We start from the raw sequence: 72,089 nt of genomic DNA, 5'->3' as shown, positions 1-72,089 counted from the left end.
GTGGATTCTTTACTTCTGGGCCACCAGGGAAGCATCCACCTATATGCTGACAACACACAAATTCCTACCTGGAGCCCTGATATCACTCCTGGATTCCAACCGTAGAGTCAGCTTCCTATCAGACACCTGTATATCAGTGTTTGGGTGTTCCACTGAACTTAATCTGAGCATGTCTGAATTGAATTCATCACCTTTCCCCCCTCCTCCTATTAATATATTTTCTTAATTGGATGCCTAGTGTTGCTTCTGCCAGAAGCCTAGCTGTCACCCTAGGCTCCTACTTTTTCTTCACCCTCGGCGCCCAGTCAGTTTCCAAGTGCTATCAGTTATTTCTTGTATATCTTCCTGGATCCCATTGCCTCAGTCGTGTTTCCCTTTCTTCTCATCATTCCTGTGAACTGGCACGAGAGATACTGAAGGACAGCAGCCGATGCCGCCCCAATATATGACTGTAGGGGTTTAGGACATGCCATCCCCAAATATGCTGCTTTGGTATGTTGGTTACTTCTGAGCTGTAGGCTCTTGAAAAACAGCAAATACAGGGAGAGACTTTGAACTTCCCTTACCTACCTGAAGACAGATACTCCATAAGGGACTCAGTTATCATAGATTCCTAAACTGGGAGTTTTAACAACCAGGGAAGATTGCCTCAATACAGAAGAGGAGACTAACAGTCAACACCACTTTCAGACAGACTTTATCACAAACCATCATATTTCCCACCTATTCTTCTAAGGGTCTACTCATCTTTCCAAAAAAACGATTTACTCAACCCTAAGAGGCTGACATCTCCCGCCCCCTTCCCTATTTAGAATTCGGGATTTAAGTCCAAATTCTAAGCTACCTCTTTTTTACTCATTTTTCCCTGGGTATCACCCTTGTATACATGAGGTTACATGTGAGCAAATTTCTGATTGTTTTTCTCTTGTCAACCTGCCTTTTATTCCAGGGGTCTCAGTTAAGAACTCAGAAGGGTAGGGGGTAATTATTTTTCCTCCCCTCTGATACCAACCTGGTGTCAGGGCAGGTATTAGTTCCTCTCTAATCGCCCATCATGGTAGTGTCCTCATAGATTCCCTAAGAGTGCAAGTCTGGTTATTCCTTTAATTGAAACCTTCATTGGCTGAACCCCAGCATCTGGGAGAATACCCAAAGTCCTTTATAGTCTGGCCCCTCCTACCTTTTAGGGCACCTTCATCAGTTCCTCACCAACTCAAGGGCAAAACCCACAGAGATCCTTGAGGACGGCCCCTTGCACCACGCTCCCTCTCAGCTCTGAGTGGTGGCAATTTAACTTATGCAGCTGCTACCATGCATTAATTAGAGCCCATCAGGGGCCCATATGAACTGAGGAATTCAATGTATTGATAATGTCACAGAACAGTGCATTCCTAAAATCATCATAGCATCATTAGCACAAATTGTGCTTTAATGGAATTTTCTTAGACTGGATTTTAAAAAATCTGGCTATAGTGTAACCCCCAAAGAGGGATGAGATTTCCCCCAGTGTCTCAGTCTTCTCTTACTGCAGTGATTCAAAAATGTACTCAGAGATAATCGGGAAGGAAAAAAAATTTTTTTCCTGAGAAGTGGGTTAACCATTAATAAACCTTTTTTTTTTCACCCTAAGGATTTCCTAAACCTTTTAGTTTACTGTTGTGCATTGGAACTCCCCAAAAGAGGGCTTGAAGGTGCAGCTTCTCTCTAAGTTGAACAGGGAAGCCTGTATCTGGAGCAAAAATTAACAGCCACCTTCAGTGGTGTTCCTCTGAATACAATCTGGCTTCCCTCTCTTCCAATAACTCTGTATGTAATAAATCATTCTTTCAGTTGTGCAGTAGTATTTAAGGGCTGCCTGCTTAAACTTTAATTGGTTAAGCAGTTACAAGCTCAAATTATAGAGTGTGAAAAATATCACAATAGATCACAGTATTGTCAGTTTTCCCCTGCAGAACCCTGACATTCTCAAGTTTAACAAAGCCCGACTGGCTCCCACGTTAATTACCACAGTGTCCTTGAAACAGAACAGCATGGTTATTACTGTGTCAAAGAGAGCATGCTTCCATCTCCTGCATGTCAGGAGCCCGTGTGTGTGTGTGTGTGTGTGTGTGTGTGTGTGTGTGTGTGTGTGTGTGTGTGTGTGTGTGTGTGTGTGTGTGTGTGTGTGTGTGTGTGTGTGTGTGTTGGCGGACACATAGATCTTAAAGCAAACCCCTCTTTTCTGTACACAACTGCCCAAGTGCCTTCATATATGTTCTGTCCACTCTGTCCAACTTCTCCTTTAAGTCTCAGATTGCGTCCCTTCCTCCAGAAAACCTTTCATTTCTTCCTCCTTGATTTCAGTGCCCTTGTCTGGGCTCCAAAAGCGTTCCATTCATTATGTCCACAAACACTTACTGGGCAATTTCTACATCAGATACCAGTACTTGTTAATGGTGCTCAGATACCAGCTTGTTTGGGGCACAGATAGGCCAACCTGGTCCTCAGGGAGGAGGCGCTATCCACCCAGGTCTCTTACCACCGGTTCCCAAGAGAGGCAAGAAGCCTCCTCCCACCTCCTTCTCCCTACTGCTCCTCCAGCACCGCCCATCCATGCAAACCAGCAAACTCTCAGGAATACAGCCTGTGTGAGTTACGCCACTAAAACATGCCATTTAAAGAGACAATTTTTTGCTCACATTGAATTGAATTATTCTATTAAAAAAGCAGTAACTACTACTGAATAATGAACTTTTCTTCTAGCATTAGTCTGTAATTAAGAAAGCTTGAATAAAATAAACAATTTTTAAAACACCCTTTTTTTCTACTGAATTTTTCACTCTGAATAAAGAATAATGTCAAAAAAAATCTCAATGTGATGTAAGCATTAAGAACTGTCAATTTGTTTTGACATAGTGGAACTTTGTTTTGATAAATTGCTTAAAAATAAAACTTACTTTGTCTGTTTGCCAAAATAAGATGGGGAATGGAGATGATTTCCTGTTTCTCTGTAACAAATTTCAAGTAGAAAAATGTGTTTTAAATCCAGTAAGCAGAAAAGGACTTTCTGGACACTTAGTTCATAGCATTTTCTAATCAATATTTAGCTGTTTTTGCATTGTAATTAGTACCTTTCACCACAGGGATCTCGAGATGAGTTCAAAGAATTTAACTCTTAAATAATCTATTAAATGATTCACTTTTGATCCTATTTGATGAGCATCCAGAGCAAAAAGCTTCCCTCTGTGCAGTTCATCTCACAACTACCAAATAATCAAATTCTTTAGATGTATTTGGTTGCGTGGGTATAGACAAGAAAAACATTTGTTGTGAAGGCGTACTTGCAGTTCAATGGTGTTCATAAGCGTATGCTCCAAGCATCACCGGGACACAGGAGAGTCATGCTGCAGAAGCCCCCTTGCTGGAAGTGTGTGCAAAAAGGTATTGGACAATCTTCTTTTCCTAAGAAAATGAATCTACTTTTATCTCCATAGCGAGAGTTAATAATTAAGATGTAGCAGAGTGTTAGGGCATGGACTTTAAACTGAGCCCACCTGGTCCAAATCTCAACTCTGCCACTTAAGTCTGTGTGTCCTTCAGCAAGTTACTAACCTCTCTGTGCCTTAATTTCTTCATCTGTAAATTGGGATCCTGATAAGAGTACTTACTTTCCGATATTGTGAGGTAAACGAATTAACCAGTACATTTTTAGTGCCTAAGGTGGTGGCGGTGATAGTTTAGTTGCTAAGGTCGTGTCCGACTCTTTGCAACCCCGTGGGCTGTATAGCCCACCAGGCTCCTCTGTCCATGGGATTTCCCAGGCAAGAATACCGGAGTGGGTTGCCATTTCCTTTTCCAGGGGATCTTCCCCTCCCAAGGATTGAACCTGGGTCTCCTGCATTGCAGATGGATTCTTTACCAACTGAGCCACGAGGGAAAACCTCTTCCCAATTCCTACCCTAACACTGGGCTGTTTTGGCAGCAGTTGTCTAAGCTATGATTCCCTTAAGGTGACTGGAAAAATAGAGCAGATATATATCTTTCAGTGGGAATCGAGGAAAACTTTCTCCAAATGCACACAGCTAGAAGCTAAAGTTAAAAATGGGAGATAATCACTTTCAGAACCCTCACCCATATGTTCCCCTAGAGCAAACCACTTCCTTTCCAAACATGAATTTCTTTATAGATAGTTGAAAATAGTTAAGGCTCTATATAAGGATATAAACTGATGCCTGTCTTTACCAGATGCCAAATCTCTGAAAGGACTATCTCTGAAACAAAATTTTTAACTCCTCAAAGCAAATTATGAATTTAGGGAAGAAATGAAAATTTTAAGGTCACCATTCTGTATTAAGTATGGGAGAAAGAGAAGAAAGGCAGGCTGTGATTTATAATAAAAAGGAATGAAAATAAAAAGCAGGCTGCACTACTCTGGGCAAAGGAGACCCTGTCTTATTCCCAGTTCTGTCACTGACAAGCTCTGTGATGTGACCTTGAGAGAAACCCCGTCAACCTCTGGGAGATTCAATTTCCTCAGCTGTAAAATGAGGGCACTGACCAGATGATTTCTAAGATTTCTTACAGCTCAGACATCCTATGATTTTATGAAATAAAATAGATGTTAGATGTTGTATATAGCAGGCTCCTGAAGCAGGAAATGCTCTTTTTGCAAAGATGTTACTGGTAGCTCGTGGGATCGAAGGGAAGGCTGGAGAACCAAACTCGGAATCAAGGCTATTTGGAGGGGGTAGGTGGATCCTAGGGGGCCTAAAAGCAGGAATGACGCAACTTAACTGCCAGAAAGAAGAACTCAAATAATAGTTTCCATTCTCATGTCACTATAAATTCAAAGTCCTGAGAAAGTGGGTCAGATTGGTCTAGCTCAGGTCACATGTCACCCCTTGGCTGATGGGCAAGAAACCTCGATTTACAGCCTTGCCAAGACATCGTTCAATGGACGAGACATAATTCCTAAGAGGAAAGTGGCATAAGGTCACAAAAGAAAGATAATGACAACCACGCAACTCTTCATGACAAAGACTGCGCCTGCCTTTGTACTATCACACACCGATAATCACCTTTCTATGTGGAAGCAGTTGGGCTATTTTCACAGTCCATCCAAGAATAGACATGGCTTTGGAGGAAACGATGGCCCTGCGGCAACCCTGTGGGCACCCATCATGAAATGCCAGACGAGGACACACACTGCTGAAGAGCCTCAGTGCACCGCAAAAGATTGTCCCCAGGAGGAAACCTGTGTTTTGTTTTCGTCAGTTTCTCTCTGCACATCTCCTTGGGATGAGGAGCATTCTAAGAGGCACTCATCTGTCGTTTCCTCTTCTTCCATGTTTACAGAGACCTGTTTTCATTCCGACAGTCAATTTCTCTCCGTACCTTAAGGACCAGGCCAATCTGAGTCCTTCTAGACCCTGGTACTCAGCTGGTAAAGAATCCACCTGCAATGCAGGTGACCCTGGTTTGATTCCTGGGTCAGAAGGTGCTCTGGAGAAGGGAACAGCTACCCACTCTGGTATTTTTGGGCTTCCCCGGTGGCTCAGCAGTAAAGAATCCGCCTGCAATGCAGGAGACCTGGGTTCGATCCCTGGATTGGGAAGATGCCCTGGAGAAGGGAACGGCTCCCCACTCCAGTATTCTGGCCTGGAGAATTCCATGGACTGTATATATAGTCCATGAGGTAGCAAAGAGTCGGACACGACTGAGCTACTTTCAAACCAATCATAATGGTCTCAATCCCCCTGTGCTGTCACCGTTGGGTTTCAGGGCAGGTCTGTGACCCAATTGCCACCTGGCCTGGGAAGACTGTGACTTAGCACGCACACTTGTGACCCAACTCTAGATGCTCTGACATGAGGAGAAATCTTTCCAGAAGGGGGCTTCCGCTAACAGCTTTTCACTTTTAAAAAGGACAGAGTAGTGGAAGAATGTGCTGTGGGACCACCATTAAGTACAGACTGTCCTTGAAACCATGAGAGGGGAAGCCTGAAGACAATGCCGGCAAGTAGAAGAAAGCAGAGAGGAAAAGGAGGAAAGAACCAAGGTGCTCAATGAGGTGAGTTCTTGAGTTCACAACTTGGGAAACACCCTACTCAGAATTCTATCGGGTAAGACAATACATCCTCTTATAATTTATGTCGCTTCTACTTGGGCCTGCTATTATTTGCAGATAAAAGTATCTCAAATGATAACGTATAATATTATATTCTTTCAATAAGTAATAAATTTATCTCCATATTTCCCTCAGGTAACAGCCTTAACTCTAGGGGTGGGGGAGGGAAAAACTCATCCAGAAGATTTTGTGAAGTATTATTTTTGCCAAAATGGACTGCTTTGTCCCATGCCCTTTCATGCACACTTCATCTTGTCCTTCAAGTTAAAGAAGCTTCCAGACCACTCTATCTTTACTAAAGTAATGATTCCTAGTTCATAGAGGATTTTAAAATGCATCTGTTTGTTGTCATGATTGACTGACTGAAAGTCGCTCAGTCGTGTCCGACTCTTTGCGACCACACGGACTATACAGTTCATGGAATTCTCCAGGCCAGAATACTGGAGTGGGTAGCCTTTTCCTTCTCCAGGGGATCTTCCCGTTTGTTGTCATACCTCTCCGTTAATCAATAACATACCTATGTAGATTTTTCAAATGTAAGAACTTCCTTTCACCCATTATCCAAAGATTGCCACCCATCAGAATAGCACCAATAGTTGGAAATGGTTAAGAAAGATGTAGGGACTTCCCTGGTGGTCCAGTGGCTAAGACTCTGCACTCCCAGGGCAGAGGGCACTGGTTTGATCCTTGGTCAGAGAACTAGACCCCACATGCTGCGACTAAAAGTTTATGTGCCACAACTGAGAGTTCACACACTGCAACTAAAGATCCCGCAAGCTGCAATGAAGACCCGGTACAGCAGTGGCCACAAGACTGGAAAACGTCAGTTTTCATTCCAATCCCAAAGAAAGGCAATGCCAAAGGACGCTCAAACTACCGCACAATTGCACTCATCTCACACGCTAGCAAAGTAACACTCAAAATTCTCTAAGCCAGGCTTCAACAGTACGTGAATTGTGAACTTCCAGATGTTCAAGCTGGATTTAGAAAAGGCAGAGGAACCAGAGATCAAATTGCCAACATCTGTTGGATCATAGAAAAAGCAAGAGAGTTACAGAAAAATGTCTACTTCTGCTTTATTGACTATGTCAAAGACTTTAATTGTGTGGATCACAACAAACTGTGGAAAATTCTTCAAGAAATGGGAATACTAGACCACCTCACCTGCCTCCTGAGAAATCTGTATGCAGGCCAAGAAGCAACTATTAGAACAGGACATGGAACAACAGACTGGTTCCAAACTGGGAAAAGATTATGTCAAGGCTGTATATTGTCACCCTGTTTATTTAATTTATGTGCAGAGTACATCATGAGAAGTGCTGGACTTGATGAAACACAAGCTGGAATCAAGATTGCCAGGAGAAATATCAATAACCTCAGATATGCAGATGACACAACCCTTATGGTAAAAAGCGAAGAGGAACTAAAGAGCCTCTTGATGAAAGTGAAAGAGAAGAGTGAAAAAGTTGGCTTAAAGCTCAACATTCAGAAAACTAAGATCATGGCATCCGGTCCCATCACTTCATGGCAAATAGATGGAGAAACAATAGAAACAGTAACAGACTTTACTGTTTTGGGCTCCAAAATCACTGCAGATGGTGACTGCAGCCATGAAATTAAAAGGTGTTTGCTCCTTGGAAGAAAAGTTATGACCAACCTAGACAGCATATTAAAAAGCAGAGACATTACTTTGCCACAAAGGTCCATCTAGCCAAGGCTATGGTTTTTCCAGTAGTCATGTATGGATGTGAGAGTTGGACTATAAAGAAAGCTGAGCACTGAAGAATTGATGCTTTCGAACTGTGGTGTTGGAGAAGACGCTTGAGAATCCCTTGGACTGCAAGGAGATCCAACCAGTCCATCCTAAAGGAGATCAGTCCTGGGTGTTCATTGGAAGGACTGATGCCAAAGCTGAAACTCACAATACTTTGGCCACCTTTTGCGAAGAACTGACTCATTGGAAAAGACCCTGATGCTGGGAAAGATTGAAGGCAGGAGAAGAATGTGACAACAGAGGATGAGATGGTTGGATGGCATCACCAACTCGGTGGACATGAGTTTGAGTAAATTCCAGGAGTTGGTGATGGACAGGGAGGCCTGGCGTGCTGCAGTCCATGGGGTCACAAAGAGTCAGACATGACTGAGGGACTGAACTGAACTGAACAGCCAAATAAATAAATTTTTTTTTACAGAAAAGAAAGATATAGACAGAAAAGAGAAGTAAAATAAAAACAGAGAAGGAAGTAAACAAAATCAAATCATGAGAATCAACTGTCAGAAAACTGAGTCTGAGTCTTTATTCTAGCATGTTTGATATGAAGGAAAAGAAATATAGTTGGGAGAAAGATTGAGCTATCTTCTGACAGAAGGAGAAAGGATGATGCAATTTGTACAATATTTATCTCTTTAAAATTTTGAGTTTATTAAATTTCAAGTAGGTACAAAAGTGTATTTTTAAATATATGTAAGCTGCATAGAACCACACAATGACTCCCATATATCCACTAGTATACAAGTGGATATACAAGTGTATACAAGTATACAAGAGAATATGGCAATGTGTTAGATGTCCCTGGCATGTAGATCCCCAGCCCCACTGCATCCCACATGCCTTCGAGGTTAACACTGTGCCAAATTTTAAACCAATATCTATCAAACCCCACTGATGAGTATTGCAAGGGAGGAGCAGGTAGGGAGAAGTGAGTATCTGTCACTGCGGACTTGGAAGCTGGAAAAGATGTAATTCCCAGTCTCCTTCCAGTTTGGTGGGGAAACAGACTCTCGTGAGTACAATGGTTGTGGTGTGAGGCAGGATGTGAGAAGGACTTTGATAAGAGAACTAAGCCCTAGGGAAGCACAGAAAGAGACATTATTCCAACTGGCGTCCACGGGAGCTGCTCCGTGGACATGGTAGCCCGTCTGCCTTTGAAGGCTGGAGAGGATTTCTGCAGATGGAAGGAAAGGGAACAGTCAAAAAGGAAGCTGGAGGAACAAGGTGGTCTGAAGGATGACTGCTCCATCCAGGATGACTAAGTATGCAGGGAAAATCAGAGCTTGAAACTAGGATGAAAGTAAAGCTTGAAGGGAATCCTATGGAAAATGAACATTCTGGAAACCAAAGCCTGCAGCTGTAAGTTTGGGCAATCCTGTTTTCCACACAGAGATCCAGAGGGGTGCCCTCTGCTGCTCTTCTCTCCCTCCTTCCCCTGCCACATCCTCAGGCCACACCTGCATCAGATCATTGCCAAGTGCCACCAATTCTCCCGACACCCTCTCCTCCGTCCATCCCTCTTCTTCCATGCTAATCCCACCGTATCTGCTCGGTGTCTCAGCAACGTAGCCAGCCTTCCCGCCTGGTGCCATGGTTCCCAGTCCCCTCCAGCTGACACCTGAATTCCTCTGGATGGAGAGCTGGGGTCCCCGCTACTCAGCAGGACACAGAGATCAAGGAGATAAGTCTGGGGCATAGCTGGGAAGGGTCACCTGCGGTGAGAACCACAGACACACAGAGGATGAAGCTATAAGTCACAGGGAGGGGGTGTGAGGTGAGTCAAGGTCAGAAGTGGAACAAGTGGAAAAGTGGGGTGTGCTCAAAGTCAGGCTCAGCGGTGTAGATTGGAAGCCTGGAGTCACACGAGACACCCAGGAACACAGGTTCGTTTTTATTGGAGCCGAGTGGGCAGGGAGCCGAGCAGAACTGGCTGGCTGAAGGAGAGACAGGCGGGACCAACAAGCCCAGGGATGTTCCATCAGAAGACTCCTTCAAGGTCAGGTTTATCCAGGCTCCTCTTACTCCCAGGAGAGAGGACACTGGCGCTCTGGTCAGGAGCCGTTTTCTCAGGCACCCCCAAGTGTCTTGCGCCCTTCATCCCATCTTCACCCCTCAGTGTGAGTCCTGGGGGCAGCCCCAGCTTTGCAGCCCAACAGACCTCAACTAGAGCTAGATATTAGTCCAGAGATGGCACGCTAACTGGTTAGCTTCCTGGAGGTAATGACACCTTGAGAGCTATTGTGAGGAGGAAATGAGTGTGCATGGCATGTGCCTGGTGTATAGGGAGGCTCAAGAAATAGTTCTTAATCCAACAAATATTTATTAAGCACCTACTTGTGAGCCGAGCATTCTACCAGCTTCCAGGGATAGTATGGTGAACAGAACCAGTCTAGGCAGGGAGACAGACCTTAATTACTAATCATGAAAATACTTGTAAATGACAGATATGAAAAGGGGATGAGGGCTGAGCAAGCACAGATTTACTGAGAGATTAGGAAAACTCATCTTCCAGACCCTGCTCAGAAGTGGGCTTCCAGAGAAGCCTACCAGATCACCCTCAACTGGCAATGATTCTATTGGCCTGTGAACTCTCAGCAGGAAGCATGCAGCCCATGAATGACAGATCTGACCACCGCACCTAGTAGTATAATTAATGGCATGCATCTCCTGTCTCCTTCACATCGTAAGCCTGTGGGCAGACAGCAGGCCATCTACATCTTTCAGTGCTTCACAGTTTCAGTTTAAGTCTATTATTTTAATAAATAAGTGAAATCAGCTTTTAAAAGCTGCCACAATGTAACACAAGTTGAAGCTTAATTTATGCTTTTTGTATGACAAGTTCCCATTGACTTCCAAGTCATTTTGTCAGAATATAGTAGGTGATATGCAAGGAAACAATAATCTGGCTTCTCAGAAATCATATAATGTCCATACCTCAGAAAGTGTGGCACCCCTAAATTCCTGTTGAAGTATTCCAGACCTGAGCCTGACTCACCTATTAATCAGGGAAATACAAACAAGAAAAAGTATGATTAGTAGAATTCCATTTGCCAAATCCTCAATCTCTAAATTTTACAATTAGGACCTCAGTTTGTGAGCTAACAACAACAATAAAATATAGAATACAAAAAAAAAAAAAAAAAAACTTTATGTGCTGAAACATTCATTCCTGTTAGATTGCTTAATATTGAATCAGACTCTGAGGTTAAACTCTGAGAATCTACTCAGATAAGCAATTTTAGCCATATATTGACATTAGGAGATTAAGTTCCACCTTAACTCTCTGAAGATATTTTTCTTTCCTACATTCTTTTTTATTTCCTTTCCATTATGGTTTATCTCACGATATTGAGTGCAGTTGACTGAACTACACAGTAGGACCTTATTGCTTATCCATTCTATATGTAATAGTTTACACCTGCTAACTCCAAACTCCCAGCCCATCCCTCCCTACTCCCTCATCTTTGTCAACTCACAAGTCTGTTCTCTTTTTGTTTTGCAGAAAAATTCATTTGTGTCATATTTTAGATTCCATATATTATTGCTGTTGTTCATTCGCTAAGTTGTTTCCACTCTTTGCCACCCCATGGACTGAAGCATGCCAGGCTTCCCTGTCATTCACCATCTCCTGGAGTTTGCTCAAACTCATATCCATTGAGTTGATGGTGCCGTCCAACCTTCTCATCCCCTTTTGATGAGACAACAGGATCCCCATCCTGTTGTCCCCTTTTCCTCTTGCCTTCAATCTTTCCCAGCATCAGGGTCTTTCCCAATGAGTCAGCCCTCTGCATCAAGTGGCCAAAATATTGGCGCTTCAGCTTCAGTATCGGTCCTTCCAAGGAATATTCAGAGTTGATTTCCTTTAGGATTGACTGGCTTGACTTCCTTGCTAACCAAGGGACTCTCAAGAGTCTTCTCCAGCACCACAGTTCCAAAGTAAGTGATAATATATGGTATTTGTCTTCCTCTGACTTCACTTAGTATGAGAATCTCCAGGCCCATCCATGTTGCCACAAATGGCAATATTTCATTCTTTCTTACGGTTGAGCAAAATTCCATTGTATATACACAGCACATCTTCTTTATCCATTCATCTGTTGATGGACATTTTGGATGTTTTCATGTCTTGGCAAGTATGAGTAGAGCGGCTATGAACCCTGGGGGTGCATGTCTCGTTTTGAATTGTAGTTTGGTCTGGGTATATGCCCAGGAGTGGGATTTCTGGGTCACATGGGTAGTTCTACTTTTAGTTATTTGAGGACTCTCTATAGTGTTTCCACAACGGCTGCACCAATTTACATTCCTACCACCACTGTAGGAGGACGCCTTTTTTCCCTACACCCTCTCCAGCCTTTATGGTTTGTAGACTTTTTAATGATGGCCATTCTGACCAGCGTGAGGAGATACCTCATTGTAGTTTTGATTTACTTTTCTCTAATTAGCAATGTTGAGCATCTTTTCGTGTGCCTATCGGCCATACGTAATGCCTTCTTTGGAGAAATGTCTACCTTCTGCTCATTATTCGATTGGGTTGTTTGTTTGTTGTTGAGTTGTATGAGCTGTTTGTATATTTTGGAAATGAAGCCCTCGTTGGTCATATCATTTTCAAATATTAATATTTTCTCCTATTCCATTGGTTGTCTTTTCATTTTGTTTATGGTTTCCTCTGCTGTGCAAAAGCTTGTAAGTTTGATTAGGCCCCATTTATTCATTTTTGCTTTCATTTCTGTTGCTTTAGGAGACCAACCTAAGAAAACATTGGTACAATCTATGTCAGAGAATGTTTTGTCTGTGTTCTCCTCTAGGAATTTTATGGTGCCATATATTCTGTTTAAGTCTTTAAGCCATTTTGAGTTTATTTTCGTTTATGGTATGAGGGTCTGTTCTAACTTCATCGATTTACATGCAGCTGTCCAACTTGCCCAGCACCAATTGCTGAAGAGACTGTCTTTTTCCCATTGTGAATTCTTGCTTCCTTCACTGAAGATTAATTGACCATAGCTCTGTGAGTTTACTTCTGGGCTCTCTGTTCTGCTCCATTGATCCACATGTCTGCTTTTGTGCCAGTACCGGTACCACATTGTTTTGATCACTGTAGCTTTATAGTGTTGTCTGAAGTCTGGGAGGGTTATGCCTCCTGCTTTTTTCCTTGTTTTGTTTTGTTTTTCCCCTGAGGGTTGCTTTGACAATGCTGGGTCTTTTATGGTTCCATATAAATTTAAGGATTATTTGTTCTAGTTCTGTGAAAAATGTCATGAGAAATTTGATAGGGATCACATTAAATCTGTAGATTGCTTTGAGTAGTAAGGCCATTTTAACAATATTAATTCTTTGGAAGATATTTTCCTATTTTTCAAAGTTAAGAACTGTCCTTTTGTTTATATGTAATTTTAGTGTAATTAATATTTATAATAACTCTTGACATCAGTGATAGCTATAAAAAGATGAACACCAAAAAGAAACAAAGGAAACATGTTGTTATTAGATTTAAATATTCATATATTTCACTTAAATTCATTTTATTTTGGTATCTTTTAATTTTTTAAACATCTCAGTGCCGAGAAGAGGCAAGATTTATAGATGCAAGCAAATGTATGAACAACCAACCCAGATCCTCTTAAGCAATTTGTAAAATAGGAACAATCCATCTGTTTAAGAAAATACATCAAATCAGGATCTGCAATGTGGGACAGTGAGAGAAAGCATTTTCATCCTCAACCCTGTTTTTGGTACCTCAAAATCAAAATTTGGGGCCTACTGTAAGCTGTATAATGGTAGATAAACAAAGGAAATAAATGTTCTCTTGCTTTTTCCATGGTTTCATCAGCTTGTTTTTCATGACTCATAATTCCTTTCTGAAAAAACTCATTCCATTGATCTCCTGCGTAAAATGAGTACTGTTGAGTTAGTTCCCATCAACCAGTCAGCCTTCCTACTGGTTCTTGTTGTGCAGCCTCAGCTGTACCAAATATTTACCAGTTAACTCATTCCCAGAATAGAATTATGAGCACTCTTCAGGAGGGTTCAGTCCAAATTGCCCAGAGGAGTTCAGAAGGATAGTCTGAAGATTTAAGAAACAAAGGCAAATATTATTCACACAAAAATACTGCTGACCTGAAAATAATTAGTGGAAAAAATTTTAAAACCATTTATTAAAACTATGTCTTATAAGAACACAAGAAAACTTTCTAAAGTCACTGATTAAAGGCTCTTTCCAATGCTTTCTTATGCCACGGAGCCTCCTTTATAGCCCCAAGAAGACAGTGTGGTTAGTGGTAATAAACTTCTCAGCCTAGAAGCCAGGAAACCTAGGGTCTCTTCCAGCCTCTGCCTCTATGTTTTTGGGGCTTATTTTCCACTTCTATAAAATAAAAATGAAAGTGTTTACGCACTACTAGGGAAACACAGAAGTTGGAATTTTATTTCAGTAGTTGAGGGTCAATGAGTAGTTCTACTTTACAAATTTACATCCTCTCTTTTCTCATGTTCTGAGTGAAACAATGATTAGCCTGCTGGACTTCTGACTCAATCCCTGGAAACAGTGCCAAGAGATGAGCTGACATCTCAGGGCACATGTTATTCAACAGACTAAGAGATTAGTTTACTGGTCCTTACTAGACCTTGGAGGAAATAGTGATTTTATTTCATGCCATCTAATTCATATGAACCGATTTTAAAAGTTCTTCACATTCTCTCTCCTACGTGCTACACGCATGGTAAGTCACTCCAGTCGTGTCAGACTCTTAGTGACCCTACAGACTGTAGCCTGCCAGACTCCTCTGTCCATGGGATTCTTCAGGTGAGAATACTGGAGTGCGTTGCCATTTCCTCCTCCAGGGGATCTTCCCAGCAATTGAACCCATGTCTCTTGTGTCTCCTGCATTGGCAGGGGGCTTCTTTACCACTAGCGCCACCTGGGAATCCCTCTATCTGCTACATCCAGACAGAAATGCAACTTGGATCTATTTGAGTTTATAATAAATAGCCAAATCATCAATAAAACTGAAGCATCACTCACCGTGTATATTGATCTTGCTGATGCCCCACGGAAGTAACTTCTAGTTCTGGTATTGGAGGAAGCACGTCCTTGACCAGAGTCGTCGGCAGCCTCTTGGTGGTCTCTGCTATTTAATAAGGAGAGCTGTTCTAGTCTTTATTTAGTCAACAGCAATGCAAAAGCAGACACATAATCTAATGTAGGAAGAGAACTATGCCCTGGGTCTAAACAGGATTTGGGCAGTTTCTACCACTCACTCAATTTCCTGTCTGCAACTCTGACACTTTTCACCCATTTCTCTCAACTTTGTATCTTTCCTTTCATTCCTCCTCTCCCACCGCCTTCTGGGCACAAGATCCAAAGTATAGTGAAGGAGGAGCAAAGTAAAGAAAAAACTTAAAGTACAACATCAAGTAGCAAGAAAAAATTTTTAGTTTAGAAAGTACACACATTTCCTTCTATCGCATATTGTTTAAATATGTCTCTAAGGAGAATATTAATGACATCCTTGATTTCAGGGACAATTTTACCAAAAAGCGAATTTACAGGTAATGATAAAGTCTAGCCTGCTCTGCTATGACTCTGTGACTTTATAAAATTCTCCTGATATTATCTTCAACTGATTTCAAGTAGGAGACAAAATTTTTTGTTCATGGTTCAACGGTGTCTCTCTCATTCCACTGGGCTTGCTTTTCTAGTTTTTATATTGAAACTTGAGTTCTACATAATACATGTGACTTTTTACATTTGCCTACTGGGTTATGGTCTTTTCTTCATGAATTATTAGAAGCTCCTTATACACTAGGAAATGTTGCTCATCTCTGATGAACTGCAAAAAAACTTTTCCCAATTGTTTTTGCTGTGTACATTCTTTTACACGTGGTCAAATTTATTAGTGATTTAGCTGAGTTTTGTGTCATGATCAGTTTTGCAGTTCGTTATAAATGAATTCTACCATTGTTTCTTCTATTTTGTGGTTTCACGTTACCATTAAAGTCATTAACCTGTTTGAAATTTACTGTAGTGTTGGTGTGAGCTCTGGATTAAGTAAATTTTTTTTTCCTAAGTGATTATTCAGTTGTCCCAGCATCATTCATTCAGTAATTTTTTGTTTTCCTACTAATATGATAAGCCATTTTCATCATTTACTGAAGTCCTGAATTTTCTAATGTTTCACTGGCTCTTCCGTTGGTAAGGGCCAACTGCACTCATGGGACTAGATCTATCAGCCTTATTTTTCTCTGAAAATTTTACACTGAAAATCCCCAGGGGTCTGTGGTTTTTGTCTTTTTAAACCTGTACTTCTCAAGGGTGGTTGTGGTGAGAAGAATACAACAGCCCCCAAGATTCCCACTTCTGGTGTACATGCCCCCCTTTAATTCTCCTCCCTTGAGCATGGGCAGGACTGTAATAGGATCTCATTCCTGTGACTAGGTTACACTAAGATGAAGAGCTTTTGCAGGTTAATTAACATCCCAAATCAGTTGATTTTGAGAGAATCTATCCTGGGTGGGTCAGAGTTGAAAGCCTTTAAAAGAGAGACTGCGCGCCTTTAAAAGAGAGACTGCGCCCTCCCTGCCATCAGGGGGATCCCTCACTGGGCTCAAAGAAGCAAGCTGCCAGGTTGTGAACTGTGTGTGAAAAGGGTCCTAGAGCAGGGCTCTGGGGTGGCCGCTAGGACCTGGGCGTGGTGTCTGGTGGTGAGAGCCAGTTAAGAAGCCAGGGACTTCAGTCTACATCCTCTAAGAAATGAATTCTGCTAACAACATGAACCAGCTTGGAAGGAAACCCTTCAGATGACAACACGGGCCAGCTCGCATATTGACTTCAAGCTTATGAGTCCCTGGAATGCAGCAGAACAGTACCCAAATTTCTGACCCACAGAAACTGTGAGATAATGAAGATGTGTGGTCTTAAGCCACTAAGTTTGTGGTAATTTGTTACACAGCAATAGAAAACAAATAAAGTGATCAACAGAGTCTTGACCTGAAAATCCCCAGCAGTGGTAATTTAAAGTACAGGCTCTAGAATCCTGCCCCAGATCTATTGAATTGCCATCTCCCTTCTTAATGGCCCGGGGGGCCTTCGATAATTGATTCTGATGCACATTAAAGCTTCAGAATGAACTTCCATGTGAATAATTGTTTAGACATCTTTGACAAAGCATCTTTTTTTAATTTTTATTTTATATTGGAGTATAATTGATTAACAATGTTAAGTGTATGGCAAAATGATTCTATTATACATATAGATGTTTCTATTCTTGTTTCAGGGGCTTCCCTGGTGGCTCAGAGGTTAAAGCGTCTGCCTGCAATGCGAGAGGCCCAGGTTCCATCCCTGGGTCGGGAAGACTCCCTGGAGAAGGAAATGGCAACCCACTCCAGTATTCTTGCCTGGAGAATCCCATGGATGGAAAAGCCTGGTAGGCTACAGTCCACGGGGTCACAAAGAGTCGGACACGACTGAGTGACTTCACTCACTTATTCTTTTTTCAAACTCTTTTCCCGTTTAGATTATTGCAGATTATTAAACAGAGTTCCCTGTGCTATATAGTAGGTCCTTGTTGGTTGTCTATTTTAAATATAGCAGTGTGTATATGTTAGACCCAAACGCCTAATCTATTCCTCCCCACTCCTTCTCCGCTGGTAAAACATCTATAACCTTCCAAAATTTAAGATTTAGAGAGAATAATTTTTAAAGGTTAAAATCTCAAAAGAGCCTATTCATGGTACCAAATAATTATCGAAGAAAATTAACAGACTCCTTTTGGTTTGAAAGTCAAACTGCTCATCATGTGCTTATTTATTCGGTTTCCTGATATTTTATAGTATGGTATAACCATAATTCAGAAAGTCATTATTTGTCAAAATGACAGCTAGTTCAAAGTAACTCTCTGGTGGTACATTATCTTCTATGTCTCCTAGTATCCAAAGTCATGTAACTTGTATGCTAATAGGAAAACTTCAGAAAAATTGATTAAAAGGTAAAAAGGTGGGATATCTGTCATTTTAATACCTTCTTCAGAATAGCTATAACAGGTGATATTTTTTCTAGTTTTACACTGAGAAATAGCTTCTTTCAAATCATATTCATTCAGCAACACTACTTAATGCAGCAGAAGCAGTCTGAAATATTTTAAAACTTCATAAAGGTCTTTTCATGAATTTGTCAAATCTCTGAACCAAACATTTCTTTGACTTTTTATAAGAGCCTCAGCGGAGCCTAAAAATTTAGAAAGAACCCTGGTCTGAGTTTTGACCTGACTGAATCTAGTGAACAAAGTGGATTTCCAACAGTAGAAATTTTGATTAAAAATAAACCTACATGCCTTATGTTCTCAAATAAAGCCCCTATCACTCCACCCATGATAATGGCCAGGTGGACCTCTGATGTTTCCTCTTCTCCTTTTTAAAAATTTTTATCACTTTTCAAAATGCTTCATATCTGTGATATTTAGTCTCTAACCTCCACTTGTCCTTCCAAAGTAATTCTTGATTCCCACTGAGTGACAGAAATTTATGAGGTGTTTTCTTCGCTTTGTTCCTGATGATTTTCATGTGAAAGACAGGGTCCATCTCCCACACTGAAGAAACATCTAAAACTTTCCCTTCCTAGGCAGGCTCTCTTGGCTACTAAGGGAATCTGCCACATCAATTTTTTATCTTCTCTTCTCTAAAAGTACTTTTTCAGCTAAATTGTACTTGGTTACTGAATTGGAAAGCCAAAAGAAAAAACAAGGAGAACAAAACAAATTTAGGTGTTCTATGACCCCCTGTGACCTCTACTTCCCCAAAGGAGAATGTATCCAGTTTTGTTGTAATTCCTCATTTGTCTGCCTCATATGTACAAAGTTTGTATTTTTTGCTCAGTTTACTCCCCAGAACTCCATCTTGGAGCGTGACACATAATAGGTACTCAATAAATACCTGTTGAATGACTGAAAGAAAGTTATTTAACTTATTTGTGCCTGTGTTTCCTTAAAAAAAAAAAAAAAAAGGGCTGTGGGTTCAAGCTGAACAAAACCTCTCCACCCAGGAATTTGGAGATAAGGAAAACAAGAGTGCCCTGTGAGAGTTAATCTATAAAATCAACCCATAACCAGAGCACAAACATGCAGAGTTATCTTCAGAAATTACCCCTAGGCTAAAACCTGTTAAATGTTAAAAGCGCTGTGTGAAACGAGCCGATTAGGCTTCCTCTAAAACAGGGAATAAGGCCTCTGAAACCATGTTGGCTAAAGAATCCACTGGAAGACCTGGCAAACAAGCCTTGGCTGTGATTTGACTTCCCACGTGGCTCCAAGAAGAGAGAACACAGGTGTGTGGCGTCAGAAGCATTTTGGTCCATATTTCTCTCAGCTGTGTTTTCTCCTTGGGAATTAACACTCTGGTCTTCTGGTTTTATCGACTGTTGGTGTGAGCTGGGTTACGCAACATGGACCCTGCCGCCATTGCAGGAGGCTGAGCCCAGAGGCCTGAAGGAAGGCACTGGCCCAGGTAAGCTACCTCGGTGACCCTGTGTGGCCTTGGGGGGCAGCGGCCCGCTCGGGCCTCACCGGCCACGTTCCTTCAAAGCGGACCAGGTACGGAAACGGAACCATCGAGATGGTTTCGTTGTGACTTTGGCAAAGCTAGTGTGGCTGCCTGAAGGAAAATAAAGGTAAAAATGAGGCAATAAAGGTATACTTTGATGTACTTTGAAAAATAGAAAGGACTGCTAACTGCACCACAAAGTATTTTTACCAGCATCTTTTAAAGTCCACTGGAGGACACTGCTCAAAATTTAGCGGGACCTGTGTATGCGCTCAGCAGGCACAGGCTGTGGTTAGCTAACCTCCGAAACGATGACCTCTGTGCTTCCTTCTCCTTCGCACTTTGAGAGATCCAGCCACAACTTTGTGGAGATAATGGCAACAAATGTCTAACCTGTTACCCACAGAGTACCCAGTTTCCTCATAAGAGCCTCTCCAAAAATGGATGAATTCAAGTTAATCCTCACAGATTACTTTGGGCAAGATAGATGTGGACGTTCTCAGATGGTTCGGTGATTCTTATTCAGTTCTCTAAGCTGGCTTCAAAAAAACCTTTCCGTCTTAATTACTTCTTCTAATTCTCATCATTTCAGTTCAGTTGCTCCGTCGTGACAGACTGCAGCACGCCAGGCTTCCTGGTCCGCCACCAGCTCCTGGAGCTTACTCAAACTCATGTCCATTGTGTTGGTGATGCCATCCAACCATTCATCCTCTATCATCCTCTTCTCCTCCTGCCTTCAATCTTTCCCAGCATCAGGGTCTTTTCCAATGAGTCAGTTCTTTGCATCAGGTGCCCAAAGTACTGGGAGTTTCAGCTTCAGCATCAGTCCTTCCAATAAATATTCAGGACTGATTTCCTTTAGGATGGACTGGTTGGATCTCCTTGCAGTCCAAGGGACTCTCAAGAGTCTTCTCCAACACCACAGTTCAAAAGCATCAATTCTTCAGCACTCAGCTTTCTTTATAGACCAACTCTCACATCCATACATGACCACTGGAACAACCATAGCTTTGACTAGGTGAACCTTTGTTGGTAATGTAATGTCTCTGCTTTTTAATATGCTGTCTAGGTTGGTGATAGCTTTTCTTCCAAGGAGCAAGCATCTTTTAATTTCATGGCTGCAGTCACCATCTACAGTGATTTTGGAGCCCCCCCCCCAAAAAAAATAAAGTCTCTCACTGTTTCCACTGTTTCCCCATCTATTTGCCATGAAGTAATGGGACTGGATGCCATGATCTTAGTTTTCTGAATGTTGAGTTTTAAGCCAATCTTTTCACTCTCCTCTTTCACTTTCATCAAGAGGCTTTTTAATTCTTCTTTGCTTTCTGCCATAAAGGTGGTGTCATCTGCATATCTGAGGTTATTGATATTTCTCCTGGCAGTCTTGATTCTAGCTTGTGCTTCATCCAGCCCGGCATTTTGCATGATGTACTCTGCATATAAGTTAAATAAGCAGGGTGACCAAATATAACTTTGATGTACTCCTTTCCTGATTTGGAACCAGTCTGTTGTTCCATGTCCAGTTCTGACTGTTGCTTCTTGGCCTGCATACAGATTTCTCAGGAGGCAGGTGAGGTGGTCTAGTATTCCCATTTCTTGAAGAATTTTTCAGTTTGTTGTGATCCACACAGAGGCTTTGGCATAGTCAATAAAACAGAAGTAGATGTTTTTCTGAAACTCTCTTGCTTTTTCTATGATCCAACGGATGTTGGCAATTTGATCTCTGGTTCCTCTGCCTTTTCTAAATCCAGCTTGAACATCTGGAAGTTCACGGTTCACATACTGTTGAAACCTGGCTTGGAGAATTTTGAGCATTACTTTGCTAGCATGTGAGATGAGTGCAATTGTGCTGTAGTTTGAACATTCTTTGGCATTGCCTTTCTTTGGGATTGGAATGAAAACTGACCTTTTCCAGTCCTGTGGCCACTGCTGAGTTTTCCAAATGTGCTGGCATATTGAGTGCACCACTTTCACAGCATCATCCTTCAGGACTTGAAATAGCTCAACTGGAATTCCATCACCTCCACTAGCTTTGTTCATAGTGATGCTTCCCAAAGCCCACTTAACTTCGCATTCCAGGATGTCTGGCTCTAGGTGAGTGATCACACCATCATGGTTATCTGGGTCATGAAGATCTAATTGTCATAGGAATATAGAATTTCAATATTGCTGTGCATCATTCTGACCTTTCCATCACATGAAAACATGGGCACTTTTGTGCAAGCCCAAGATAGCCAGTAGCCTTTTAGGGCTAATAGAACCAATTATGGTGCCTTAAAATACATTTCCATTATTCAAGGTGCCAACTCCCTACTATGTTCAAGGCTCCATCTGTTTTTATTAACAGTGATCCTAAAACTACTCAGCTGTTCCAAATCTGGCCAGTGAGAGAATCAAATGTGGATGGGGGTGGTGCGGGAATGACTGCAGAGTGATCTAGAATTAGCAATTAAAGAGGGAAAAAAGCTTCTTAAACAGACAGGTGCTAATATTCTGAGCCACTGACTCAGTGTCTGATTCATTGACACTGCAGGTATCCTTAATACTCCAAGGAATGAAACCAATGAAGCATTTAACCATTCCCCTTTTGTTACTTTGGGTAGGCATTATCAAAAGTTATAGTTTGGGAGGGAAAGGTCTTTGTAAGATGACGGCAGCCATTCTTTCAACATAGACCACACAGGGTTGTATTTATTTCACAAATATTTATTGGGTACCCATTATGAACTCTACTATGAGCTGGGGGTGTAGCAATAAGTATTATCAGACAGTGTCTGGATCACAAGATGCTAACTGGTTCACAGGAGAGACATCAGTAAATAATAACGGAAACATAAAAGAACAACAGTGATAATTGCCTCAAAGAAAGACATGGAGACAAGTGCTCGGGCCTGGTGCGCCGGGAAGACCCAGAGGAATCGGGTGGAGAGGGAGGTGGGAGGGGGGATCGGGATGGGGAATACGTGTAACTCCATGGCTGATTCATGTCAATGTATGACAAAACCCACTGAAATGTTGTGAAGTAATTAGCCTCCAACTAATTAAAAAAATAAAAATAAAAAAAAATAAATAAATTTTAAAAAGGAAAAAAAAAAAAAGAAAGATATGTTATGAGGGTGTAGCTTACTTGGTCCACCAAATCTGAGACACTTCCCTGAGAAAAGGGTTAGTTAAGCCAAGATTAACAAGATTAACTAAAGGCAGGGTTGGAGTTAATCAGACAAAGGCAGGGTGGGAAAGGGGAAGGTTTGCAAGGGAGGTGGCAAGTGGGGGTAGGATGGGTCAGGCAGGGAAAGTTTTTGCAAAGATGAAGATATTTATCTGCAAAATGTTTTACCGTTTTTTCCAGACCTGGCACAAATGGCTGTCACATAAAGTCATTCAGTGATTGGAGTAAATCATCTTATTTAGCCTATGGATTCTTCACTCTTACGAATTTCCTCCTACATGTAGAGTCACCCTCTGCTTCTTGATCTATTCTGTAACCAAGCAAATGGCTATAACCTTTACTGTTTTATGAACCCAAATCTGTATTTTAAGAGTCATAAATATTATAGTTAAGCAAGTAAAAATTAAATTTTCATGTTATCTTGCTTGGTTGCTGGACATCTGGTACCAGTAATTTATCTTCTGCATAAAATTGAAACCTGCTTTATCTTTATACTGGCCTTAAACATGTTGCAAATTATAATTTTACACTGCCATCAGTTTTATCTGGGAGTAATATATATTATAAGGTCATCTGCCTCCTTTTGGCATTTAGCAATTCTCATTCATGATAAAATTCCATTTTCTTTGCTTTGTGGTTCTTCAGAACCCACCCACATTAACTGTCAATGCTGAAATGTTACTTTGAGGATGACTCACACTGTCTCACACAAGATCCTGCTACATTATAGAGAAAATGTTTCATCTCGGTTTCTAGCTGTTTTACATCTAAAGACTGAGAAGAGTTTTGATCTGAACCAGCAGTAAACTTCCCGGTTCATCATTGCCATTAAGTGATGTGCTGGAAATTGCAACCACTGGTTAGAACCGAGTCTGAACCCTGGCCCTGCTAGGATCTGGCAGTGGGTCAGTTACTTTAAACTCTCTTACCTTCAGTTTTTCTCATCAGGGAAAAAAAGTGAGGTTCTTATGAAATGGTACAAAATGATGTGTGTGAGAGTACTGTGCACATCAAGGGGGTTACTGAGTTTGTATAGTTTAATTCGCTCCCCTTCTTCCTAAGGAACCAGGGGTTGAAACTCCTGAATGGTGGCCTCAGCTCTGTGAAGGTAGAGACTGCTCTCTGGTACGACCACTGTGTCGGCGATGCTTAGCACCATTTCTGGCCCAGAGTAAGTGTTCAGTATATTTTGGTGGAATATTTGAAAGTGAAGAATTTTGAAGTTTTACAGATCTGACCATTTTTGATAGACATAGTGTGGAAAGAGATGATAGAACTCCCTTGGCCGACCCATGCAGTGGAGGAGGCTCAACTCCTAGGAACCTGCTGTCGTGTGCGTAGATATTTATTTGTTGGCTGTCCAGTATGTGGCCATCTCAGGGGCACTCTCAAGTATGCAGGAAGTTAGAGGGGCAGGCATCCCCTCTCCCTGCCTCCTGGTACCCAGAGTACCAGTCTGTGCCTTCATTCAGCCAACCAGATACCCCTCCGTGGGGCTTGTAATCCTGGACAGTGATGGAGAGCGGCAAGGTGGTCAAAGGGGAGCTCTATCAGCAGAGGCCTTCTCAACAGACCATTCCTATAGGGAACAGCAGCTGTGTTTTGGCAGCCTGTCCTCCCTCAACTCCTACACAAGCTTAGATTCCCTAATGTTCTTGTTGCTTCCATAGGTTCTCTACTGGTTTTCCCATAGATTTCCCTTCTGCCAAATCAGCCAAGTTGGTTTCTATTGTCTGCATCCATGATTCAGATACATTACCCTGGCCTTCATCTCCCAAGGCAGTCAACTCATTAAGCACTGTTTTTATGGATGAATCTCCAAGTTACTTTTGCATGGTTCTCAAAATTTCTTCAAAATGTTTTTTTATTATCCTTTGATATCCTTAGCAATTCTACAAAGTACATTTTATGTTCTTTAATGAAACGAAATTATGTTCCCTCGATCACTCCGTCTCTCCATTTGTTTTCACCTTTCCCCACCCCCAAGGTTCATTTTTCATTCAACTGCTCCTTTTATTCTACACTCATTTCCCCTTAGGGTTTGTGCAATTTAATAAGCTTTTACTGTGCATGAACTACATGCCAGATACTAGGCTAGGGACAAGAATCCAAAGATGAATAAGACAGAGTCATCACCTGTGTGAAAAGAATATAGTCAAGTGAATGAAATGTAAAATAGATGAATGCCAAGGCAGACAACAGAAGGCATCACACTTCCCCCAAGCAAGGGAGAAAATATCAGAGACACATAGAAGCTTGAGAATTGATTCTGTATGACTGCTCTTTCTATAGCAATGAGGCTTATTTATTTCACCTGTGTTCACTGTGCCCCCAGCACGTGCCAGGCCCCGTGCAGTGCGAGGGTGTTATTTCTCTCATCTTCTTGAGGGTGTGGGCTATCTATATCTCGGTGTGTATGTGTATCACAATACTTACTTTGTAATACATGAACAACTGAAGGGACCTTCTGGAACATACAGGCAGGGCTGACAGCAAGCTGCTCTGCTGAATGTGACTATAGTCACTGCTCTCTCTGAACTACATTTTTTTTTTCTTTTTCACTCATGTTACTGCTTCTCCAGAGGATCATGCTGGCACATTTTTTCCCTTAGATTCTCACTGTTGCCGATCATCCATCATTACAAAGAGAGGCCTTAGAAACAGCACTCGGGGGAGACGTTATTTCCTTCCCATTTCTCTCTCAGAAAGAGCAACTTATCATGGGAGGGGGAAAACTGCATTTCGGTTAAAGGAATATTTATAACAAGAAAGCATCTGCTTCTTCCTCCCTTTAAGATGCTAAGCTTCCAAAGACCTCTTGTTTTTAAAAAAGGCCATCACCCCTTGGCCCACTCTAAACATTAATATTATATGCCTGGTAATAAAGTCAGAGGATTTTTAATGAGAACCATTAAAGGGAAAGGATGGCCGAGGCAGATTTCTCTGGTGCATGAAAATCACAGGCTCATAAATAGAACCTGTGAGGTGAGTCTGTGGTTAGCTAGTACTTTAAATTTGTGCTTCCCCCGATTATATGGGTTGACAGGGGAACTACTGACTTTTTCTCAGGCAAGGCTACAGGGCTCAGAATTATGACTTAAAATGAGAAAGTACCAGAATTTCTAAGTCAACCCAAAGCCCAGAGGTACTAGGTTAAAACATGCCTGGCCCACGAATGGCAGGCACAGGCATTGGGTGAGAAGGGCAAGCAGAGGCTATACCACAAATAGACATTGCTTCTGCCATTTGAAACCACCCTATGTTATCTATTTCATTCATCAAACAAAACTGGCACTGACCGCATGCAGTTTTCATCCAACTTCCCCTCATTTTTGTTGTTGTTGCCCAAGTCACCCAGCCCTGTCTGGCTCTTTGCAACCCCATGGACTGCTGCATGCCAGGCCTGCCTGTCCCTCACCATCACCTGGAGTTTGCCCAAGTTCATGTACGTTGCTGATGTCAAATGATGACTTAGCTAATGCTTCTTATTCGCCATAGGTTAACCATTTTACTGCTAATGGTGAGAGTAAAAAGTCTAAGTTTCTTTTTAATTGAGCTCTTTAGGGGCACCCAACCCAGTTTTTTTCCCTCAAATTAGGGCTCTGAGTACCTCCCAGTTTAAAAAGCTAAGAAAGTTCCCAGAGCATACTTTCCAGTGAAATGCTGTGCAAATCTCCATGTGGTTACAAATGTAGCTGTAGTGAGGGCTCGGGCTTTGGTTTCGTTTTTGAAAATTGTTTACACAGCAGACATGAAGCTTCCTTCTCTAACTTCTCACGAAATGTGAAGGCGCCTGCTCCCTGGCTGTGCCCCAGGAGCCGTGGTAACACCAGTTGTAACTCTGTGGTTTTCTGAGTCGAGGACATTGTTTCTCCCTGATGAAGAAGTTCTGCCCATGTTGTATTCTCGCTCGCTCTCTTTAGTATGGTTTGACAATTTGAATTCAGAAAGAGGCTTCACAATTAGAAGAATGAGATCGAACCACAGCATCTGTGCGCACAGCCCCCTCAGCTGCTCTAATTAGGTTTCCCTTATTCCGTTTCTAGCTCTCAGGAGAGGACAGGGGACTTTTTAATTGGGGCTATTAGACGTTCTCTTTGTACAATGACACCCTCTGCTAAGTGAAGGCTCCAGCAAAACCATGCCCACTCTGCAATTACTTCTTGCAATTCCAAGGAATAATGGTATCTTGTCTCATTTAAAAATAAACCTGAGGCTTATTCCTTATTGCTTTCTCTCCTCTGCCGACTCACATGAATTTCTTCTTGCCAATTAAGCCAACTTGCCATTATTTAAGGAGGTAGTTTTTATCATAACTGTCCCCTGATAATAAGACACATTAAACTGGATTTCATTTGCTCATGGCTACTTTCTTTCAGCTACAAGACTAATTTAAATGAGCTCAGATCACTTGATCTTGTGTCTATGGTTAAATGGTGACGCATTGGAATTTCATTGGCAGTTCTCTGTCTGGATATCACAGAACTCACCTGGAATAACCCGCACGTTCAATGTTCGTAGTTTCTCAGAATCACTTCCTCGTAAGAGGACAGATGTAGGTTTGTATTTATGACCTATTCCAAGAAAAGATATTAAATATTTAGATGATAAGCAAGCATATTCTTAATATATATTCCCCATGTTGGTTCCAAGGATTACCAAGGAAAATGGGCCATTCATAGAAGAGCCTGGAGTAATAAGACATTGAGCTTTTTCTTATTGTTATTTTCCATTAACAAGTAGATACTTTCTAAAACCAACAGCTTCTCCACTGCCATAAATGCCATTGTGCATCTATTCTTATATGCAGAATATTATTTTTTTATGTATAATAGATATGATATACAGAATATTTGACATATATTTAATATTTAATGTCCTAAATGGCATGATAATTTTCACTACTTCATATGTTGGATTTGCAAGGCAAGCTTTTGAAAGCCAGTAATCCTGTCATTTAGGTAGATGTTCCTAAAAATATAATGTCACTCCCCACTATTGATCTCTTTCTAGACATTTTCTCTGTCTGGCTTCTATCTCTCTCTTTTCTAATATGTAAGTTGGCTTAAAGCTAAACATTCAGAAAACTAAGATCATGGCATCCAGTCCCATCACTTCATGGCAAATAGATGAGGAAACAGTGGAAACAGTGGCTGACTTTATTTTTCTGGGCTCCAAAATCACTGCAGATGGTGATTGCAGCCATGAAATTAAAAGACGCTTACTCCTTGAAAGGAAAGTTATGACCAACCTAGACAGCATATTAAAAAGCAGAGACATTACTTTGTCAACAAAGGTCCATCTAGTCAAGGCTATGGTTTTTCCAGTGCTCATGTACGGATGTGAGAGTTGGACTGTGAAGAAAGCTGAGGTCCGAAGAATTGATGCTTTTGAACTGTGGTGTTGGAGAAGACTCTTGAGAGTCCCTTGGACTGCAAGGAGATCCAACTAGTCTATTCTAAAGGAGATCAGTCCTGGGTGTTCATTGGAAGGACTGATGTTGAAGCTGAAACTCCAATACTTTGGGCACCTGATGCAAAGAACTGACTCATTGGAAAAGACCCTGATGCTGGGAAAGATTGAGGGCAGGAGGAGAAGGGGGCGACATAGATTGAGATGGTTGGATGGCATAACTGACTCAATGGACATGGGTTTGGGTGGACTCTGGGAGTTGGTAATGGACAGGGAGGCCTGGCATGCTGCGGTTCATGGGGTCTCAAAGAGTCAGAAACGACTGAGTGACTGAACTGAACTGAACCATTCATAGAAAAATAGATCAAGAAACTCAAAACTATGCACTATTGCAAATGACACACATTTATTTAAAATAATAAAAAATATTTAAAGTAATAAAAACTAGAAAGACCCTGGGTCTTAATTCTAATTCTGTTATTTTATTACTGTATTACTTTGGACAACACACTTAATCTCTCTGAGCCTCAGAGGTGTTTTTCATCTTTAAAATAAAAGAAATAGAACATGTCCTGTCTGTACACTTTGAGAATCTAGTTAAAAAAAAAAAAAGCTCATGGGAATGCTCTGCAAATGTTTATTCTACAAATGAAGAATACTGATGATATTACTGACCATATATTATTGGTCAGTAATAATAATAATATGACCACATTATTATTATGTGTTTAGGACCTCATATACTAATGTACTGATAACAAGACGATATGAAACTGTCCTCAGAAATATCTCCAACAAACATTTAGCCAAAATAATGACACTTGCACTCAGACCTAGAGGCAACCATTTGCTCTGCCTACTAACATGGCCTTGCCTGGTAAAGAACACAAGAGTTTTGGGAAATACTACACTCAGCACAATACTACTATCCTTTATTGAGAACTACTTCTTATGTAGTCTCTTTAGTTCAATCCTTACCTCAACCCTGTGTAAGAACGGTGATTAATCTCGGTTTACAGAGGCGGAAAGGAACACTCAACCATGGTAAGTAATTTTCACAAAGTCACATAAGTAGTAAGTAGTAGCACTAGGATTCTAACCTAAGTACCTGTCTCCAAAGCCTAATCTTGTACTGATACATTTTATACTATGTTTAAGAGACCAACTACTCATCAGGTTTAATATTCAGCCAGTATGTACATGGGTACACACCATAGGACTGCAACAGTAATTGACAGTCAATGTCCGTTCTGATAAGTAGATGTCCTTGTCATAATCAGTTGTTAATTCTTTTTAAATATCATCCCTACTATCCTTATTTCCAACTACACATCTTAGTGCTTCACAGTCAAAAATCTACTTTCTCCCCCACACTTATTATAGATTGACTCTTGCTCATGCTCATCACCTAGAGCCTAGAGCTCAAGACCTCCAATTCTGAAATCCTTTATCACCATTCCCTATTTCTCTACCCCTCTTCTGCCTCACTTACACCAAGCTCTGCTCAATCTCCAGTCCACCAACTCCTTCTAATTAACCCAGCCTTTCCTCCTCCTCCTAACCACCTGTCTGGGCTGGAGAAAAACACAGGAAACTCCGTGAGTGCTGGCACCTGTCTTATCTATACTTCTGTCCCTTGAGTTACCCAGAATCACCACTTAAACACACAGATGCCCAGTAAGTGCTAAATTGAACCAAAAAAAAAAAAAGAAATGGAATCTACAGATAAGATTAGGGACTTCTGGACACTAGATAAATTATCCCAAATAATGAATTTTTCAGTACTTACTCTGCCACTTCTGCACTCTTCTGTGGCCTTCAAGTATTTTGCGGATAATGAAGATGAGCAAAACTATACAGACTAATAGAATTAGAACATACCAAGTGATCTTCATGGAACAGATAGAATCTGCAAAGAAAAATGTAGGAAAAATGTAGCAAAAATACAGTAAAATGGGATGCAGCAGATAAGAGGCACCACGGTGATACAGCTGGATTCTACAGTATATCCTGTCCACAACTGAGAAATTGAATACATAACCATCACAGTCACAGGATCACCTGCTTTCCTGAGTTCTTTTCTAACATACTAAATTAAGAAACGTGGCCAAGTGGTTTCCAGGGATCCGCTTATTGATAGTTTCAAAATTCGGGAATTAATTTCACTTCCAGGTTATGTCGATGCTAGTTTTGCTGTCACGAGGTTGGAATCACAAGAAGAAGAATACCAGCATCAGAGCCACTTGTGATTAACAATTTGACCCTGGGCCAAGCAGCCAAAAAAACATTCCCTCAAATCAAAGATGCAATGAGTAAGATGAGGATGGGGAAGAATGGGAAAGACAAAGAAAGAGGCTGGATTGAGGCATGTAAGAGGCCTGCTGCTGATGCTGCTGCTAAGTCACTTCAGTCGTGTCCGACTCTGTGTGACCCCATAGACGGTAGCCCACCAGGCTCCCCTGTCCCTGGGATTCTCCAGGCAAGAACACTGGAGTGGGTTGCCATTTCCTTCTCCAATGAATAAAAGTGAAAGTGAAGTCGCCCAGTTGTATCCGACTCTTAGTGACCCCATGGACTGCAGCCTACCAGGCTCCTCTGTCCATGGGATTTTCCAGGCAAGAGTACTGGAGTGGGGTGCCATTGCCTTCTCCGTAAGAGGCCTGAGTAGATGATTAATCAGACCTTCTTTCCACAGGGGCTCACATGGCAATGATCAGATCAAGTGCAGGCATTAGTTTCAAACGTAGTTACCTTTGCCCAGATTGAATAAAGACACAGGTTAAAAAAAGAAAATTGTTCATTCAAATGACAGCGAGGCAACAAGGAAGGAAAATCATCATCAGTGATAGCTTAGCAAGATCTCCTTTCATCCCATAAATACACACGGGCCAGTAGACCCTGGAATCAGTAACTTAAAGGAGAGTGACTTTCTTATGTCCAAAACACCATTGCCTACTGATATTCTAAACCAACCTATGTACCCTCTTCCTTGCATGTAAATCACAGGTAGTACTTATTCACTTTAGCAGGATATATAACTTGTTTTTACCCTTGGGTGACTGTCCTTCTGGGGCTCATGATCTGGGTATCCCTTTCACAGGCCCTTCCACTCCATGTGCGTTTGTCCATTAAATAGTCAACATTTATTTAAAGAAGAGGCTGAATGGAGCAGGTAGTGGTTGACTGGATGGCAGCACTCAGCCTCCCTAGTATCATTCCATGCTGTTTAGTAACCAGACTTGCATTCCTCACTCAGCAAAGTAAAAGCATGCAGTTAACTGGCATAGAAGATGTACAGTACCAGCAGGCCAAGGTGGGTCCAATACCAAGGTGTCACTGGGCAATGATCAGCTATGAGAAAAGAACTGTGCATTCACCAACATCATACTGCAATAGCAGAATGTACGCAGTTGGGACCAAGCGAGCCAGTGTACCCACCAAATTACCGGTGAGAACAGACGAGTGTGTCTCCCTACACTCCACGTGGCCCCCAACCCCATCCCTGGAACCATCTTGGAGAGGACCGAGGGGAAATGGATAGGCATCTGAAAAAAAAATCTAGAGACAGATTAAATTATTGTTTCAGAGTAAATTTACCAGACTAAACTAAACTTAGCTTCCCCTGCCCACTGGCAGATAGAACTTCGAAAGGAGATCAAGTTAGTCTTTTTACAGCAGAATAAAACATAAATAAATTTCCACTCTTCTACACATGGCAAGATAGGTATACTTTTTCCCAAGTACAAGACTACATAGTTGTATACCACTGATAACTTCCTGACCTATGTACCCAAAAAAGCTGTCAATTACTACGTCATTTTGGAATTTATGAATTTTCCATTAACACAAAAATTCTCAAAATAATATGGCAATGGTTATTTCTTCTTAATGTTTTAGAAAATATAAAAAGCAACTAGATAGATACATAAGTGGACATTGAAATAAATATGTTTTAAATATCTGTCATCCAAACCTCTCTATATTTCAGATTTCATCATAGTCACCTTCTCTATATGGCCTTTTCAGAACCTCCACCCTGATTCCCCTACCATCTGTTCAGATTTTCTCAGATCCTCTCCCACCCTCCCTACACATACACCTTGAGGTACCCTCTAAATGCAGAGGCTGTAGGGCCTCAGGCAAACTAACTCACAGGAGAAATTTATTTGAAGTCTTATGTTTCACTTTAAAAATGCATATGTATCATATGTTTGTGTTTGCTTTAAGATAAATATAATATTTTTAATGGCCTCTAAAATGATTAAAGCCTTAGAAAAGCATTCTAAGGCAATTTGAAACACTTCCATATATTTGGGACATCAGAAAACAGAGTCAATTATTCTAACATAGCACCTGCTAACACCAATGACACTTACTTGGCCATTTACATTTCTCTGTATCCTCAGGACCTGGCATGCTGCTTGGCATACAGCAAGCACGCATTAAATGGTTATATCATGAGATGCTCTTCAAGAGTAGAGTTTACGGATCAAGGGAGGGCACCTTGCTTAGCAGTAAGGATCAACTGTGACATTATGTATAAAATCACTAATAAGAACATAATGTATGGCATAGGGAACTTAATGAACTGTGGCATCCTGAATGAAAGGGAATTCCAAATGGGAGGGGATATATGCATAGTTAGGGCTGATTCGCTTTGTTGTATAGCAGATACTAACACAACATTGTAAAGTAACTATACCCCAATCAAAGTTAATTTAAAAAAGTATCAATTGTGTTAATTCAGAATAGGGTGACTAGGAAGGTAATCAACCTTAAATAGAATTAATATATATGTGAGTTTTATCTTCCAGACTCCTACTTTTCCCTCGGAGTCCTCCAGTGACTCAAAATGCTTAATCTATACCCCACCTATCTTCACAGGAGTCCATCAAAAATCCCTTTTTCTCAGGTCTGTTTCTCAGCTCTGAGAGAGGACATGTTAAATTGATTCAAAATTTAATAGCATAGCACAATGTACATGTGCTTTTTAAATGTACATATATTTACATTTAAAAAGAAATCTCACCCTTTAATACACAAGCGTGATAGTATTACTTCAAACACAGCTAATAGGCACTCCCAGAATTTATCCTAGGGCAGAGGGTCTTTGTAATGTTCCTCAAATAACAACCCATAGATGCCCCCTTTGCTTCTGAGTACAGCTGTGCTCCATAAAAAAAACACATTTTTAAAGAAAAATAAACAGGTAAAAGGGCTAACCTTCTTTCCAGCCTTGTTATTTCATCAATAAAATTCCTCAACTATTGGACTTAAAGTGAAGCTTACATAGTAGCCCTTACTTAATTTTGTGTCTGTATTCTACTCTCCTTTTCCCTCTAATTTCCTTAAAAACTTACTTTTTGCGTCCATTTCTAAATGGAAAGAAATGTTTATACAATTATGTGGGTGTTCCATAGTTCTACAAGTATGGTTTACAGATGTTGCCTCGGTTGGATCTTCCTCCTCGATGGCTGACCTTCTAGTGTGGGTTTTTAGATTACAGGTAAGATTATATTCCTCCAGGTGGTCAACGGTAGGAGTTACAGTGAAGTTAAAATGTTGACAAGGTGAGTGAAAATCATTTGACTTCACTTCCATTGATCCTCTCATGATAAGAGCTAGAAAGAGATTAAGAAAATGTTATTCACACACACAAAAACAGTAGTAGGTAGTAAGAAAACACAGACAACTCAAAGCTAAATCTCTTCCTATACAATAAGAACAGAGTAAAAACAAGAAGTTATCAGCCTAAAAGTAACAATTTCCGTGCTTACATTTTTTTAAGAGTATGAAAACCAGGTGAGTTTGAAATACACTTGGAGCCTCTCAAAGAAAAAAAAACATTTCCCTGATGACTTGTGGGACAGATTATATTTACCAAAATGGTCACAGCATTATTTCCCATCCCACATTACACTAGTTCGCTAGGGTTGTCATAACAAAGTACCATCAACTGGGGGACTTACACAACAGAAATGTATCGTCTCACAGTTCTGGAAGCTACACTTTCAAGATTCAAGTGTTGACAAGGTTGCTTCCTTCTGAAGGCTCTGAGGAAAAATCTGCCCATGCTTCCCTTCTCGCTTCTGGTGGTTTGGTGGCAGCTTTCAGTATTCCTTGTCTTATAGAACATCACCCTGATCGCTCTCAAATTCCCCGCCCCCCCCCCCCCGATTTTTTTTAATCAGGATGCCGGTCATATTGAATTAGGGCCCACCCTAATGACCTTATCCATGGGTTTCCCTGGTAGCTCATACAGTAAGGAATCTGCCTGCAATGCAGGAGACACAGGCTCAATCCTTGGGTTGAGAAGATCCCTTAGAGAAGAGAATGGTTACCCACCTGAGTATTCTTGCCTGGAGAATTCCATGGACAGAGGAGCCTGGCAGACTGCAGACGGTAGGGTGGTGATGAGTCAGACACGACTGAGCAACTAACACACTAAACTGAACTGCTTCCATCTGCAACAACCCTATTTCCAAATAATGGCACATTCTGAGATCCTGGGGTTAGAACTCCAATAGAATTCAACCTGCAACACACATGTTAACCTAAAACTTTGCCACTCCACCATAAATAAATGAAGTCCAATACTTTTCCCCTTGAATCTCTGTGGAAGGATTTACCTGCTTGTAACCAATCAAATGCAGAGAAAATTACATCGTATTATAAGGCCAGAAAATACAAAGCAATTTCTACCTTGTTTTTTGGATCCCTAACGGTGGAGCCTTGGGCCACTAAGTAACAATGACTTAAAGCCACCATGCTGTGAGGAAGGCCAAGCTAGCCCAAATAGAAAGACCACATAGAAAAACTCTGAGACTACATGCAGAGAGAGAAATGCCCCGCTTGCCCGTAGCTGCTCCAGCCCACTCCTGCGTTAGCTCCAGCCACGGTCTAAGTCCAGCAGTGTGAAATGCTTCAAGCCAGAAATGCCCAGTTATGCCCATTCTGAATTCCTGACCCAGAAAAAAAAAGAAGGAAAGAAGAAAGAAAAAAGTTAAACGCTTGCTGTTGTTAGAGCCGCTCCGTTTGGGGGTGATTGCTACACAGCCATAGTAACTAGAATCACTTATCAATGCACTGCTTACTTTTCAAGGAGACAGAGAAGTAGACTCTGAGCTTCCAATTTTTAAAACACTTCATTGTTCTCTGTCGTGATGAAGGTGTTTCCCCAATTTGCTTTCTGGTGAATTTGACCTAGAAGCCTGCAGTCATTACAGTACTGCTTGAATGTGTGTATATGTGCTCAGTAGCTCAGTCGTGTCTGATTCTTTGGGACCCCGTGGACTGTAGCCTGCCAGGCTCCTCTGTCCATTGGATTTCCCAGGCAAGAATACTGGAGTGGATTGCCATTTCCTTCTCCAGGGGATCTTCCCAGGGATCGAATCACTGTCTCCTGTGTCTCCTGTACTATAGGCAGATTCTTAGAAAAAGGACTTACCTATTGTACTTTATCTCAAGTCAATGCCAAGAAATTTTGTTCCCATTTTGAAAGAATGGGAAAAACGCCGGTATGGGGGGACCCAGCAAGCAATCTCACTGAATAGGTAGAAGCACTAAATTTGATGCTTGGGCTTGGGGCCACCAGTATATTTTATAGCTGTAAATTAATTATTTAATTTCTCAGTGATAATAAATGCAAGGTTTGGTTAGATATTATGGATTATACATAGTTATTCTTTTATTTGTTTATTCATTCATTAAACAAATATCTTTTAAGTGCCTCAGCTCAGACATTAAATATAGTGAACAAAGACAGGATTCCTGCCCTTGAGAGGCTCGGTGGATAGTTAAACAAGTAAAAAGACAATTCGTATACAGTGGATGGATATTAGACAGGAGTAGGTACAAATGCATTGAGGATTCAGTGACTCCTTGGGGAATCCAAGTATGATTTTCTATGAGAATAAGATTCTACAAGTTTACTTAGAATTTTATCAGTACTTTGGAAGACAGCATGCTAAATAATCCTTTAGCCATCAAATGTACATCGATTATAGCTGCATGTTGATTGTATTTTAAGAATGGATATTTTGTTTTTGATAAATCAAAGTAAACCAAGAACAAGTTACTGTCCCAAAGCCTGTAAGTCATTCATTGAGCACCACACAGCTGAGTGTTTCAGGGCCACTGGACTTAAAATTGGAATATGTTATTAATACTTTTTTTTCCCATAATAAGGTTATTTATCCTTGATAAATTTTGTTCTCACTTTTCTTTCGAATTTACCTTTTGATGTTTGTTCCTGAAAAATAAAATCAGTGTTTCCTTTGAACTCACAAGCCAAACATGAAAAGCATGTCCTGAGTTCACTTGTGATATCTTGGCAAATCCTGGTGAAGTTTTGAAAGCTGGAGTGACTTAGAAAGATTCCCGTAATAGTCTGAGTTTCTCCTATTGGTTGCAGAAAGGTCACAAAAGAAGCATTTGTAGAGAAGAATGAATAGCTGAAATTCTGTTGTAAATACACTTCCAGACATGATAGTTCCAACATGTTTCCTACAAAGAAAAAAAATTTTGACTATGAAATTTCGAGGTTTTGGCATTCAGATAAATACCCAATATGCTCCTCAGTTATCTTAGGCAGATGAGTACATTTCAGTTTATCAGCAGCAAGACTTTGTTTTCACATGAAACAATAATATCTACTCTAAATATTTAGATATTTAAATAATATCTACTCTAAATATCTAAATATTTCTTATTAAAAATTTGTCAACATCCCCTATTAATTTTCAGAGAAGTCTTTGTTGAGGAGTTCTTGGAAATCCTAGCATTTTAACCACTTTTCTCTTCTAGGAAAGTTTTAATGGACAAACCTATTTCCCTCTGAATCCATCTGTTTCAAAATAGAGTCTCACATGAATTGCATGGAGTTGAACAGGAAATGGAAAACTTGAACAGAATCTCTACTAGTTTCTGAAGGCTGCTGTAACAAATGAATACAATCTTGCTGGCTTAAAACAACAGAAATTTATTCTTTTACAGATCTGAAGGTGAAAAGTTCAGTGACAGTTATACTGGTCTAAAACTCAGATGTCCGCAGGACCACACTCCCTCTGAAGACCCTAAGAAAGAATCTGTTCTTGCACCTCTTCCAGTCTGGGGAGACTGCTGGCATTCCTTTGCTTGTGACCACAACACTCATCTCTGCTTTCATGGTCACATTGCCTTCTTCTCTAGATCTTCATCTTCTACTCCTCTGTCTGTATCAAATCTCCCTGTGCGCCTCTCTCATACAGAAACTTGTGGTTGGATTTAGCTCCCACCTGGATATGGCAGGATAATCTCCCCATCTCAAGATCCTAAAATTAACCACATCTATAGAGACCTTTTTTATTTATAAGGTAACTTTTATAGGTTCCCAGGAATTGACACCTGATATCTTTGGGCAACCATTATTCAACCTACTTGAATCTCCAAAGATGAAATTTAATAGATGATATCATAATTTTTATATTTTATCTGCAGACAAGTATCAGATATGGAATTAATGGTCTAATAGAAAGAAGACTGATTTTAAAGCAAAAGACAAAGACTCTAGAGCTATATCTGTTGTTAACTGAGATGCTTGAATAATTCACTTCATCTCCACAAGTCTCATTTTCTTATTAGCAAAGTGGAGATAATAACCAGATCCTGCTAATCTTATGGGGTTATAGTGGCATCAAATGATACAATACATATGGAAACATATGTTATTAAAATACAAGCCCATATCCCAAAGTAAAAATTTTAAATTTATCCTTTATTTATGATGGATTAAAATTTAATTAAAGTAATAAAATTTAAAGTAATTAAAGCTCACCATGTTAGAATTGGGAATCCCTACGTAGCAGTAATGATGAACTAAGGAATAGGTAACCTCTCTTTCAGATATTCTCAGTTTAACAGCTATTTACTAGGATGAGAAAATATTAATAACTGACATGCTCAATTCCATCTTTATGTGTCTTTCTTTACCATTTCTCATAATCATATGGGGCAAAATATATTTTTAAAATTTTCTAAATAATATGGAACACAATGAAAGAATTGCTTCATTTTTAAGAGTGATTACTCTTAGTCAATACATCCTGATTCAAACTTAAAAGAAATCAAAACTATTGATTGATATTAAGGCACATTTTTTTACTTGTGGAATTTGTACTTTGATCATAATTTCATAATTGTTTCATTACTGATGATTATATTTTGATGATTTAATAAAGGCTCATTTACCAGTGTTTGAAATTGTTTCTGTAATATTTCACAGATAATTTCCAGCTTTAAACACATTTCATACTTGAGTTGCTATAAAAGTTTTGGGAGGCAGAGATTGTACTTTACTCAAATATGCAGTTTTGTTATGTTTCAATATATTTGTAAACAAAGCTATAATCAAATTAATAACTAATTAAAAAAAAAACTGTCTTCAATAACAGTTTCCCAGTAAGACGATAGGAATTCACTATCTGATGCAAATCAGTAGTCTATGGCTTTTCTGTATTACTGAAACACATGAAAAACTTATTTCTTGCCATCTTTCCATTTTCCTCACTGATATTTTTCATCTTATGAAATTTTCAACTTCTTGAACTTATATTCTTATAACTTAGAAGGGAGATAGAGAAATTTTTACTGTCAATATTGCAGTCTTCTTATCCAATAAATGACAAACTGGGCTTTCTAGAATTGATGGTATATCCTTTCTATTTGGCTATGAGGTCATTTTATGATGGGTTCCTAATCTTAGTTTTAAATAATTCAACTAGGAAAGAAATAAATACAGGACATATCCTTCCCCTGCATAATTTTAAGAAATAAATGAATTCTACTCAATCATTTTTGTTATTAGGTAGGTCATAATCTCATCTTCATAAACAAGGATTTATGAATTTAACTACTGCTATTAATATTGCTGTGAGTCAGACATCTAAATTCTCACTTCCAGAGATAGAAAAATGCATACCAGAATTACTCTAGTACTAAGAATGTAATTTCTCAAGGTAATGATATAGAATACTAAGTAGAATTAGGAAAATAAGTTACAGTATAGGACAAAGGCCAAGTCAATTATTTTTTCTTTTTAAAGAAAAGCAAAGAAAACATAAACTATCTTTTTCTTTTTGAAATTTTATTATAAATATTTATCATATATAAGTATATATTAATATAAAATATATTGCTCCAGTTGAAGAATAATAAAAATAAATGAACACCCATGTATCTATTACACAGATTAAGAAGCAGAACATTAGCAACATCTCTGAAGTACCCTTTCCCACCCCTACACACTCCTCCTTTTCCAGAGTTTTAACACCATCATGAAAATGTGTTTATCACTCCTTTGCTTCATCTTAGAGTCTTTCCAAAATGTATATATTCCTAAGTAACATTGTTTCATTAGCAAATTATATACACATACAGGGACTATACTGTAGGTATCACCTATGACTCACTTTTTTTGTTTAATGTGTTTTAGTGGTGTTGCTGCATATTGCGGTACTAATTATTTGTGGTATCTTTGAAAGAATATACTACAATTTATGTATGTATTCTTCTGACTATTTGGGGTGTTTCTATTTTTGTTGTTCTGGATAACATTGCTTTGAACCATAACTCTCATGTGTTGTTGGTAGGAATGTAAAATAGTACAATCACTTTGGAAGATATTTATGTTCTTTAAGTTAACCATACACTTAGCACATGACCCAATAATTCTACTCCTAGGAATCTACAGGAGAGAAACAAGAACATATGTCCACACAAACGCCTGTATATGAAGCTTCATGGCACTTGTAAAATTTATAATGGCCCAAAACTGGGACCAACCCAGAAGACCAACAACTCATGAATATATAAATAATTCCTGACATATCCACATAATGAAATACTGCTCAGCAACAAAAAGGAAGAATATACTGATATGAACAACAACATGGAAGAATCTCAAATGCTTTAGGCCAAGGGAAAACAGCCAGACACAACTGACTACATACTAATGTGATTCCATTTATTTGAAATTCTAGAAAATGGAAAACAGTATTGATAGTGGGAGAAGGGTTCTCTTACAAAGGAGAACGAGGGACATCTTGGAGATGTTGGTAAGGTTTATGCCTTAATTGTGGTGGTAGTTACACTGCTGTAAAAATTTGTCAAACCTCAACTTTACACTTAAAAGTGGCACATTTTATCATATGTAAATTATACCTCAATTAAGTTTATTTTTAAATACACTACTATGAATATTCATGAACATATCTCCTAGTACGCAGTTACAGAAGTTTCTCTAGCATGCACACTGAATGGATTGCCAGGTATTCAGTATGGTCATCTTTGATTTTTCTAGAAAATGCCAAATCGTTATACAAAGAAGTTGTACCAATTTATCCTCCCACCTGCGGTGTGTAAAGGTTCTCACTGATACATATCTTGGCCAGAGCTTTTCAAGTTTTGACAATTTGGAGAATGTTAAACGGAATCTTATCATGGTTTAAAAGTTCCTACTTTTTCTATTTTTCTGGTAGGTTGTTTTTCATTTTCTTATTAATGTTTATGAGTTTTTAAACTTTCTGAAATTTTAAGTTATTTACATTTTTATCGAGATATCTTCTCATCATTTGTACCTTTTTTATTCGTTTTCTTTATGATCTTTTAGTTAAAAGAAGCTCTTAATTTGAGTGTTTTAAATTTATCATTTTCTTTACAATTTGTGCTTTGCATCTTAAGAAATCTTTCTCTTTCAAAAAGATTTTCATCGACATTTTCGTCTGAAAGTTTTGAAGTTTTGCCTTTTACATGTAAGTTCTTGATCTAGCTGGAATTAAGACAGTATGAAGTAAGAAACCAAATTAATATTTTCCACATGTGATAATCAATTGTACTAGCAATTATTAAGTAGTCTATCTTTCCCCTACTATCTGTAATGACATCTCTATAATCTATCAAATATCCGTGTACATATGTAGGACTGTATTTCCGGGTTCCAAATTTTGTTTTTCCTATCTTGGCAAAGACACATGAAGGACTTAATTACCTTTGCTTTATGAAGCTTTTGTGAGCGCTGTGCTGAGCCCTTCAGTCGTGTCTGACTCTTGGCCCCCTGTGGACGGTAGCCCTCCAGGCTCCTCTGTCCATGGGGATTCTCCAGGCAAGAATACCGGAGTGGGTTGCCATTCCCTTCTCCAGGGGCTCTTCCTGACCGAGGGATGGAATCCAGGTCTCCCACATTGCAGGGGGATTCTTTACCGCCTGAGCCACCAGGGAAGTCTTTATATCTCATAGGAAAAATCCCCTAACCTTGTTCATTTTCTTTGGGAATGTCTTAGTGATTCTTGATCCTTTGTTCTTTCCAATAAATTTTAGAATCAGCTTATTAAGTTGGGTGAAAAACCCAGTTATGAGTCTGACTTGAATCTCAAAATCAATTGGAGAAGAAAGATATGATACTGAGTTACTCCTATCACTCTTTTCTTCCTCTCTTACTCTCTACTTTATAGGTCTTCTTTGAAATCTTCTAATGAAGTTTCCAAATTTTCACCATCATGGTCCCATACATCGTTTGCTAGATTTCCTCCTAGGTACCTTAATTTTTGTTTTTATTGCCAATAGTATTTTTTAAGAAATATGTTTTCTGTTTGTTAGCGGTATATGGAGATACAATTGACTCTTGAATATAAATTTTATTTCTTATCACTTTGTAAACGTCCTTATTAATTTTAATTTTTCCTATAAATCTTTTGAATTTTCTATATAGGTATGCTTCGTGCTTGTGCTCAGTCGCTAAGTCATGTCTGACTCTTTGCGACCCCGTGGACTGTAGCCCTCCAGGCTCCTCCGTCCGTGGGATTCTCCAGGCAAGAATACTGGAGTGGGTTGCCATTTCCTTCTCCAGGGGATCTTCCTGACCCGGGGATTGAACCTTGTCTCCTGCATTCATAGGCAGATTCTTTACCACTGAGCCACTAAGGAAGCCCATAAATATGTTAATTTACTGCAAATAATTACAACTTCATTTCTTGCTTTTCACTCCTGACACGTTTTATTTCTTTTGGTTGTCTTACTGCACTGACTAGGGCCTCCAGTACCATGATGCATAGGAGTTTTGAGAGTGGACATCCTTGTCTGCTCCTGATCTTAAGAAGAATACTTATGATGTTCATCACCAAGACTGATATATAATCATTTTTAGATATCCCATTTCACTTTAAGAAGGTTCTTTTCTATTCCTAGTTTGCTGAGTTTTGAATTATAAAGACTGTTGACTATATTAATTGAGTGCTCTTTCAACAAGTATTGAGATGATTATATAGGCTTTCTTCTTTAATCAGGTAATATAGTGAATTACATTATTAGATTTTCTAATGCTAACTCAATCTTGCCTTCCAGGAATAAATCTAATTTGATCATTTTTATACATTGCTGCAATCAGATTCTTAATGTTTTGTTTAAAGGTTTTTAATCTATCACAAATGAGATTGGATGTAAAGTTCCCCTTTTTGTACTGTCTTTGTTAGGTTTGGATACTAAGATACACTAGCCTTAAAAAATAAATTGGAGGGGCTTCCCTGGTGGCTCAGCGCTAAAGAATCCATCTGCCAATGCAGAAGACACAGGTTCAATCCCTGATTCAGGATGATCCCACATGCCTTGGAGCAACCAGGCCAGCGCACCACACTATTAAGCCTGTGCTCTGGAGCCGGGGGGCCACAACCACCAAACCCCCATGCTGCAACTAGAGAAGCCCGAGTGCCTTAGAGCCCATGCTCCGCAACGAGAACGCAACCTCAGTGAGGAGCCTGCGCACCGCAACGAGAGAGTAGCCCCTGCTTGCTGCAGCTAGAGAAAAGTCCAAGCAACAAAGGACCTAGCCCAGACAACAAATGAATAAACTTATAAAAAAAATAAAAATAAATTGGAGAGCTTCCCCGGTGGCTCAGTGGCAAAGAATTCACCTGCCAATGCAGGAGACATGGGTTCCATCCCTTGTCCAGGAGGATCCCACATGCCACAGAACAGCCAAGCCCATGCACCACGACTACTGAACCTGTGCTCTGGAGCCTGGGAGTGCCAACTTCTGAAGGCCACCTGCGCTAGAGCCCACGCTCCACGACAAGAGACGCCATCACTGTGGGAAGCCCGCACACTGCAACTAGAGAGTAGCCCTCACTCGCTGCAACCAGAGAAAGCCTGCATGCAGCAACGATGGCCCAGCACAGCCATAAATCAATAAAATTTTTTGAAAATTTTTAATAAATCAGAAAATGTTTCCCTTTTTATATTTTTTGAAACGGTTTATAACAAATTGCATTTATCTATTCAATCTATTTCTTGAACGTTTGGCAGAACTTACATATTAAAAACATCTGAGCCAAGTGATTTTTCAGGGAAAATTAAACCACTGGTCAATTTTCTGAGTTGTTCTACAATTCTTGGATTTTCTATTTCTTCCCAAGTGAGTTTTGATAAGTTATATTTTTCTAGAAATGTGTCTTTATGTTTAAATTTATTGACTGACAGCTATTCATAATAATCTCATTATAGTTTTAATTTCTATGTCTCTTTTTCATTCCTAAGTTAGTTATTGTGCCTTCTCTTTTTTGATAATTCAGTTTTAGCAGGTAGAAAGGTGGCCTCCCTAAGATATCCACATCCTCATTCCCAGAACCTGTGAATACGTTACATGACGCGGCCAAGAAGAATTGAGTTAAAAGATGGAATTCAAGTTGCTAACGAACTGTTCTTAAAATAGAGACATCATCCTGGATTATCTGGGTAGGCATAATATAATCATGCATGTGATTCAGATGCGAGAAAAACTCAACAGGCCACCACTGGCCTTGAGGGTGGGAAGAAGCCACAAGCCAAGGAAAGCAGACAGCTTCCAAGGAAAGCAGACAGCTTCCAGGAGGTAGAAAAGACAAGAAAATAAAGGTATTCTTTCCTAGAGCCTCTGAGAAGAATGTAGCCCTACTAACACTTTTATTTTAGCCCAGTGAGCCCTCAGGTGGATTTCTACTTAAAAAACTCTAAGATAATATATTTGTGCTGTTTGAAGCTACTGTTTGTGGTTATTTGTACGGCATCCATAAGAAACTGAAACATCAATTATTCCAGAGGTGTTTCCATTTAATTAGACTTTCTAAAGAACCAACTTTTGACTTTATTGATCCTTTCTTTCTTATCTTTTAATTTCATTGACTTTTGCTTTTGTCTTTATTATTCCTGCCTTCTACTTACCTTGGGTTCAACTCACTGTTCTTACATCAAAGAATTTAAAACTATAAATTTTCTTCTAAATACCTGCCATTTTTATCATATCCCACACTATGGAATTCTCCATTGGGGGGAAAATGGAAGAAAAATGATTCAAGGTAAAGAGATGCATATCTTTTAAGTAAAAGATTCTATGAAATAAATTTCAGAGGCTTGAGAAGCCTAAAAGTTCAAGGTTTGTGGTGAAATTTTATGTTTCAAAAACGTAAGATGAGGGAGTCCCCTGATAGTGGTTAGGACTCTGTTCTTCCACTGCAAGTATTTCAGCTTTTATCCCTGGTCAGGGAACTAAGATCCCATAAGCTGTGTGAAAGTGAAAGTCACTCCATCGTGTCCGACTCTTTGCCACCCCATGGACTATACAGTCCATGGAATTCTCCAGGCCAGAATACTGGAGTGGGTAAGCCTTTCCCTTCTCCAGGGGATCTTCCCAACCCAGGGATTGAACCCAGGTCTCCTGCATTGCAGGCAGATTCTTTACCGCTGTGTAGTGTGGCCCAAGAACAAAGTAAGATGAGGATAATAATGCCTGGCCTACCTAAATCAAGAGATGGTTGTGAGGGTCTGATGAGAAATGCTTCCTTCCAGAAAGCATTTTATTTTCTTTATAATATTTTTTATTTCCTTTATAACATGACTCAGAAATTTCACTTAGTCACAAATACTCATTGAATGCCTTCTAATGTGGTATATACTAGATATTCAGAGAAAACATTTATCTACAAAGGCAAATGAATGAGACAAGCAGTTAGAAAGCTTCCCAAGCAAGGGTTGTTGCTATGAGAGAATGAGGCCTATGAGAGAATGAGGCCTATGAGAGAATGAGGCCAGTTCTGCCCAAGCAGTGAAAAGCATTATTTTTTTTTGCCATTATGTACATCTAAGATATATATATTTATATATATGAATGCATGTCCATTAGTAGCCATTTAAAAACTATAATGATTCAGAAAATTCAGCAAGAAATGAAATCTTACAACAAAGTAAATTTATCCATCTAGATTTATTCTTTCTTCCCAAAGATTTTCAAAGTAGTCTCTCTTGAGAACAATACTACACCACTAATGAGCTGAAGCATTTAATAAGCTAAAATAACGTATTATATGTAAAAGTATTCGGTATATAATACCTGTATGCTGTGCTGTGGTAAGTTGCTTCAGTAGTGTCCGACTCTTTGCCACACCGTGGACTGTAGCCTGCCAGGCTCCTCTGTCCATGGGATTCTCCTGGCCAGAATACTGGAGTGGGTTGCAATTCCCTCCTCCAGGGATAGTAACTGTCATATGTATGCATAAATATGTATTTTTTTAACCTTTTTTTAAATGATCATGACTATATTCCAAACGTGATTGGGTATTGCTGATTGAATGAGCGAACCAATAAGAAAATAAGGACCTATTTTTTAAGGACTAGGATAACAATTTTTCAAAAGAATTGCAGTTATCCTTGATTATACTTATAATAAAGACATAAGTAATATGAATATATACTCATATACTTCAGGGTTTATCCTGTCCTTTATAGGTATTTAAGGGCTTCCCTGGTGGCTCAGACGGTAAAGCGTCTGTCTGCAGTGCTGGAGACCTGGGTTCGATCCCTGGGTTGGGAAGATCCCCTGGAGAAGGAAATAGCAACCCACTCGCGTACTCTTGCCTGGAAAATTCCATGGACAGAGGAGCCTGGTAGGCTACAGTCCATGGGGATGCAAAGAGTCGGACACGACTGAGCGACTTCACTTTCACTTTCACTTTATAGGTATTTAAGGTTCTTTTATTGGAGAAGGAAATGGCAACCCACTCCAGTGTTCTTGCCTGGAGAATCCCGGGGACGGGGGAGTCTGGCGGGCTGCCGTCTATGGGGTCGCACAGAGTCGGACACGACTGACGCGACTTAGCAGCAGCAGCAAGGTTCGTTTATCCTTTGTTTTCTTCAGTTTCACTGATCACTATACTGGCATTTCCATCAGAAAGTGTGAAATGGAAGGGAAATGAAAGCTGATAAACATAGTATATGTGAGTTTGACTCCTAAAAGTAAGAGAGGAAGTCAAAACAACAAATAAAATTAGGTCTATGGGGTTCTCATCTGTGCTATTCCCGGTCGTCGTCACCACAATCTGGAATATACTCACATAACTCTATAATTTCTGGCTTCAAGAGTTTCTGAGATATCAGTACGAATACATTTTATTTGAAAATCAGTAACAATTCCTTCTTTTAGAAAGTGCTTCTTAATGTAGCTAAGGAGAAATATTAATTGATCATTAGAACTCTGACAGTTGTTTTGTTTTGTGAATAAAAATGAAGAAATGCCCTCCCCCAGAGAGTACTGGAAGCAACTTTTATGTTCCCATTGTGTCTTTTACATTGCTATTTTCATTATTACAGGATGTATTTAATTATTTATCAGTCAGTCCTCCCCTTGACTGAAAACTTTTTGAAGGAAGAATTGTCTTTCATTTTTGTAGCCTTGGATTCCTAGTACGGTTAGACACTATTCATAAGTGAAAGAACAAATAAATAGAAGATCACTGAGATTTATATGAGTTAGCCAGAGTTCTGTTTCTCTAAACAGTGTAAATCCACCCAAAGTGGGTTTGATAAAATTGTCTCCTGTTTGAAACAACCCAGCTTCCTTAACTTCAAGAAGCTCTGAATAAAGATATATCCACTCTCTTTTGTATCTCTGTTATCTAATGCAATATAAGAGGATGAAACCATTATATTAACTACTGTGTCTTAGTGTAAGATGCCTTTCCAATAAACTGAAAGCTAGAATATGTTGTCTTGCCAGTGAATACCAACGCAGAGTTATTAGAAGTCCAAAATACCATTAAAGAAGTTCCCCTTCCAAAGAAGTTAGACTAAATAGCTTACACTATGTAATTATAATAATTGAATATTCTGAGTAATGATTATTCAGAGACTCAGATACATTCTTGATGAAAAATGATCAAATAGAGTGCTCTATTTTTAACTTAGGTCTTCAGAGGGCTTATTATTTTGAAATCAAATCTATTAAACCTTGTGAATACATTATTCCTCATTAAGATTCCTTTTGAATTCATTTGACATGTTAAAGACAGTGTATCAGTAAATAATTTATAAGTAAGAATCATTTTATAATATTTATCTTAGGTATTAAAGTGAATAGAACATAAGAATGGAAAGGAGACACAAGTAACTGATAGAGTTAGACTACAGGAGAAACTCCCAAGTTTAATTTTAGTACTTCTAGAACACTCCTATCTCACCATCTAAATAATCTTACTAAATAGCTTATTTTGCAGAATACTTTGGTTAATAAGTCAACTCATTTCATAAGGAGCTATTGCTGTGGTTAAAACTTGCCACCAAAAAAAGACAAAACAATTATGCATCCTTAGTGTAATCAATATAGAACTGTATAAAATGAGTCTATATAGATTTGCTCCTGGTGATCCATAAACCGTTATAAAATATAAAGCATGATTATTATACTATCATATGTGTGAAACATTTTGCCTAATCCATTTCTCACTTATGGTGGCTATGTGCAAAATTCCTGCTACCACAAAATGATATCGGGACAAAATGGTGGTTTTCAAATAGCTTTGCTTGTTGGCCCCAAGGAGAGTTCTTGACAAAATTCTCAAATAAATCCATCACTCCAAAGAGAGCTGGAGGAAAGGTCCACATTGTTCTTGGACCAGGGAAAGAGACATGGCTATTTTAAGTTTTAGGAGGCAGTAAGTGTAGTATTGAAAGCTATAAACAGTTAGGAAACTGAGAGTACAAAGTTATCATCAATGATGGTAGATCATTTGTCGAGACATCTGCCCCCAAAAGGATAATTTTTAACATGCTCTTGTACTTAACCAGTTGTCACAAAACACTAACCAGTCATTACCAAATAGATCAATTAAAATCTATGCTATGATTGCTTAATCTAAGCAACATAATGCCAGAAATTTGAAAATTTTAATTATTCCCAAAATGTACATTCATAGTGTTTATTAAGCAAAGAAATTATCTGCTACTTCACATCATGTATATGAAGTAGTAAATAACCCTTGCAATGTGTCACTAAATGTAATTAACAACAGTGTATTTGTCGTCACTTAGTATATGTATATACAACAATGACTAATCATTGTAAAAAGTCATCAGATACAAGCTTTTCTCTGATTGTAATCAATTCATATGATAACTTTTTAATGACAGAATACAGCATTTTCTTTTTAATTTTTCTTCTTATAAAATGCTAGGATGCACAATTACCATTCAGTCATGCTAATATATTTTCAAATCTTCCTGATCTTTGAAAGTAGTTTAAATTTACATCTATTTCTTTTCCTACCTTAGGTTTCAGCAATATCACCATTTTCTGAAATATAAACAGAGATAATTTTGTCCCATTCTTCTCTAATTACAAATATATACAGGTATACAGACACTTAAATTTTAACCCATCTTATTTTAGCTGTATTTTGAAAAAAATCTTTATACCTTTTTTTCAAAAAGTAACAGTAAGCGATTTGTGTGAAATAGTTGTAATGGAAAGGAATGCAAGCATTTTTAACATAGTAAATGTTACTTTATTTATAAAGTAATTTCAGGATGTAAAAGCATACTTAAAGCTATTTTGAAGGGACCTTTCAAAGAGCAAAATCATACAGTGAAATTGTTGTAAATTCAATGTTTGAAAGCTAGACTACAGATTTTAAGTATTTCTTTTCATTTTCTTTCATTTCATTATTGCATGCTACAATACGTAAGTACTGTAAGGTACTGTACCATGTAAAAGTCAACTAAAATTACGATTTCATTTTATTAGCTTTCCAGACATAGAACTTCAGCCCTCACAGCACGTATCCAAAAATAAGGCCTTTCCTGTAACCATTAACCGATACAATTTTTAGAAATTAAAAAAGGAAAAGTAAATTGCAATTACTCACCTTTTGGTGTCTTGAAATATTCTGGCAAAATTAAAATGAACATGATCACTATGGCCAAAAGTAATTTAAGGAGGGCTGTTTTTGTCATGTCTCTTCACAGGATACATGTGTTCCCATCAAGTACATCGATGGCATGTTTCTTCCTGGTTTACGTTTCATCTCTGCAGCACTTATGCGGCTTACCTCATGCTCACTTCCTCTTGGGTAAGACTTTGTAAAAAGGAGACCTAGAACTGAGACTTCTTCATTTTGAGTCACTTTCCACTAAGAAGACTGTTTTGTAATGAGCACTTTCAAACTGTCTTCTAAATAAGACAGTGAAGAAACAATGTCAGGCAGTAAAGGGGTTTGTCCTCATGTAAATCTGAAGCTATTTTCCTATGCTTACCAATCTGTGTGAGTAAATATAAACCCACAATATACTCATCAAAAATGAAACGAATGAATGTCCGTTATGTCCAGTTGTAAAAACATCATTCATTCATTTACTTATTAAGCGATGATTGAATCCCTTATTTATTTATTTGCCAAGCCACAAGCTTGCAGGATCTTCGTTCCCTGACCCTTGGCAGTGAAAGTGTGGAGTTCCAATCACTGGACTGCCAGGGAATTCCCTATTGACCCCCTTTAAAGTGCTAGCACTGTCCTGTGTTCTGGTGTTCAAAAAAACAACATGTCTAGAAAATAGAAAATAGCACAAAATATAAGGATAAACGAAAGACCTGTAAAATTCTGGTTTTACTTTTCTACACTGCATGTGTGTGTGTGCGCAGCCATGTCCAACTCTTTGAGACTCCATGGACTGTAGCCTGCCAGGCTCCTCTATCCGTGGAATTTTCCAGACAAGAATACTGGGTTGGGTTGCCATTTCCTCCGCCAGGTAATCTTCCCAACCCAGATATCGAACCCACATCTCTTGCATCTCCTGCATTGGAAGGTGGAGTCTTTACCACTGCACCACCAAAAGCAGTAAAATGGGACTCATTAAACCTAAAGCAATGTGATTACTGTTACAGAATCCACATGTTCAGTTCCCATTAAAAAGAAAAAAAAAGATCTTTCATTATGACAATCCAAGTGAAACAAAATGCATTGTCTTAGAATATTAATAAAGGGTAGGCAAAATTCATGGTGAATAAAGAATAGGTACAAACAAGTACTTTTATTCCCATGTTCTTGTTTTCTGACTTTAAACAAGAAAAGTGGTACCAGATATCTCCAATCTTTCCTCCTGCTCACTTCGTCTTGTACTCTCACCACCCCCCCCCCCATTTCCATTTATCCTACTTCTTGTTCTTACGCACTCAGCCCTAGGCTTTATGGAACAACAGGTGAGCTGGGGATAGGAATCAGGAAACAAAGGTTGTCCTGTGAATACATATTGTGAATATGAATTAACTGTTTTTCTTCTGATTGGGTGCAACAATTTGAAGGACAAATCGGAATCATGGACTAAGGGACTTTAGGACCTGAGTCTAAGAATAGTCAAAACTGGAGTGTGACTTCAATTATAAGACTTATTTTATGAACAGTAGTAAGGACCACTCAAAGGAAGAGAGGAATTGATGAGAGTTATGGCCTCACCAATTAATGGATTGAGACATACCAGATTACAGGTCAGGCCGTGTCTCCAGCAGAGATGCTGGTAGGGATGGGTGTGGGACCCTGTTCATTCACTCTCACAGGTGTCGCTGAGTGCTCAGTGGGGCCTCTACTTCCCATTTTCACCCTGTTTTGATTCCCTCAGACATTCTAAGTCTCACTTATGAACACAAACATTCCAATCATAACTTTACCAATGAAGATGAAATTGATCAAGAAAGTATTTAGTTGACATAAAACCATTGTCAGTTTAATTCCTGGATGAATTTCCTTACAAGAGCAGTTAAGCCACTTCTATGTTTTTCCTCTTTAATTTTGATTTTACCGAAACTACTTTTTGTTAGTATCTGTCCTTTTCTATGAACAACGCTGCTTTAGTTCATTTACTAATTCTTTCGTCCTTACTAAATTCTATGGATTTGTGAGTTTGTGCGTGTGTGGTAGTATTTCTTGTAGATCTACTTCTTTCCTTCCTACCCTCTTCCACCCAATATGAATTTAGGCTGGTAATCCTATCCTAGAACACCTGGAAAACAGACTTCCCTAGCAGCTCAATGGGTGCTTTGTCAATGATGGGCTGTTTCACGTTCTCTGCAGCTGGCTTTCTCTGGTGCTGTATAGATGGTGGATGTCAGGAGACCAGTCCAGGGTCCCTTAGTCCCAGGTCATGCCTGGCTGCTCTGAGGATGTAGGGGATCAGGGTCTCATGTGCATCCGTGCATGCTGCATGCTCAGTCATGTCCATCCCTTTGTAACTCCATGAACTGTAGCCTGCCAGGCTCCTCTGTGCATGGAATTTTCCAGCAAGACTACTGGAGTGGACTGTCATTTTCTACTCCAAGGGATCTTCCCGACCCAGGGATTGAACCTGGATCACTTGTGTCTTCCACCTTGGCAGGCAGATTCTTTACCACTGCGCTACCCGGGAGCGTCTCATCACTGGTCTACAATCCATCTGCTGGATACCAGTATGTCATCTCCGAGTTAGAAAATCATGAGAAAGTTATTATATGCCCTCAGATATTTCAGGAATCTTTTATTGTCCTCAATTGTTCTCTTATATTTTCATCTAATTTTTATAAATACTTTTGATCATTTTGCCTACAGTTACTAACCGCTTAAAGGGTTAGCAGAACAATAGTCAGCAAGTTCCAAGTATCCCCTGGGTCAAATCCTTCAAGATTCAATAGCAATGGTGAAAAGGGTTGAAGTATCTTACTTTTTCTGACTGTCATAATTCGTCCATTGAAATGTTTTATTACAGAAACTTGCCACATAAAACACATCACTAAATACTTGCATTTTAAACACCACCAATCCCTAAAATTTAAGAATTAGGCTGCAGTTTCTTGAAGGTAATCCAACTTAAAATGATAGTGCCGTGATTGGTTGGTTGGTTTAGTCACTAAGTTGTGTCCGATTCTTGTGACCTCATGGACTGTAGCCCACCAGGCTCCTCTGTCCATGGGATTTCCCAGGCAAGAATACTGGTGTGGGTTCCCATTACCTTATCCAATAGTGCCTTAGAAATAAATAAATACTGGTTGTGCTCACTTTGGATTTTATCTAACTTTTTATTTTGAAGGCAGAACTGAATCAACAGAAAAGTTAGAAACAAGTAGATAAGCATCTAGTGGCGTGTAGGAAATTTTCTTTAACAATGTTGTTTGTGACTTTGGAGGACAGAGATGTATTAAGCTCTAAACCTCTAAGTGTATGACTCTGACATTGTTAGAATTCAGTGTGGATATTTATCCTAAGAAATTGTGAGAGCCCACGCGACTCCCAGAGCTTGAGAAGCGGGTAAGGGTAAAGGACACTCTTCTTTAGATGTTTCCCTTTTGCATCTGTGCTCTTGTCTCTCGTATTTCTGTACTATCACCTCTCTGTCAGCAAAATGTGAAAGCCCTGCAGAATAAGTTGTTTCTAAAGATTATTTGATTTTTAATGGTCCGTAGATAGATCAAAATTTATTTAACCATATGCCACTTATGTCATTAAAACTTTTTTATATAACACCACAATGTGAATAGTCACTTGCATGTATCTTTGTGCAAGTCTAATTACAGAGTTTAATTATGAAGACAAACAGTATGAAGATTTTTGAGGTTCTTAATTCATATAAACAGCTGTCTCCAAGAAAAATTGTGTCAACCTATACTCTGCCCACAGTGGATGAGACTGCCCTGTATCACCACACTTAACGCTAGCCATTTTATTCTTTTAATCTTTGTCAGTTTGAAAGGAAAAAAGAATGAAAAACTTGTTTTAATTTGGTTACTAGTAAGTCTGAATATTTTCCAGATTTTCTGGCAGTTTGAATTTCTCCTCTTGTGAATTGCCTCATCATGTCTTTTTTGGGAGCACTCATAGTCTTGTTGTTGCTTTAGAGGCCTCTCTATTGGGAATATGTATCTTTTGCCATATGTGTTGCAAACATTTTCCCCAGGTTGTCATGTTCCTTTTTGTTTTGTATGCAGTTCAGTTCAGTTGTTCAGTTGTGTTTGACTCTGCGACCCCATGAACCGGAGCACGCCAGGCTTCCCGGTCCATCAACTCCCGGAGTCCACCCAAACCCATATCTCTTGAGCTGGTGATGCAATCCAGTCATCTCAGCCTCTGTCATCCCCTTCTCCTCCTGCCCTCAATATTTCCCAAAATCAGGGTCTTTTCGAATGAGTCAGCTCTTTGCATCAGGTGACCAAAGTATTGGAGTTTCAGCTTCAGCATCAGTCCTTCCAATGAATATTCAGGATTGATTTCCTTTAGGATGGACTGGTTGGACCTCCTTGCAGTCCAAGGGACTTTCAAGAGTCTTCTCCAACACCACAGTCCAAAAGCATCAATTCTTTGGCACTCAGCTTTCTTTCTAGTCCAACTCTCACATCCGTACATGACCACTGGAAAAACCATAGCCTTGACTAGACAGACCTTTGTTGACAAAGTAATGTCTCTGCTTTCTAATATGCTGTCTAGGTTGGTCATAACTTTCCTTCCAAGGAGTAAGCGTCTTTTAATTTCATGGCTGTAATCACCGTCTGCAGTGATTTTGGAGCCCAGAAAAATAAAGTCAGCCACTGTTTCCCCATCTATTTCCCATGAGGTGATGGGACCGGATGCCGTGATCTTAGTTTTCTGAATGTTGAGCTTTAAGCTAACTTTTTCACTGTCCTCTTTCACTTTCATCAAGAGGCTCTTCTTCACTTTCTGCCGTAAGTGTGGTATCATCTGCATATCTGAGGTTATTGATATTGGGATTTTTCCTCCCCCATTTTGTGACAATTTCCAAAGTACCTTCACAAATATCAGATTATAAAAGGAGAATGACTACAAATCTGCAGTTACTCATCCACTGTGGACTCTACCCTCCTATTTCAATGGAGAAATAAAACATTCATAAACCTAAAACCCAAGAGATTGTTGATTCTGCTCTAGTGTTAAACTTCCCTAAGTTTATATTTTGTATCTGAGACTCGGGTTCTAGAATACTTTAGTATGTCTGTAATTCTAATGGAAAAAAGTCTTAATAATTTTTTGTTGGGAGCTAGATGCAATTTTATTTTTTTTTAATGAGAGAATCCTTTATCTCAAGGAGCTGCCCTTACCAGAAAGAGCAACATAGTTTTTAAAAATATAGTGCTCGCTTCGGCAGCACATATACTAAAATTGGAACGATACGGAGAAGATTAGCATGGCCCCTGCGCAAGGATGACACGCAAATTCGTGAAGCGTTCCATATTTTTATATATGGAATTTAAGAAAGATGGTAACGATAACCCTATATGCAAAACAGAAAAAGAGACACAGAAATACAGAACAGACTTTTGAACTCTGTGGGAGAAGGTGAGGGTGGGATGTTTCAAAAGAACAGCATGTATACTATCTATGGTGAAACAGATCACCAGCCCAGGTGGGATGCATGAGACAAGTGCTCGGGCCTGGTACACTGGGAAGACCCAGAGGAATCGGGTGGAGAGGGAGGTGGGAGGGGGGATCGGGATGGGGAATAAGTGTAAATCTATGGCTGATTCATATCAATGTATGAGAAAACCCACTGCAATGTTGTGAAGTAATTAGCCTCCAACTAATAAAAAAATTAAAAAAAAATAAAATAAAATAAAATTAAATTAAATTAAAAAAATATATATATATAACCACTACCCTGGTGATCCAGTGGTTGAGAATCTACGTGCCAATGCAGGGGACGTGGGTTCAGTCTCTGGTGCAGGAGGATTCCACATGCCGAGAGGCAGCTAGGCCCATGCACCACAACTAAAGAAGGCCAAGCGCCTAGAACCTGTGCTCCCCAACAAGAGAAGCCTCCACAATGAGAAGCCTGAACACAGCTGGAGAGAAGCCCCCACTCGCCGCAGCTGAAGCAAGCCCTCGTGCAACAGTGAAGACCCAGCACAACTGAAAATCAAATAAATTAAAAAATAATAAGAAACAGTCTTAAAAATTATGGTTTGGATTTAAAGTCTGTGTAGTTATCTCTTATCATATGAAATACACACGTGTAATACTTTGGCATCTGGTCCCATCACCTCATGGGAAATAGATGGGGAGACAGTGGAAACAGTGTCAGACTTTATTTTTTTGGGCTCCAAAATCACTGCAGATGGTGACTGCAGCCATGAAATTAAAAGACGCTTACTCCTTGGAAGGAAAGCTATGACCAACCTAGACAGCATATTAGAAAGCAGAGACATTACTTTGCCAACAAAGGTCCGTCTGGTCAAGGCTATGGTTTTTCCAGTGGTCATGTATGGATGTGAGAGTTGGACTGTGAAGAAAGCTGAGCACCGAAAAATTGATGCTTTTGGACTGTGGTGTTGGAGAAGACTCTTGAAAGTCCCTTGGACTGCAAGGAGGTCCAACCAGTCCATCCTGAAGAAGATAAGTCCTGGGTATTCATTGGAAGGACTGATGCTGAAGCTGAAACTCCAATACTTTGGCCACCTCATGCAAAGAGCTGACTCATTGGAAAAGACCCTGATGCTGGGAGGGATTGGGGGCAGGAGGAGAAGGGGATGACAGAGGATGAGATGGCTGGATGGCATCCCCGACTCGATGGGCATGAGTTTGAGTAAACTCCGGGAGTTTGTGATGGACAAGGAGGCCTGGTGTGCTGCGATTCATGGGGTTGCAAAGAGTCGGACACGACTGAGCGACTGAACTGAACTGAACTGAATACTTTACATGAAAAATATTTTTTCTATTTTTCTTTGTCGAAACTACCCCCCAATTTCTTTACTGTATTCTGTGGAAAGATCTTTTTGAGTTTATAAAAACAATGTGCTCATGTGTTCAGTTGTGTCTGACTGTTTATGACCCTTTGGATGGTAGCCCACCAGGCTCCTCTGTCCATGGGATATTTCAGGCAAGAATACAGTAGTGGGTTTCCTCCTTCAGCAGATCTTCCAGACTCAGGGACTGAACCCACATCTCCTGCATTGCAAGCTGATTCTTTACTGCTGAGCCATCAGGGAAGCCTACCCTCAATCTCTTCACTATGTTCTGTGGAAAGATCTTTTTAGGTTAAAAAAAAAATAGCAATTATCAATGACATTTATTGAATATTTACCATGTGCTACTACACATTCTTGACCAAAAACAATTAGACTATCAATTATTTCTCCAGGAAAAAAAAAGGCAAGGTTTATTTAGGATCAGCAAAGAATTGCAATTCAGGCTCTGCAATCATGGCAAGCCACAAGCAAGTCCCCAGCAAAACTGAAGAAGAGAACTCTTTTTATAGAGTGGAGAAGGAAGTTGGGAGGCGATAGTAAACAAAGAGTGCATAACTTTTCATTGGCTGAGTTGGAACAGTCTCTCATTGGCTGATCTCTTGTCAGGTAAGAAGAGGAATCATTCTTCTTCCTGTTGGGCTCTACTATCACTGAAGGGTATGAGAGTTCCCCTCCCTGATCTCCTCATTCTATTTAATCAAGGTTTCTGTTGATTAATGTTATGATTTTCACATTATTGAGTATTTTATATGGATTATTTTATTCAATCCCCAGCAACTTTCTGAGTGAGTTTCTACTGTTATTCCAATTTTATAGGCAAAGAATATGAGGTATAGAAAAGTCAAATAATGTACTTAAAATCACATTGTTAATAAATAGTCAAGCTAAGCTTCAAACCCATCGAGTCTGACAGTAGACTTCGTGCTCTCAACCACTGTGCTATATACCCAGTTTCAGACTGTGTGAGAACATTTGCCTGTCAGAGAAGGGTCATTTATGAAATAATAATAATAGCAAACACAAATATAGTCCTTTCTGTGTTCCAGACACTGCTCTCGTTCAGGGTTTCTCAGGAATGGCATACCAACATTTGGGGCTGGATAATTCCTTGCAGGGAGCTGTCCTGTACGCTGTAGAATGTTGAGCAACAGATGCCATTGGCAACCCTCCCCACCCCGGTTCTGACAACAAAAAACTGTCTCCAGACAATTCAAGAAGTCTCTGGGGTGGGCAAAGATAGGTCCCAGTTGAGAGCTACTCTGGTAAACTCTTCACTTACTTTAAGTTATTTAATCCTCACAACACTTGGTATGAAATAGTTACCAATGTTACTTCCATTTTACTCACTTCAGACCAGTTCTATACACAGCAATCTAATCATCCAGAAAGCGAATGACTCATAATCTGGATCAGTCTAATTACCTCTCATTGTATTACTTGCAGATAAGCCATCTACTTTGGCAACACAGCCATGCTTGGATTAACACATTTTGTGGGAGCAAATAATCGTTTATTAATGAGATCTGCCCAAGCATAAAGAAGTCTGGGGGAAGCTCCAATGTCCTTACTCAGTTTGCAGTTCATTCAACAAATATTTACTGAAGAGTTCCACGGTGGCAGGCAGCATTCTGAACCCTGGAGATGAAGCGGTAGATGAAGCAAAGTCCTGGCACTCCCGTTCTAGTGGGTGTGTACATTCCAGGGACAGATGACAGGCAAGAAAATCACAGCAATGGTTTATTTTCAAATAATGTTGTGTTCTGGGGAAAAAAATAAGAGTATGATGTGCTAACAGAGAGTTGGGCAAGGTACATGTTGGTTTGAACAAGGATGTTAAAGAAGGCTTTCTATCATTTCTTTTATATGGCACTAAGGAGAAGCGAAACTGCGGGAACAGAAAACAGGCCAGTGCTTGCCAGAGGCTGGAGGCAGAGGAGGGGTTGACTACAAAGGCACAAGATGGAATTTTTAGGGTGATGGAAATATTATCTTGATGATGGTGGCACTTACATAACCATATGCAAAAACTCTAGGACTGTACACTGAAAAGGGTAGATTTTACTTTGCATAAATTGTAACTCAATAGACATAATTATCTCTCTCTCTCTGTCCCCACATAGCCTTTTTACTGCTTTAGAAACAAAGATTATTGAGAAGCATGCTGCGATGTTCCTGGGGCTGGGAGTGTGGGTCAGAACCTGAACTTAATTAGACAGGGAGAGAGAGCCTCGGATCAGGCTGCCGGGAGACCACAGCGCTGCCCTTTCTTGCCTTGTTAACCTCAGTGGCTGTGGCGAGGTTGCTGCAAAGAAACTTGCGGCCACGTGGACACACAGGAGCCGCCGGCTAGCAGCCCGTGCAGCCGGGCCAACCTGGGACATACATCCGGCCCCAGAGATCCAGAGAAGATGCTCAGCGTTGCTCAGACCACAGGCGGCGGTTCACTGAGCTGCCTTTTCTTTGTTCGCCTCCCCTCTGGGGGACATCTGGTTTGATCTGCCACCACTGCACTTAGAATGCTGGGGAGCGGGCACCGAGGTCTTCACCCACGGGCCTCCGCAGAGGCGTCAGGCCTTCACGTGCCCAGCCCCCACGTGGCTGCGTTCCCTACACTGGCCCCACTCCATTACCTGGGTCAGGAAAAGCACAGTCTGTTTTCACTAACAAAACCCACTGCAGTGAGATAGCAGCCTGTGTGGGAAGGAACCTGTTGGGGCCACTTTCCTTGAAAGGAATAGGAGGAGGCTCGTCTGTCCAGACGTACAGTGAGAGAGGGGAAGCCAGAGGGAAAGCCACTCTGGAATGGATTCCTGGGAACACTGTAGTGTCTCAACCTCTGGGAACAGCTTCTGGCAACTAATCTGACCTTGAAATGTATCATCATGTTAACGACATGTATCAAGAGACAGAAATCACAATTGACACATTTTTCACCATTCTAGCATAGAACAAGCTTCGACTCTTTAGGTAACAGAGAAAAATCAATTGCTGAGAGTCTGCAAGTTTTAGCTCCCATAGGTCCAGACTCTGATAATAAAAAAGAAAGAAAAAAAACTGGCTGCAATAGGAGAGCTCTTCTAAATCTAATTAATACTAGTTCTTGATATTCTTGGAAATGGAGGGGAGAGGAACGAAATGCATTCATAATTTGAAATTGAAACGCCCTCTCGTTGCAGCCTGTTCTTTTTTTCTGAGACTGTACCTACTGCACCTAATACTTTCAGATGCTGAGCGATTGATTTTACTCTATTTCCTAAAGAGTCCAAGGTTTTCCTATTCTAACATCACGAAGAATGTTTCCATTGTGCTTTTCTGTCTCTTGATACGTGTAATCTGTAAGTAATACTATGTCTTGATTTTCTTGGGGACAGGGCAAAGGAGAATGAAATGTTTGTTTTCTTCTCTCTTTGTCTCTCTGAGACCAGTAAATCTGAGACTGTCTGCGAATGTGTACCGTGTGTGCCATCTTCTAGTCACTCACTCTTTTTGTATCTCAGGTCAGCTGCTTGTTAGCCAGAACCTTTCCTCAAGTATTCTGTGCTAATATAGTCACTGAATTTAGAATGCATGTGTGAACAAAGGGATGTGTGCTATAGAAAAGATGGACGAAATGGAGGAGGAAGAGGAAGCACAATGATTGATAAGAACTTTTCAGTTTACATATGTCTGAATCATCTTTATTTAAAACTCTCTCCCATAACAAGTAGCACAGTGTCTTCTACGCTGTAGGCCTTTTCGTCACGTCTGGTGAGTGCTACTGCATGAATATTCTATAAGCAAACCCATTAGCACCGGGCCAAACCTAAATGCTTAACCCTGCATAGTGGTTGTAAACTTGTTCTCTGAGACCATTAGGATGGAAGCCAGATGAGTGGTTCCTGTCTGTGAGGTGGTGAACCCAGAAATAATATTTCAAATATGAAGATCCTGGAATATTTTTTAACTCACAAGAAATCAACATCAATTAGTAGTATTGCAACTTTCATCTTTAAAAAGCAAAACAAGCATATTGAGACGCTGGAAGAATTTTTTCTTTCTTGCATGAAAATACATACCCGTACTTTGTGTTCACTCCCTTTCAAGTTTATAGAATCCTAAATTAATAATCTTCTAAAGTTTTATGAAACTGATAGTATAACACTATAAATTAGAGGAAAGTTTCCATCCATATATGTTATGATGCTAATAGGTAGAAATGGCCTTGCTCTAATAAGTTGCTGTTTCTCAAGGCTTCATAGGGAAGGGGTGTTTTTTTAATCCCTCCATTCATTCATTCAACAAATATTTATAAGTGCCTGTCATCACAGATGTGGGTTTAGACCCTTGGGTTCTTGGAATTAATAACAGTAATAATAATAGCAAACATTTATATAGTAGTGAGTGAAAGTGTTAGTCACTCAGTCGTGTCTGACTCTTGAAACCCCATGGCACCTCTGTCCATGCAATTCTCCAGGCAAGAATGCTGGAGAAGGTTGCCATTCCCTTCTCCAGAGGGTCTTCCTAACCCAGGGTTTGAACCCAGGTCTCCTGCATTGCAAGCAGACTCTTTACCATCTGAGCTACCAGGGAAGCCTACCCATATGTGTTGTAATGCTAATAGGTAGAAATGGCCTTGCTCTAATAAGTTTCTATTTCTCAAGGCTTCATAGGCAAGGAGTGTTTTTTAATCTATTCATTCGTTCAACAAATATTTATAAGTGCCTGTCATCATGCAGACCTCTCAGCTAGTCAGGGAGGCAGATGAGTAAACCGATGTTCATAGCCCGTTAAGTACCAGTGGTGATAGAGGAGCGCACAGGATATTATGAGAACACAAGGAGGAACAGGCTCAGCCTGGGAGATTAGGATAATGATTGCCAGAGCAGGTCCCCTTGAGTTGAGTCTTGAGGGACTTATGCAAGCAGAGATTGGAAAGGCCAGACTTGCCAGAGGGAGGAAAGCTATTTGAAAGTACAATTACAGAAGAAATGATACATTCTGGACACTGCAGATCATTCGGAATGGACACGGGCCTGGAGAGGGGTTAGATTACAAAGGATCTTAAAACCACTCTAAGATGTTTGAACTCTACCTTGAAGGCAATGGAATCACTGAAGTTTATTAAGCAGGGTCCTGGGGGATGAACAGAATGAGGTTTGTGTTTAGAAGATGGGCAGGAAGTGTTTAAATTGTTTTACAAAAACCTTTTTTTTTTTTTTTCAGTCAGAACATAGCCTGATTATTGGAGGCCTACTTACGAATGAAGGAATGGAAATACATGCATGAGGGAAGGCACATTCTTTCCCCTGTCCTCAGCAGGTTTGCTGGGGTGGGGGCTGGGAGAGGGGGACAGACAGGCTTGCTTTTTTTTTTTTTTAATTCTTGGTCAAAAGTTGACTTTACTCATCACTTATTTACCTTATCTCAATTGTGGCATTCCGGCATCCACAGCGACAACCCCCTGGAAGCTGGGGCTGGCCCCGCCCCTCCATGATCATTAACCTCAGAGCCTTGCAGGGCCTTGCTAAATGGTTACAGGCCACAGGCAGGCTTGCAGGGCTCACCTCACAAGGCTCATGCCCTCCAGCTCACAGGCTCTGAGCCTGGGGACTGCCGCCCGCCTGCCAAGGGCCACAGTGCTCCCGTGGGTGGGGCTGAGCAGACCGTGTGTTGGGGATGATGCCAGGACTCTGCGGAGGACGGGATCTGCAGGGCTATCTGTGACAGTCACATGTCCTAGACTGCGGGTGGACGGACCTGCTGGACCCACCTGGGTCCTGCCACTGACTTGCGGGTAGCTTTAGACAAGTCCCTTCTTGTCCCTCTGTCTGTCTGTTTCCCGGGAGGCACTGCAGGGAGGTCTCCTGGAAGCCCCTCCTGACTCAGAAGGGAGTCCATCCAAGTTTGCACGTCTACTGGACTGTGGCCATGGCTTTGCGCTTTGAAGGTCCCTGTGTGTCTGTGGCTGGTGGGGGGCATCTCTCCCCAGAGGGCCGCCCTTGCCATTGCTTTTCCCTCCTTCGAACAGGGCTGCCCTCCAGCGAGAAACCCTCAGACTGTCAGCATCTGACTCTGCGGTCTCTGCTGCCCAGCCCGGCCAGGCCCCTGTCCCAAGAGGGCTGTGCTTGAAGGACAGTTCTTATGTGAATGCTCTGAAGACGAAAAGAAGTGAGCTGACAGTGAGCTTAGAACGACCTTTCCTCCATTAAGAGAGTTCCGCCTAAAGAAGGAGCTCTCACACTGTCCTCAGAGTCCTCAAAGTCCTGGGATTGGACTGGGACTACGCCAGCACCCTCTGACCGGAAGGAAGGACTGAACAGGTGGACAAGTCCAGCGGTTGTGCCTGGGACAAGCCTGATGCCGCTCATGTAAAAGACACAAAAATGACCCTACCATGTGGAGAAGGAAAGAGAGCCAGGAGAGAAGGAAACTAGGCAAATTACCTATAAATTTATACCTGCCCTTTGGGGATGAAAGGTTGTTCCTTTCATCCATAGGAAAATGGAGTTACAGGTGCTGTTTATATTTTCCATAATAATTTCATTTTTATTTTCCTCTAGAACTTGGTCTTTAAAAGTTCATTTTGAAAATTCTAGATTGGCTTGGCTGTGGTAAAGAAAGCTGAGGAAACTTTTTATTTTGGTGTTTGCATCAGGCTCAGTTGGTAAAGAATCTGCCTGCAAGGCAGGAGACCCCGGTTCGATTTCTGGGTTGGGAAGATCTGCTGAAAAAGGGATAAGCTACCCACTCCAGTATTCTTGGGCTTCCCTCCTGGCTCAGCTGGTAAAGAATCCACCCGCAATGCAAGAGACCTGGGCTTGATCCCTGGGTTGGGAAGATCCCCTGGAGAGGGGAAAGGCTACCCACTCCAGTCTTCTGGCCTGGAGAATTCCATGGATTGTATAGTCCATGGGGTCACAAAGAGTCAGACAAGACTGAGCGACTTTCACTTTTTTTTCATCAAGTTAAAAGGAGGAATGAATTGCCCTGGGGAACCAAGAGAAACCAGAATGAGGATCTGAGGTAAAATTCAAGGGGACATATTTTGGGTTGGATTTACTTGGTCACCTGTTACCTCCCACCCTGGAAAGGCTCCTTCCAGGGGTATGATCTGCTCAGACCTCTTAAAGCTGTGTATTTTCATAGGAGGAAATGTCTCCTGCATTGGCAGGCAGATTCTTTACCATTAGCACCACCTGGGAAGCCCCACACAGTAGATACTCAGCAACTATTTTTTGAAGGAATGAATAACTTCAGATAGGAAAGATAGGTTGTATTCTTTTTCATAATGGCCAAAGGACTTTCATGAAATTTATCTTATAACTGGAAAGATCCCCTGGAGGAGGGTATGGCAACCCACTCCAATATTCTTGCCTGGAAAATCCACATGGACAGAGGAGCCTGGCTGGCTACAGTCCATAGGGTCGCATGGAGTTGGACACAGCTGTGTATTTTCATGAAACAGGAGGCTGTTTCATGTCAAAACATTAAGAACAACAATACTGTTAAAAGTAATCCTAAAGCCTCTAAAAGCAATCCCATTTGTGATATCCAGATTTTGAACATAGATAACTACATAAAATGATATTTAAGCTTTTAATCCTCCCCACCCACACAACTGATAATCAGAGCAGAAAATGAAAAGTAAAACCATTTCTTTACCAAGTGCATCCACACAGTAGGATTAAGTTCTGTTTGCTATCAGTACTACACATTAACTAAATTCAAACATTAATTGTCACCCTCCCTGTCATGATTATTCCCAACTAAAATCATTTGAGCATTCAAAGGACATTGTATTGGCACCATTTATCAAGTTATCAGTAGAGTAATCACATTTTAGGTTCAATTATTCCACTTCTGATTGCTGCTATATCATCTCAGGGAAGAAATACTAAGACTTTGACAGCATTTATTGATCTATTATTACTCTCTTGATTCTATGGATCCATTTATGGGCCAAGTTGTAAGATCTTACCATAAATTCTTAGCTGTGAATGCTTCTTCAATTCCTGTTTCTTAGTATATTGCCAGAATAAGAAGTTTAAAACTACCATTTTCTAATTCTAATTTTAAATACGGTAAAACCAGGCTGCATTTGAGACCTCATTAATATGTCTAAGTCAGATGACCCCAGCTACAAGATAAATTTCATGAAGGCCCTTTGGCCATTACAAAAAGGAATACAACCTATCTTCCCTATCTGAAGCCATTCATTCCTTCAGAAAATAGCTGCTGAGTATCTACTATGTGGAGAAGGAAATGGTGACCCACTCTAGTATACTTGCCTGAGAAATCCCATGTGCAGAGGAGCCTAGCAGGCTCACACGTATACTGGTCACAAAAGTCGGACACGACTTAGTGACTAAACCACCAATACCACCATCTACTATGTGGGGCTTCCCAGGTGGTACTAGTGGTAAAGAAGCTGCCAATGCAGGAGACATAAAATCCCTGGGTGGGGAAGATCCTCTGGAGGAGGGCATGGCAACCCGCTCCAATATTCTTGCCTGGAGAATCCCATGGACAGAGGAGCCTGGCTGGCTATAGTCCATAGGGTTTTGCATAGAGTTGGACACAGCTGAAGTGACTTAGCACACATGCACACATCTACTATGTGACAGACAACACTGGAAATGTAACAGTGAACTAAAAAGACAAGGTTCTGCTGTCCTGAAGTTAATATTCTAGTGGAAACAGAGAAACAGATAAATGTCAGGTAGTGCTAAGTGGTGAGAAATAAGGAGATGGAGTGGGGGTTATGGTTTGCAAGTTTACATAGCACAGTCAGGAAACGTGACATGAAGGAAAAGGGAGACAGTCGTGTATATGGCTAAGAGTGTTCCAAACAGAGACATGCAAAGACTTCGCTGGCAAATGCTTGGTGTGATGGCAGAAAAGAAGTCCACTGTGGCGAACAGCCTGAGAGTAAGCATGCTGTCAGCTGAGGCCAAAGCAGGATGTCAGGTCATAAGGGATGTATATTTGATTTGCTTTCATTGGGGTGGTGGAACAAATAACCTGAAAACAAAATTAGTAAGTCAAAGAGAATAGATTTCAGTTCAGTTCAGTCACTCAAGTCGTGTCTGACTCTTGGCGAACCCATGGACTGCAACCCGCCAGGCCTCCCTGTCCATCACCAACTCTTGGAGCTTGCTCAAACTCATGTCCATCGAGTCGGTGATGCCATCCAACCATCTCATCCTCTGTCATCCCCTTCTCCTCCTGCCTTCAATCATTCCCAGCATCGGAATCTTTTCCAATGAGTCAGTTCTTCACAGTAGGTGGCCAAAGTATTAGAGCTTCAGCTTCAGCCCTTCCAATGAATGTTCAGGATTGATTTACTTTAAGATTGACTGGTTTGATTTTCTTGCAGTCCAAGGGACTTTCAAGAGTCTTCTCCAACACCACAGTTCAAAAGCATCAATTCTTTGGTGCTCTGCTTTCACTATGGTCCAACTCTCACATCCACACATGACTACCGGAAAAACCATAGCTTTGACCTTTGTTGGTAAAGTTGTCTCTGCTTTTTCATATGCAATCTAGGTTTGTCATAGCTTTTCTTCCAAGGAGCAAGCATCTTTTAACTTCATGGCTGCAGTCACCATCTGCAGTGATTTTTGGAGCCCAAGGAAATAAAGTCTCTCACTGATTCCATTGTTTCCCCATCTATGTACCATAAAGTGATGGGACTGGATGCCATGATCTTCGTTTTTTGAATGTTGAGTTTTAAGCCAGCTTTTTCACTCTCCTCTTTCACTTTCATCAAGAGGCTCTTTAGTTCTTCGCTTTCTGCCATAAGGTTGGTGTCACTTGCATATCTGAGGTTATTGATATTTCTCCTGGCAATCTTCATTCCAGCTTGTGCTTCATCCAGCCTGGCATTTCGCATGATGTGCTCTGCATATAAGGTAAACAAGCAGGGTGATAATATAGAGACAATATAGACGTACTCCTCTCCCAATTTTGATAGACTTTAAACAATATATTTAGTATGAAATAAAGGAGAAAGAATTCCTATTTCTTAAATTAGGATTCATTTTCTTTTTACAATTGTAATCTGATTTGATTGTAACACTTTTCTAGCCTTTCTCACTATAAACCCAAAAGACTGAATTAAATTTCCAAAACTGAACAACAAATAATGATAAGAGGAAACAAAACTATGAGAGCAATGTCATTTGCTGTGAATGTACACAAATGTTAACACAGAGAAATCAAATGAAGGCTGAAAAATAGCATTCAACTCCAAAAATTCAGACTGTGGGTTTCACAGCTGTCTTTTGTAATTAAAGACAATGCTATTCAAGTAATTTTTATCCATGTATGTAGGTGTGATTGCAAAGAGGGAGTGGGGAGTCTCTTCCAGGTGGCTCTGATTAAAAAAAAAAAAAATGCATCCTGTGCTTTGTGGTTGTAGCTCTCCCTGGGATTTTGTCAAGTATCTCTTCCTGATTGTAACAGTTTAAAATCAGCCCATCCATTCCTTTTGAACTAGCAGTCCATATCAGTGCCTCAGTGTTTTACATTATGTTGGTTTTTCTAACCACTTCCCCAAGTGGGAATGTACAAAAATAGATCCCTAAATCTCCCAGCCACCCCAGGATGTTGCCACAAACGCGATTTGGCCAAGCTGTTCAGTTGTTGACTTGACTCATCAGTCTTCTGGACCATTCATTTGCTTGCATTTGGGTTTTCATTATGGACACATACTAAAGACCTCCAGTGCAAATTTCACTTTGGGAGGACTGACCAAATGCAACCTCATGGACAGGATGACAATGTATCACAGGAGCACTGAGTCTGCAAACAATGAACAGACTCATTACTTTGAGAACAGAGAGCAAGTGGACATTTCCTTTACACAACACTTGGAGACAAACTAAGGAAACCTCTTCCTTCCCTTATCCACCGTGAGCTCCGTGGGTGCAGGGACCTTAGCTGCTTTGCTTAAGACTGATTGAGTTAAGCTATACGAAGCGCTTTCGATTGGTGTTGGGATATAGGCGCTGAATGAACTGAATTCTCAGCACCTGGCATATATACATATACACGCACACACACTATATATATATATAAGTACATGCATTAATATATATTGGCTAGAGGAGTGAAGAAGGAACCAACTTCAGCGGAATTCCTATTATCCCACCACTAGAAAACCATGATTATGACCCCAAAGTTGAGGATCGTAATTATCAGGTCACGTATCCACAAACCCACTATGGAGCGCAATAATTACCAGCGTGTTGCATGCGGAAAGGGTAGAGTCTGGAGGAAAGAGGCAACTCTTGGTGAGTTCCCCCAAAGCTTTAGAACAATACAATCCTGTCCTCCAAGGAATCAAAAAAACAAAACAAAACAAAACACACAGGCCGGCTCTCTGATCGCCTTCCAGCCCTGCAGAGGGACCTCTTCCTAAACTGCCACCCCCAGGAATTTTCCCTTATCCCAGTTTCAAGGGGCAGGAAACAACCGGAATCTTTGTCAGGTCCTCGGCGCCCCGCCCCCTCCCCCAGAGCCCCACCCAGCCTGACGTCCCCCTCCCCCACAAGCGCCCCCGGCTGCACCCCGCCGCTCCCCTTCCTTCCCGCACTGCCCGGGCCGTCGGCGCGCACCAGGCCGGGGGAAGGGAAACCACCAACCCCGCGGCGGCGGCCTCCCGGAGCCAGCGGGCCGGCGAGGGGGGCGGGGCCTGGAGGAAGGGGGCGGGGCGGGCAGCTGCTCGCGCCGCGCCGGGACTGCCGGGCTAGCGGCGCCCCGACCCCCGGCCGCCAGCTCGGCCCCCTCCCGCGCCGCCTGCCGAGTTTCTCGCCCCCTGGCCTCGCACCGCCTGACGGAGCAGGAGTGGCCCGCCCCGGGCCGGCCGGCGGCGGGCGTGAGGCCACCGGGAAGGGGTTGGGGGCGCCCGAGGGGCCGAGCATCCTTCCCCTCGGCCCGCCGGCCCCCGCCTCCCGCCTGCCCTCCGCCCGCCTGGCCGCCCCGCCCCGCCGTGACCCCCGGCCGCCTCCGGAGCCCGACGCGGTAAGTGCGACTTCCTCCTCGGCGCCGGGGAGGGGGCCGCGGCGGGTTGGCCGCGCACCGAGGCCCGCTCCCCGCCCCCACGCGACCCTCCCGCCGGTTCCTCGGGGAGGCGGCCCCGGGCGTCTCGCTCCGGAGGGTGGGCCAGGCGGGGACCTCCTGGGGCTCGAACCGCGGTCCGGCCTCCGGCCGCTCAGTCGCGAGCCCGGAGCGGCGTCTGGGCCGCTCCCGAGTTGTGCAAAGTTCTAGACGCGGCGTTTGTGGCCGGTGGGCTGCTGTCCAGAATCAGTGCTTCCTCCCCGTACTCTTCTACCAATAAAACTTAACTGGAAACCATTCTGGACTTTTTTTTTTCCCCCTCGTTACCCTGAGGCTACCATAAGCTAAGTTTTTAGGTAATTGCCTCACCCTGGGAGTGTAGAAAATAAGAAAGAGACTTTATTTCAAGAAAAACCAGCGTGTCTGGTTGAAACTTTTTATTTAGGCGTTTCAGTTCTGGTTGAAACTTTTTCATTTAGGCATTTCAGTCGTACGCAGAGATCAAAACATGATGAAGAAAGTTTGCTGTATTAACGAGTAAAGCATTTCTGCCGTCTTTATTATCGATTCATTAAAAAAAATTTTTTAATGATACATTTACAAAATTCACAGTACAGAAGAGATACGCTGTCTCGCCCCACCCAGCAACATTACCAGTTTCTTGCGCATTTTTCCAGAGATAATATATATGCCAATCTCTTTGCTTTAAAAAAACAACAACAACACGGAAGTATTGTGTATTAAGTGCCTAGCAGTTATTGGTACCCAATAAATGGCAATTGTCCTTCCGTTTAAAAAAGCTTAATAAGTCTTTTTGATTATTAGACCGCTGAAAAACCAATAATGACCTCTTTGGATTTTAAGCATAGTGAATATGACTATATTGTGAATGCGTATGTTCTGTTGGCTTCTCAAAGCTATATAAATACTTTTACACAAAGGTGACACTGATATTTCGGGGTACTGGGAAAGGTAGGGAGAAATCAGTATGAAATTGTAAGAAAGTAGAACTTGATGTATATAATAGTTACAAAAATGATTTAAAGCAACTTAGTGTCCATATGGTACTGTGGGGTAAAACAAAACTAAATGAAAAGTTGAAGCAGAGCAGGGAAAAAAAGTCAAGGGTAAGATAATACCAAGTGCCTAAGATCCTGAACTAGAGGCGAGTCACAGTTTTGGCTCTGAACATCGCTGGCAGCCAGGGGGAAGAAAGAGGAATAAAGTAAGTTTCAGTGTATTTCAAATTCTGAGATAAAAACAGACCAGTTCTTCTGCCTAAGCCCAGCATTTTCCAATAATTAGGCCTGAGAGGAAGGTTTTCTCATGGGGCCTAATAAAAAGAGATTGTTGTGATCAGTTGACAACATTTTTAAAGTATCTCTACAGAAACTGATGAATTTTGGATAACAATGTACTTCAGTGTAGAGCAATAGTAAGACTCTAAAGGTAAGCTCTGTAAAGGCGTTAAGCCTTTCATAATGATCCATTCATAATGTGTAGAGTTACCTAGAATAGTATTTCCCAAACTGTGTTCTGAGGCATGAGAAATCAGTAGTTTATTTCTTGAAATAAGATTTTAGCTTAAATAAGTTTGAGATAAGAAATGTCAGTAGTTTTTTGTTTTCTCAATTTCTTGGCTAATGTTACAGTTTACTTTTGTAAAGGGGGGTGTATTGTGTGACCTTCTCCAAATTTATTTGATATGGACCACAAATTCAAAACCACTGAACCTGTAGAAGTGGGTGGATTGCTTATCCTTCAAGCAGTCTTTGTGAATATTTCTTATAGCTGAGATTTGATAAGAATGAGAGAGCAAAGGGCCTGAGGTTTACCAGTTTATTAAGAGCCAAAGTAAAGATAAAAGTAAAAGTCAGGATTTAAATGTGTGTATGTGCTCAGTTGTGTCTGATGCTTTGCAACCCCTTGAACTGTAATCTGCCAGGCTTCTCTGTCCATGGAATTTCCCAGGCGAGAATACTGGAGCGGCATACCATTTCCTCCTCCAGGGGATCTTCCCCAGCCAGGCATTGAACCAACATCTCTTTGCATTGGCAGGTGGGTTCTTTACCCCTGCGCCACCTAGGGAGCCCAGAATTTTAAAATATTTTACATCAAAGGAAAAGACTACTTTGCCCCAGAGTTCTTTTACAGTTCCTCATTGTTCTACAAATTGCCTGTTGGACCAAATGATCTCTAGAACTTCCTCCTGTTGTTCTGTGCTTCAGGGAACTTGGGATCTTGAATTAAACTAGGTTTAGGCAAGTAGAACCCCTTAAAGGATGATTTTAATTATTCTTGGATATAGATACATTATTAACATTTGCTTTTTATTCCAAACACTACTGGCACTATTACTGTCAGACCTGGAATTCTATAGCTATAAGACATCTTGGAAAGCATGGTACATAATGGAGAGGATTTGGAGCCAGAATATCTGGGATTGTGCCATTAATGTGCAGGGTTGTTTCCAGTAAGTTTATGAACCTCTCTGAATCTGTTTCCTTATTTGTAAGATTACAATGATGACAGCATGCAGTTCATTCAGTGAATATTGAGCGTCTAATAGGTACTGAGTAGTAGAAAAACAGCTTTAAGAGTGCAAATAAAATAATGTATCAAGAATCCTTTACTATAAATTATTTCCATTCCTGAGTGTAGATGGTGAGTGTTTCAACAGCAAGAAATATCATCCTATCCAAATATATTTGGCCTGTTGAGTTTCCGATAGCAAGTAGTGAGAGTTGAGAGAATGAGGGATTAGTCCAAAATTTTGACTCTGTTCAATTCTTGTGTTTGGATTTGGAGACTTAGGATAATGAGGGACACTTCTATAAGAAAGTATTCTATAAATCAGTGCTCCCCATCCTTTTTGGCACAGGGATGGGTTTCATGATAGACAGTTTTTCCACAGATGGGGCGGGGGGTGGTGTTGTCTCGGGATGAGTCAAGCACAGTACATTTATTGTGCGCTTTATTTCTTTTATTACTACATCAACCCTACCTCAGATCATCAGGCGTTAGATCCCGGAGGTTGGGGATACTCTGCTATAAGCGATTCAATACTATATAAAATGTTACCATCCTGAAGATAAATTGAGGGCCAAAGGTATTCATTGTCTTCATTTATGTGCTCATGTCTTAGTGGTTTAAAACAACAAAAGATTGTTTCTCAGTCTTGCTAAGTGTCCAGTTAGGGTCAGCAGGAGAGCTCTGTTCCAGGAGTCATTTAGCGCCCCGGATCGTGAGAGGCTCATCTTAACACCTGCTTCCACGTTTATTAGGCAGGGGGAAGGATGTGATAAATTGCACATTGGCTTTTAAAGACTTTTAATGACACATATAACTTCCACTGCCATTTCATTGGCCAAACAAGTCATATGACTGCAACCCAGCTTCAAGGAGGAGGGGAAATGTAATTCTATCTTGTACCCAAAAAGAGGAAAATGGAGATAATCTTGGGATGGTCTTTTGGACTACAACTAAGCAGACTTTATAGTTCCATGAGTTAACACAGTCTGAATAAATCAAATCCAAACCATGTTTTTTCAGTATTCTATTTAGGGAATAGAAAACAGCATTTCTTTGTGTATATGTAATCATAGAATTATGCTAATGAGAATTATAAAGAACATCTTTTATTAATTGGAACTGAAGTGCTTTTGAAAACTCCCAATTAGACAAAGTGTTTGGCCAAGTGAATTTCATTATTTTTTAATTATATGTCCATTCAGTAAACATTTGTTAAATGTGGTATTGTATGAGGCCCTGTGTTAGATCCCATGAGGGTAAAAAACTGTATGGGAAGTTTACACCCCAACAGAAAACAGCTATAATTGAATTCTGTCTCCTTTTTTTCTCTTTAAAATAACATAAACAGAATCTTTTAATATGATAAAACTTGGTTATGTTTATCTACATCATTACACTTTGCTTCTAATCATCTTTTTTGGTCTTAGGGATTATTTGGTGATGTTATAGAAAATTACTTTAACTAATGTAAGCAGAAAGAGTA

The 72,089-nt window shown here is 40.6% G+C and overlaps 2 protein-coding genes and 1 non-coding gene across 6 annotated transcripts in view; 2 read left to right on the top strand and 1 right to left on the bottom strand.

Annotated features, from left to right (window-relative positions):
* Positions 1–13,358: 13,358 nt before the first annotated feature.
* TMEM156 (transmembrane protein 156) lies at positions 13,359–49,335 on the bottom strand. Of its 3 annotated transcripts, XM_043438639.1 has the most exons (8): positions 49,185–49,300; positions 48,587–48,613; positions 36,223–36,492; positions 33,348–33,608; positions 29,777–29,896; positions 27,066–27,149; positions 14,896–15,001; positions 13,359–13,938 (listed from the first exon to the last, which is right to left on the bottom strand). In XM_043438639.1, exons 3-8 carry the CDS (start codon positions 36,485–36,487, stop codon positions 13,926–13,928), a joined length of 849 nt encoding a protein of 282 aa, XP_043294574.1. In that variant the 5' UTR covers positions 36,488–36,492; positions 48,587–48,613; positions 49,185–49,300; the 3' UTR covers positions 13,359–13,925. The 3 variants fall into 3 exon arrangements, with proteins under 3 accessions (XP_043294574.1, XP_043294572.1, XP_043294573.1); XM_043438637.1 differs by lacking the exon at positions 48,587–48,613 and having other exon boundaries at positions 49,185–49,335; XM_043438638.1 differs by lacking the exon at positions 48,587–48,613 and having other exon boundaries at positions 14,896–14,998; positions 49,185–49,335.
* Positions 49,336–54,422: 5,087 nt separating this feature from the next.
* LOC122422440 lies at positions 54,423–54,529 on the top strand. Its single transcript, XR_006263837.1, has one exon. It is a non-coding gene; the product is annotated as a U6 spliceosomal RNA (small nuclear RNA).
* Positions 54,530–67,912: 13,383 nt separating this feature from the next.
* The window catches only part of KLHL5 (kelch like family member 5), an 82,300-nt gene continuing 78,123 nt past the window's right edge, over positions 67,913–72,089 (top strand). Inside the window, exon 1 of one of the 2 annotated variants that reach the window (XM_043438382.1) lies at positions 67,913–68,038. The gene's annotated coding sequence lies outside the window, so the exon portion shown is untranslated. The remainder of the gene's footprint in view (positions 68,039–72,089) is intronic. The other variant, XM_043438380.1, reaches the window with a different exon arrangement.

This window comes from Cervus canadensis, chromosome 19, assembly GCF_019320065.1.
Source record: "Cervus canadensis isolate Bull #8, Minnesota chromosome 19, ASM1932006v1, whole genome shotgun sequence".
NCBI lineage: Eukaryota > Metazoa > Chordata > Mammalia > Artiodactyla > Cervidae > Cervus > Cervus canadensis.
The sequence above is the reverse complement of the archived record's forward strand: the minus strand, read 5'-3'. Positions and strand labels throughout refer to the sequence as shown.

Coding starts and splice junctions, on each gene's coding strand:
- TMEM156 (XM_043438637.1), bottom strand. CDS start 49,272: ATGACAAAAACAGCCCTCCTTAAATTACTTTTGGCCATAGTGATCATG. Junction 36,493..49,184: donor ATATTTCAAGACACCAAAAG/GTGAGTAATTGC, acceptor TTTTCTTTGTAG/GAAACATGTTGGAACTATCA. Junction 29,897..33,347: donor TTTAGAAATGGACGCAAAAA/GTAAGTTTTTAA, acceptor TTTTCTTTGCAG/ATTCTATCTGTTCCATGAAG.